Genomic DNA, 51,364 nt, shown 5'->3' with positions numbered 1-51,364 from the left:
TATTCCCGTAAACCAAATGGGGCCTAAGCATTTTGGCCTAAGAAGGCAAGCTTATTGCCTTCTAAACGTTTTTTTTTTTTTTTTTTTTAACAAAAAACAATGCATTCCCAATATTGATGCGTATACTGCTTTTTAAGTTGGAAGAATGCCATTGTGGAAGGCGATTGTGAGGTAGTGATCTATTGGATGATCACAAGAGCAGCAGGTCTATATTGTCAAAACACTACAGTAGAAAATCGAAAGCTTTGGCATCTAGATTGAACATCTCATCCAGCTGGAGTCCTAGAGCTGCCAAATGACATTGTTGATGCCCTTGCAATTTGCAAAGGAGAGGATGGAGAAATCTGTTCTTGTTTGGACTTTGGAGAGCACTGGATTTTGGTGTTGAATTATATATCATCTTCCTTTTCTCGTTCTTCTATACATGTTTATGTTCTGTAGTTCAACTCTTGTATCCACATCCACTATTGATTGGGCTATGTATTCCCGTCCTCTCATTGAAAAGAAATAAATCAAAGATTACTTGCAAACTATCTTACCCCTTTCCTAACTGTTCCGACTTGGCTCTGAATGAGTCTTGACATTTTTTAAGCCTAAAGTGACTCAATCTGTGACACCGCTAACTCAATTCTGAGTTTCAGATAAAATTTGCCAATCAAATACAAAGTAACGAGTTTTTTTTGGTATTATTCAGCCTTTTTCTTACAGAAATGATAATAGGGATTCAAAACTGCACCTCGTGACAATTCACTAATTCAGTTGGTGATTAAGAGTTGAATGTACAAGACTTTTACTCTATTAGGCAGCACCTAAGCTATCAAATTAGAAAAGTCTAGTGTCATCTAGTTGCTTTTCCAGGAATCATGTTTAGTAAAGTTCCTGTCCCGTTCCCAATCTTGAATGACTTTGCTTGACTTATTTGCTAGTTGGGCTAGGCACTGCCCATTCACCGCATTTCTAGCTATAGCAATGTCCCTGCTTATTCCATTGAAATCTTTTTTTTTTTTTTTTTATCGGTAGCTGAAAAAAAAGTAATGAAATGCCATACAAATGGTTTGTTCAGCAAAGTTACCAAATTCAAAAGAAATAATCTTTTTTACTTTTATCATTCAAGTTAATGTAGGCAGTGCATTTTACTTTGAACTATTGAATCTAATCCTAATATAGGGTTCCAACAGCTATTGCAATCGTATATTGGAAACATTTTTCCTTATGCTTTATGGCAAAATATTCTTGATCTGTTGTTACAATAGCTGTTGGGACCGGATCCAAACTTTTCATAGTTGGACTTAAATTTTCCAATTCACAACTCATGTCTCAGATTTTACCAATTTGCTTTGTTTTTTTTTGAGCAGTGAGGAATTTCTGATATTCTTTTCAATAGAAGGCTACAAGCTGCTTTGGACTTGCTAGTTACCATCCAGTATCAACATTACTTTGGACCGAATATAATAATAAAACCATACTTAATAGTGTGGTGTGTGTCCAACCATTAATTTTCATATAATTATTATTAATGTAAGAGAATTTGTAGAATATACTTGGTTAGGTTTCAAAATTACAGTGGATATTTTACGGAATTTACATTGTCTGTTCCCTTGGTACAAAAAAATTTCTGTGCCAGACCAATACCAATCTGCCACACGAGCCTGTTTTCCCATTTCAAAATTATAAGTTATTTTTTAAAATGGAACGGTAGATTGCTAGTGGTTTGATACAGAAAATTTTCTATATAAAGGAGGCAGAAAATGTGAACTCTACTTTAGGGGGGGGGGGTATGCCAAGGTTCAAACAAAAGCAGGATCATATATAATGACAAACACTCCTCAGTGAGTCAACAACATTTGTCTCAATTTCATTTTAATGTGCATTCTATGCAGGTTGTTGTAATATGGGTGACGTGGCCATGTTTTGAACTACCAGTAGACTTTTAGGCTCAGTTAGGAAGGAGTATAAATACAAATATACTGTATATATTTATATTTACTCTTTCCAAACTGAGCCTTACTAACAAGATAATCGATATTTTTAATGAATCTTAAGATGAAATATAATATCATAAAAATGCATATATACATGTATGCATACATACATATATACATAAGAGGCAATTGTTATTGTTGGGTGTGGGTCCAGCCCATATGAGGGGCCCACCCCACCTTTATTTGCTCTCAAAAGGAGCCGTATAGTGGAAGAAAATGGCTTTCACTTTTTCAGTTTTTTTGGGCATCATGTTCGTAACTAGACTTGTTCATGGGCCGGGCCGGGCCAGGCTCGGGTCGGGCTTTGACTCTTTATTAACAGAAAAATATTAGGCCCGAGGCTGAGCCCGGCCCTGATAAAAAGCCCAAGCCCAAAGCCGGACCTAATAAAAGAAATTCAAAATTTTCCTTATTCAAATGGACATTTTCTATTTTAATTTAGATGTTTTTTCCCCTATTTAAATGAACAATGGGCCTACAAGTGAATCAATAACATTCTCAAATCAAAAAAATTATTCAAATGGACATCACATAGGGTTTTTACTTAGGTTTAACTATAGGTCGAGTCGGGCTGGGCTATTTTGGCAAAGCTCGAGCCCAGCTCAAATTTTATGCGGGTTGGGCTTTTTGGCCCGAGGTTAAGCCCGCGGGCCAAAAAGCCTATTCAAGCTTGTATGGGGATCGGGTCGGGCCGGGCCGGCCCGTCGGGCCACCCGGCCCATGAACAAGTCTATTTGTAACCACCCAAACTAAGAAAAACAAGGAAAAAAAACACAGAAACGAGGGTTTTTTTGGTTCTTTGAGTTTTGTGAAGAGAAGAAAAGTTGGTTCTTATTCCATTCAAGATCAAGTTTGGAAGTGTCTTTCAAGCCCGTTCTCGATGATATTAAGTGTTGGAGTTAAGAATCTCACTCCAGTTCAGATTTGGTGATTTTTCTTTTCTCCACTTCTCAGTTCAGATTTACATCAACTTGGTGATATCTAAATCTCTGTTTGTGTTGTATCCACCTTGCATTTGGTGATGTTAATGTTGTTCTTATGAGCCAAGAATTATTTCCTTGATGTTTGTAAGCCTCTAGAGAAGACTATTGTACCCATTAATTTCTGAATTAGTAAAAGACTTTTACGGACCATAGGTCTCGTTGTTTTTTCTTCGATTTTAGGGTTTTTCACATAAAAATTATAGTGTGCTACTGTGTGGTGATTGTTATCTGTTTTTTTGTTATTTAGCTGAATTGTTTACTTATTATCATTGTTGTTGGCATATCCTTTTTCACACACAAATTTAAGGGAAAAATTCTTGCTGTACTAGAATTGTTTTTATACTCATCTCTTCTACTTTAGTGTAACTTACCCACCAGTTATATAGTTAGATGTTATTATTATGACGCTCAAAAAGGGGAGGTGCAAGATCCTTATGAATTAATAATTGGGATATACTCAGTGGTTTGTTACAATCCACACGTTGCTGTCTCCGGCCCAACACGGCCAACATGCAATGCCTTATTATACTTTTTTCCTATGATAGACGGGAAAGGAATCCAATGCTTTAGCTTTGACCCTTCCTCCCCCTTCTCTCCTAATTGTAATCCATATCAAACAAAATATCATTTTTATCTAATTAATCCACCATCGGATGAAGTTGACTCAGACCATACATTCATCCATCATGATCGGTGTAACATCATCTGTTTGGTTTCATGCCATGATGATGGGTGATGTTTCTGAATCACAACTTTAATTCTTACAAAAAACAGAAGTTATATTGAATGCATGTTTCTCTTCTCCAGATGCTTCAAGTTACAGTGTTATTTACACCCCTTATTGATATCCAGTTTGGATGGTAGATAGCCCTATAACCGGTGCAGAATGTGGATCGATCAAGTAGTTTGATTGAATAATTGAGGCCCTAACTCCTAATCAGGGGCACCCCTCTTGTCTCTTAACGAGGAAGGCACTGTTTGGTGGAAGGATCTTAATGTATTCAATTTAGGATTCAGGTGGCGGACCCTTATGCTTCTCAATTTCATTGCCTTATGGCATGGATTTTGTAGCTTATGTACCCTACACTTTTTGGGTCACTACTGCACTTATCGCAATCGGATGGTTAGGTATCAGGCTTCCGTTCTTCGTTTGGTCACATTCGTGGTATTTGTTTACCTATAAACACTATGAGGGTGTTTAGAATCATAGGCGTTTATTCAATAAACATTGCATATAGGCGCCACTTCAGTAGTTTTCTCTCATGTCCTTTTGTACATATTTAGAATAATAACAAAATGTGATTTCTGTTTCTATCCATGCTTATTATTTGGGAAAGTTGTTTTTTAAACCTTTCTCAAACAGTTAGGCATTTTTTTTACTGTTATGCTGATGTGGTGTTTAATGGTGCCTAGTGATGTCTAATTGTCATAAACGATTGCAATTATTACATTTCTAGTTTTATAAGCAAATAAAATATAAACATTGACAAAAAAATTTTGCACTTACTTTTGTTTATTTGTAGTTAAAATTTATACTCCTACCTGATGTGAAATTTGTATTTACTATTCCAGTTGCACTATTTTCTTTTTGAGTGGGCAAATGTATTACATGACTGGGGTGTGGGGTGTCCTTTCTTAAACCCTCAACCCTGGTGAAGGTGAGATTGGATCCCAAGCCTCTACTAAAACCAGGCTAGAGACCTCACCAATAAACTGGCTGGCACCCCATTTTCCTTTGCACATTCATTGGCGTGCAAAGTTTGTTTGTTTGTTTGTTATTTCCTCCCTTAAAAACTGACGCAAAATTTATACTGCTTTCCTCCTTCCAAACAAGTAACCATATATTTGTATTTATTTCGATTTTCGAAGTGGGGGCAGATTATATTACTAATTCATTCATAAGTCATAAGCAAACAAAAAAACGACGCGAAACCTGAAGCAGAAATAAACAAAATTTACACTGACCCATTTGCACCCAACCCAGTGTAAATGAAAATCAGACTGCAAAACAAACAGAGCCTTACACGCCCGGCCCATAAAGCGTGCTTGTAGGCTTGTTGCTCTCTTACTACACGTCAAAACCCCTAAAAAATGACACATATGGGGAAAGAAAGGACATAGGAAATCTTGTATTTTTATCACATTGGGCTGGTGAGGAGGTCCAGCCAACACTTTCATGTGATACCATTAAAAAGCCTTGGATACCTTGGCCATGCATACTCAATACAAATGCAACGCATATACCAACTTCACTTCTCATGACAGCATCTGCTTATCCCTATGTTCCATCTCTCAGGTTATACTTTTTTTTTAATAATTTATAATTTATAATTTATAATAATAATGGGCTGAACTGAACTGAACTGAACTTAATTAAATGGGCTTATTTCTTTGTCTTTTTACCAGATCATTTTCCCTGGACCCTGGCAGTAGCAAGCAGAGTAGCTTAGCATAGCATAGCTAGGCAGTGTAAGTAATGCAGAGAATAGAAGAACAGAACACATGAAGGGGCCATCTAAAACGAGAGATCTGTCAGGAGTAAGCTTTGGAGTGCAGAGTCGATCAGATCAGACGATTCACAACCAAACCATAACCACATCTTGAGTGTGGGTGGATAAGGAAAAGGACACACAATCGTTCAATTGACTGTCTGGCAAAGCTACCCATCAAATTAAATGGCCTTCAAGTTTGCAACTTCCCAACTGTATCCAACTCGCATGTGGGTCCCGATCCTCTGAATCAGATGGCCACCATTTTTTCAATCAGTGTGGGGCTCGCTTTTTAACTGTGCCCCAGTTCCGCGCGTACATCAAAGTCTGTATGACCGTTCTGACGAAAATATTCAAATCTCTCTCTCTCTCCCCTCTTTTTCGCTTTTTTAGATCTCTGTGGGTGTGACTGTTATTAAAATCTTACTTCTTTTTCTCCCTTCCACACTGTAAATTTCTCGATTGTACACCACCTTAAACCCCACATAACATCTATTTAAACCCCATTAAGAACCAAAAGAGGAACTCATTTCTACAATTTTTTTTTCTTTTTTTTTTTAATTTACTTTCAGGGTTCCTTCCTTTCTGCAGCTTAACAGACCTTTGGTGCTTCTCTCACAAAAATCCCCTTTAATTCTTTTCATTCTTCTCTTTCTTCTCTGCAACCGAACACTTTTTCCATCCATTATAAGAGGCATGTCAGGTTTATATAGTCACAACTTCTCACCTGCAAGAGCGGTTTCTCCGCAGATTAGGAACACCCCGGACATCGAGAGGTACTATGGAAACATGAAAGCGTTGTTTTTCTATGTTGTTGTTGATTTTTTATTTTCTTTCTTCTTGTTTTTTTTTTTTTTATTCTTTTTTCCCAAGAAATTCCTATAGTTTTGATTGATTTGGCTGTTGTTGAATTCTGGGTACCTTTTGTTTCCTTTTAGTCAGTACTTGACGGAGCTATTAGCTGAACATCAGAAGCTTGGTCCTTTCATGCAAGTCCTTCCAATATGTAGCCGACTGTTGAATCAAGGTTTGTACCTCCATTGGCTTCCTTATGAGTTCTGGATCTAGGTTTTCTGGGTTTTGATGGATTTCTTTGGTTTTGGCCTATTTTATATGATCACAAGAATGCTGTTCTTTATGCATAAGAGATGTACTAGATCAGTTTGGTAGGTTTTTATCTTCACTATCCTTTGGCTTCTTGCCTCGACCTTTTAGTCTCTGCTTTGAACAAGAATGTGTTTCTTGATGTAATCCTCCTATTAAATGCTGTTTGGGAGGTTTCTTTTGAGTTAATTGATAAAAATGGTCATTGAAACTTGAAATCGATGTTTTATTTGATATATTCTTATAGAGGAAGAGGATCACTAATAAAAGGGATAACATGAAATCATGAATTTTGTTAAGTTTATGGATACAAGTAAAGGGCATTCCAAGAGATTCCTTGTTTTGATACTTGTTTGCTTAGTATGTTAACTATATCGCTTCCACAATATTAGTTGTTGGTAGAATTAGAAACTAGAATCAAGTGAAGTCAACTCAACAGAGTCTTAATCCCAACCTTCTGGGGTTGCTACATGAATTCTACATTGCCATTGCACCTTATCAAAAGCCATGCCTATCACCAAACTTTAGTTCCTTACTCCTTAGAGCACGGTAGGGAAAATATTATGCCAGTATAAATGTTGAATAGCTTCAACAAAATGAAATGGGGCAACCTTGATTTTCAGAAGCATAAGCAACAGGAGAGGCGGAGCTATATTTGTAACAGAAAATAGAAAAATTAATTTAGGATCTGGGTGATAACTAGTCTTTGGATACGGGATAGGGATGCCCTGGGGCTCTTGAGATTAATTGGGATCCAAACAGAATTGTAATTATGCTATTCTGGCAACCCTGGAGTTTAACCATATCTTTATTTTAATTTCAGACCCTTATACTATTCACAAGTTTCGTTTTTTAGTTCTTGGTCAACTCTCTCTCTCTCTAAATTTATCAGAAGTACAAGTCAGTTCTTACTGTCATTTTACTTCATGTGTACAGAGATTTTACGGGTTTCTGGGATGGCCTCCAATCAAAGTTTTGGTGATTATGACAGACTTCAGCATGGTAGCCCCAGCCCAATGGCATCCTCAAACCTTATGTCAAGTTTTGGAGGAACAGGTTTAGGAGTATGGAATGGGCTCTCTCAGGAGGTAAGTGTTGCGTGCTCTGTTGGTAGCATCTTCATCTTGTCATTCCACAACTCTTTATGTTGCAAGTTTAATATAAAATCCTTTCTTACTGCCTTTTGTTGCATGTTTAATTGCATACATGTGACTTTTACTAACAGCTTAATAATGAGCACTTCTAGTGTTGGAATGCAACACCTTTGATGAATATGGTGGTCTATGATGTAGATGAACAATTATTCCCCTTAAGTGCACATGTGCCTTACTGTCTCATTGATTCAGAGAGTGTCCAGACTCCAGACCTAGATACTTTTACCCATTGAACAACATATAGCTTAATGTTGCAGATTTGCACTTGACTAGATACTTACACTTTTCCTGACTGTTAAGTGCTAACCTTATCCCTTAAGCAGCTTAAGTAGTAGCTGTTGTCCGCAAGGGGAAGGGGGTCCTCCATTGATGTGATACTTGATGTTTCCCATACAAAGATTCCAAGAGTTAGCCAACTAACCATTACCCGACATAGGTATCATGGATGAAGTTATTTTGCTCACAATGACTAGTTGGCGATCATGTCAAAGCAATTCTAATGATGCAGGGTCTAGAGAGTTACTAAAACCTTTTTATATCATCAGTCAGATATTATCATGCTGCTCTTTACATTTTTTCTTTGTCTCTAGTAGCAAGAAAAGAAAAATATTATCTGGACGATCCATTCAATGATTTAATTCCACTAAATTTTCACGAAAACCAGTTATTTTACTTAGTTACATATCATCATCCGTGAAATGTTCTTTGCATTGTTTGAATTTACTTTGCTGCTTTGGCCTTTGAGATTGCTCCTCGCTTCTGTTGTCATATATTGCGAACATAATTGGCCAAATAATACATTTGTATCTGCTTCAAGAAGTGCCTATTTACAGCAACCATTTTTCATATTTTTCTTAAATGTAAGTAAAAACTATAAAGTGAGATATGTCTTCTAAAAAGGGGGCTTGACTTGACAACTTCTAGTTAAATTTCTATAATCACTGCATTCCTTTTTCTGTTCTCTTTAACACTCAATGTAACCTGACATGTGGTTAATTGCTCCTTGCTTCTGTTATCATATATTGCAAACATAATTGGCCAAATAATACATTTGTAGCTGCTTCAAGAAGTGCCTATTACTGCAGTCAATTTTTCTTAAATGTAAGTATTAGCTATAAAGTAAGATGATGCATTAAAAAATGGGGACTTGACAACTTCTAGTTAAATTTCTATAATCACTGCATTTTTTCCCCGTCCCCTTTAACATTCTAAATAGCCTGACATGTGGTCCATTGTGATTGACTTATATCAAGTCTTTCATCCGATGACTAAGTTGTATCACTTTTGCCTTCAACTAACATCTATGTTGCTTGGGCCTCTTCACATATTTCCATGCTCGATTCTCATGTGACCTTGTTTTATGAACTTTATGGTCCATTTAAAATGGTAACATGTATGAAGAGGGCTTTCCGTACTTTCCAAAGGTTGTATTGAAAAATGCCTACAACCACTTCTCGGTAATTATGACAAAACTTCATCAAGTCCTAACAAAAGAGAGGATAACTGGCAAAATGAACTGAAGTTAATGTTTTAATGGATATCAACAAGGAACAAGAGTGGAATATCTTAAAATAAAATTATACATTTTCTGTTTTCACACCTCCCCAACAAGATACATGACAGTATGTTATTTCTATTGTGCAGTTTCTATCTAATTGCTTTTGTTGATTTCTAACATGTCAGAAAAAATCAAAAGAAAAGGATAGTGTATCTAGGACACATGAATTGATTTTATAAAGATTGTTTCCTCTCTCTCTCTCTCTCTCATCTGCGATGTATAAGTTCATCTTATTTTAATGCTTAAATTTAATCTGGCTTTGTTTTATTCACACCCTAATTTGATGCTGTTAAAAAACAATATTTGCAAGTTATGCTCATTTGATAGTAGTAGACTAACAGTTCATTAGTATTCTTGCTTTGAATATCTTGCACATTGCACAACAAAATATCTATATTGGTTAATTAAAATTGAAGAAACAATTTTGTAAATCTATACTTAATAAAGTACAAGCACCTTATTTCCTTTTACAAGTAATAGAAGCTTAGAATGCCAATGTTTCACATCCCGCCTATTTCCTTTCAACTTTTAGAATCTCTTCTTGGGTTGCAAGGTGCTTAGAGAAGTTTATGAGAGATTTCTTTTGGGATCCAGGAGAGGAAAAGAAGGACCATTTGATCAAGTGGGAGCAGGTTAGCAAACCTAAGGAACAAGGGGGTTTAGGAAAAGGGAACATCCTATTAAGGAACACAACTCTACTAGGTAAATGGCTTTGGAGGTTTCCCTTTGAGAGCGACAAACTATGGCAAAAAGTGATTAAGGGCATTCATGGGGTGGACGGAAATGGTTGGGATGCAAAAATCTCCCCTCGCTGTTCTTTGACTTCTCCTTGGAAAGCAATTCATGAAATCTACCCTACTTTCCTCAATTCCATCCGGTTTGATGTGGGACAAGGTAATAAAATTCTATTTTGGGAAGATCTTTGGGTAGGGGAAATCCCACTTAAAGATCAATTTCCTGATCTCTTTGCGCTATCTAACCTTAAGGGGGAAGCTATATCCATGTTGGGAGCACAATGTCCAAATGGTGTGAACTGGAACTTGGGCCTCAACAGGGGACTAAGGGAAAACGAGTCTGAGTCTTTAATCCTATTGCTGGACCTTCTAGGGCAAATCCACCCGGACCCTTCACTGGAAGATTCTAGGACGTGGGTAGGCTCTCCAGACAGTCTCTTTTCTTGTTCTTCATTCTTTAGAGTACTTACTTCCCCCAACCCCCTGGGTGTGTGAAAGAAATTTGGTGCAAGCCTATTCCCCCGAATATTCAAGCCTTCTGTTGGGAAATATTCCTTGGTAAGGTAAACATTTGTGATATGCTGCAGAGAAGAAGGCCATACGTCTGCCTTTTCTCCTCGTGTGCTCTTTGTGTAAGGAAAGTGGTGAGACCCTATCCCATTTAATGATATCCTGTTCTTTTGTGCTTCAAATTTGGGAATTCTTTTGTACTGTCTTTGGCTGTAGGTGGGTTCCCCCTCAAGATGTGGCAGAACTCTTCAACCGTGACTTATTGAGACAATGAAAGAATGGGGGGATGGTAATGTGGAAAGCAACAAAGGCAGCAATTTGTTGGGTAATATGGGAAGAGAGGAATAATAGGATTTTCTCGGAAAAAAAGCAGAACAGTAGAGGAAGTCATTGATAGCATCAAGGTGAAAGTATCTCATTGGGTAAAACCCTTGGATAGCTTTCAAGTCTTCTTAGTCACAGACATTCTAAAAACTTGGCCTGAAATAGCAGAACAGTAGAGGAAGTCATTGATAGCATCAAGGTGAAAGTATCTCATTGGGTAAAACCCTTGGATAGCTTTCAAGTCTTCTTAGTCACAGACATTCTAAAAACCTGGCCTGAAATAGCAGTCATCAAGAATAATAGATAAAGTAAGGCTGGAGCGGAAACCGCCAGAAGGCAATAAAGTGATACTAAATTTTGATGGGAGCTTCTTTGGAAATCCGGGCATTTCAGGAGTAGGAGTATTCGGAAATTCTGAAAGGAAGATATTGGGTTTGTTCTCAGGACTGGTTGGCATAGAAACTCATTGAAGGATGAACTTTTGGCATTACTACAAGGGTTAAAGTTAGCCAAACAGTTAGGATAAAGACATATTGAGGTGGAAGGGGACTCAAAAGTAGTAATTACAGTAGCCATACCCTGTGGACGTTTAAACAAGTGATTAGGGAAGTGGAAAATATTGCAAAGGAGGTTGAGGCTGAATTTAAATGGGTCTGAAGAAGTGCAAATGGGCTAGCTGATGCTTTAGCAAAACAAGGGGCATTGAGACGGCAACTATTTTGGGCTGCACTGTAATGAGAGATAGAATAAAGTGATTAAAGGGATCAACAGTCCCATCACCAAGTTGTATAAACTGTTTACAGTCTTTAATTTAATAAAATACATGTTTACTGATAAAAAAAAATTTTACATGGTAGTAGTTAAAAATGGTATTGTTGCATTTGCTGGCTGTAATAAGAGGATCCTGAAAAGTGCTATTGGATTAAGAATGGGTCTGAGCTCTGAAGCATCTCAATGTCAAAAAGAGGTTGAGGTTGAGGTTGCCTGCTTATTGCTTGATTTAGAAACTTGTCAAGGAACTCCCTTCTGGATAATAAAAATGAAACATCTCAATGTCAAAAACCAAGATACGAATGTAATCTTGATTCCTGAGTAGTGGATCTGTGTTCATCTTAGCATAGGAAAGAATGGGAAAAAAGACTCCGTACGTGATTAGATGATGAGCTACGTTTATTGAACTCAGGTAGTGGTAGAGAGGTTATGAGGATCAGGTTAGCTATTTTGGTGATTTCTTTGTACATAGGAAAGAATGGGAAAAAGACTCCGTACATGATTAGATGATGAGCTATGTTTATTGAACTCAGGTAGTGGTAGAGAGGTTATGAGGATCAGGTTAGCTATTTGATGATTTCTTTTGTACGACGTAGTAGCTTTTGCACATATATAAAGGTTTAATGGGTGCATTAATTATTAAAAGTTTATTAAAAAAATATATGAGGGTAGTCAATGTATTTAAAAGGAATCTTAATGTTCAAATATCATGACATGTTTGAATTGTCTGTTTCGCACAGAAGGCCAAAAGCGCCAAGTCCCATTGAAACTTGAAGAAGTCTTGGCAATCCAGGCCCTTCTGGGATATAGGTGGAGTATTAAGAAATGATAGGGGGGAAATTCTGGGATTGTTCTCAGGACCAATTGGGGAAGAGGATTCCACAAGAGCAGAACTGAAGGCAGGCATGTTCGGCCTACAGAAAACCGTGGAATTAGGCTCTCAAAAGCTGGTAATTAAAGGTGATTCTAAAGTAATCCTAAGCTGGCTGAGAAAAGAGGAAAAAAATCCATGGTGGTTCAGAAATGAGATAAAAAAACTTAGAAAGTTGTCAAAAGACCTACAGTTATTAATTCAGTGGGTTCCAAGGTCAGCCGGCAATCTAGTTGATCAGTTGGCAAAACAAGGGGTGAACAGAGAACAAGTATTCTGGGCACAGTTATAACTTAGAAAAGCAAAATCTTTGGGGTTTTTTTCTGTCTCCTGTTGTAAGGGGAGCCAAGGCTACTCAATGATGTAAAGACACCCTTTCTTTATCAATAAATATCTTCTTTTAATGATAAAAGAACTTGAAGAAGTCTTCCCCCCTCTAAGAAGCCATAAAAGTGCTTCCTGAGAGCAATCCCAGAACATGTTCTCACATTTCACATCTGGTTCTTTGGGTTAACAGCTATTATTGCAATCATCCTGATTCTTAAGAAAGTTGAACAATTTGAGTTAACTTGTTTGAAGCTTTGAAATATCTGATCTAGTTTCCAACCATGATTCACATCTTGGAAACATAGAAATGAAAATTTTTGCCAATGTTCTTACTGGCAAGTTTTCTAGATGTTGGGTGTACCGTGGGTCCAACTCCTCTCTTGTCTCATATTGCTCTTGTTTCAAAAAGAAAAGGAGAGGGAAACATATGTGATCTGTTGCTATTCTCTTGGAGGGTTTCTCTCAACACAAAATAGTTTTCTTAGATAATGGAGTTCACTGTCAAGGCTCATACCATAGTACGTATTTGCTATCAAGCATCTCCAAAGATTGTTTTCAAGAGGTTGTTCTTCCTTTTGAGGTGAGAAGTATTCTGTTTCTTTGGTGATTGTATTCCACCTTGTTGGTGAAAGGTTTGGGCTTTAACTAAGAGGATTTCTTTTCTTGATGCTTTGTTTCCTCTAGCTATTGCTAGAAAGGTATTTTGCATTCCTATTATCATCATTATAGTGGAGATTTTCTGGGCTAGTGCCTTGTGTTCCTTTTGGAGATCTTTTCCTCGTTAAAAACCATGATGTGCTCTTATTCTCTATTGCCTTCCATTTCTTTTACTTGAATACTGTTATTGTTGCCTTTCTATTTCCTTGTTCATGCTTAGTTTGAGGGATGATTTTTGTGTAGACGCAAAACAGAATATTCTGCGGGCAGAATACATTGTTTTTTGCGCAAAACAGAGTACATTCATAAACAACACCCAAAACAGAGTACTTGAGCATTACAGACCATTTTGTTCTTCTCCATATCAGTGTGCTTGTGTCCCAACCACCCCAACATTAGACACGCCCCAAATACTTGTGTTTGAAAGCAGTTGATGCTAATTTGCTTAAGAATTTTGAGTATAAAACACGAGTGGTCTACTGAAGTTCCTTGCAATATGGCGTGGAGTGAGGAACCCTTAACTTGGAGGTGGTGTTGCGTTGTTCATCTATTTAGTCTTACATATTCTTTAATTTTCTGTTTACCAAAGCTGCTGACTGCATTTAGTTTTTTGAAATGTCCTATGCTGACCATCCCATCATTCACCTAAAAAGCTGATCATCCATCCCATTTGAATCCAATACTTGATGGTAGAAAACAGCTTTTCATTTTAATCACTCACTGACATAATGAGATACAATTGACATGTCAGGGCAGTGGATGGGATGCGATCTTTCATCTTAGTATCTTTAGTAGTTGAATCCATTGAATAGTGCTTTGGTAATGGGGGAATCTGAGTCACTCTGTTTTGGTTCATTGAATGGCCTGCTTATTCTTTTGATTCATCACAAAGTTCTGTCTGGGGAGGGAAGATCATGTTAATCTAACTTATCCAGATTATCTTGTGTATGGCAATGGATCATGTTAAATGATTAAAAAGACATGGTTCTATAAGGTTAGATATGTAGCTGTCTATTGTTTGACCTCCAAAGTGAGGCTATGTTTATAGGATTCACACAAGGTTCAAAGTATCAATGTAAAATGCCTCGTATCGGGCGTATCACATCTTGTGGTGTTTTAATATGATAAAAGGTGTTTTTATGGGACACTTGTCTAAAGGTTACCCAAACAAAGATAAAAAAGATAGAGTTGGAGTCAAAACAAACTCTCGATACACAAAGTATTGGGAGTATCGATACTTTGAACCATGGATTCACATATGGCATAGAGATAACTGTTGATTTATATCCTATAACGGTATAACCAATGTTACATGGACTCTCCTAAATGGATGAAATGCCCATGTTTGACAAACTTGGTTTCCAACACTTCATGGATTCTTGATGGAAACTACTATGTAAAATATTTCTTTTTCTTCTAGCTTATTTGATATAAATGAACAGCTTATGTACATGATAAGTTCTATTTTTTTCCTATGAAATGTTACTTAGAAAGAAAAGACAACATAATAGACCTTTTTTTATAGGTAAATAATGTTTGAAGTAAAAAAATATGAACTATTATACTTTAGACGTTTACAGGAGTCAATGTTTTTTTGTCTTTCTGAGTAAGACTTGGACACGTCTTGTATTCTAATTTCCATGTCTGTAAATCTGTGTCCATGCAATACTGGCTACATGACATTACCGTCCTACATCTGTTACCTGTTGTTTTGAGCTGCTTGAGTGTCCCCATTTCTACTCGTTTCTGATTGTCATTTCTTCTGATGTTGTGGACTAACATTTTAAGCACCTATTATACATCTGAGTTTTAAGTGCCTTCATTTTTCATCCTTGTATTTCTACAGTTTCTTTATGGCAATTGTACTTTCTTTTATTTTCTTTTTCTTTTTGATTTTTAGTATGTTACAAGTTATATACCTACAACTTGTGGAACCAATACCGTTATTTTATTATGTGACAGAGATTTGGTGGGCCTCAAGGAATAACCATGGACTGGCAAGGAGCACCAGCAAGCCCAAGCTCATTTGTTGTCAAGAAGATTTTGCGCTTGGAGATTCCAGTAGACAGTTACCCAAATGTAAGCTTACCAATTGTGTATTCTGTCTTTAAACTTATTTGAATAAAATTGTTGCTTGTAAGTAGAAGGGTAAAAGGTATCACAACTGACTACCTATTATGCACCACTAGTTCAATTTTGTTGGGCGGCTTCTGGGGCCTAGAGGTAACTCGCTAAAACGGGTGGAAGCTTCTACAGGCTGCCGTGTGTACATTAGAGGAAAAGGTTCAATAAAAGACCCAGGCAAGGTAAGATATATTGGAAACTGGAAGCATGATTTCTAAGAGAAATATTTTTTTTGGTTTTTTTTTTCCAATTCAAATTTCCTTTGTGATTATGTACTAAATACTTTTATATGCCTTTTGTCCTCAAGGAGGAGAAGCTAAGAGGAAGACCAGGTTATGAGCACCTAAATGACCCCCTCCATATTTTGATTGAAGCTGAGTTACCTGCCAATATTGTTGATACGAGACTAAGACAAGCCCAGGAAATTATTGAGGAATTGCTTAAACCTGTGGTATTTATTCTCAGTTGATGCCATTTTCTTGGAATCCAGCTGTCAATTATGATAGTTTAGTGATATTATTCTTGTTAAAGGAAAATCTTGATGTTGAGTCTGTCTGCTGCATGTTGATACTGTGGTTTGTGGTAGAAACTGTTAAGTTCAGAGTTTCTATCAATCTTCATAAGAGCACTCAAGTGAGGACAGACAAGTTTGAGCTGCTCATGTGGCACTCTTTGTGGGTCTGTTGGACCACCATTCCATTATTTCATGTCCTCAACTTATTTAACTAAGAAAATACATGAAGACCTGTGATAGAACATGATTCTCCAATCCCCTGGCAATACATATTGTGCAAATCTAGCAAAACAATTTGATCAGTCCTTAGCAATTATCGTCATCATTATCAAAACCTTGTCCCAATTCCCAACTATATATGGGGTTGGCTTCATCTTTTCTGCCATTCCATTCTGTTCAGTCCATCCCCCACCCCCCAAAGACTCCGGATAGCCGGAATCATCAACATTTCTTAATGACCTTTGTTCTTAATTTTTCTTCATCTTCCACATGGCAGGATGAGTCACAGGATTTTTACAAGAGGCAACAGCTCAGGGAACTAGCCATGCTGAATTCTAACTTAAGAGAAGAGAGCCCTCGACCAAGTGGTAGTGTATCTCCTTTCAATTCCACTGGGATGAAGCGGGCAAAAACTGGGCGGTAGGAAATCATTATTTTGATTCTCTTGAATGGTTTCTCAGATATATAACTGATACTCGTGCCCAGATACACCTCTTTGACTTATCCCAATTCAGATAATCTTCAAAAGGATAATGAGTTCTCTGTTGGGAACTTCTCTTTTGACAACAGAGAAAAAGGGAAAAGTAAATGAAGGCCTCAAGTGCATTATCTGGATCTGACAATGTTGGCCATGCATGTTGTAAGCTTAGAACATTTATTTGATTTATTTTTTGTATCGTTAACCTTGACATATGGCATGACGTGTGTGGAAGATGTATTAGTTGTGTAATAGGCAGGCCTTGGCCGAGGGATCACTACCGGTGAGTATATTTTCGTAGCATGTTTTTTTACTCATTATCTTTCTATCAGAATAGGGAATTAGAAGAAAATAATCTGTATGAACATTTACTTGATTCTTGGAAATTGTTTCGACTTTGTATTTGGTTCATGTACATAGGATTTTGGAACGTGGTATGGAAAATATATCATGCTGTTTATGCATCAGAAAATAAATCTGATCCAAAGATTCCTGCAGAAACTGATATAGTGAGTACCAGGGCCAGAACAACACAAAAATGTTCATATGGTTGAAGTTCAACAAATTTGTTCTAGAATCTAAGCATCTAATACGTCAGTAAGTTCTCAGTTGGGTATAGAGTACCAGATGAAGTTGGGTGAAAACGTAATCACTGCTACTATCGTAGTACCCTTCTATTATTTCTAATCCGAAAAACTGGTTTGGCTTGGCTTAAGTGGGCCAACTTTAGCTTTGATGAAGCTATTGCTTTGCTGCCTTGTTAACTGTAATTGGACAGGATAGTAGGATTTCCATTTGATTTATTCCGTATGGTCCCCTATTCACTTGGGTTGTATTTGGTACCATTGCTGTTTCTCTCTTAAATTTACATAAAATTGTTATTTGAGGCTATTTATTGTTAAGTAGACATATCTTAAAAATGAGGCTGTTTCTTGCTCTAGGGGTGAAGTCTAATCATTCTAGTTAAAATAATTCTCATGTGATGTGATGATGCATGTCTCACCAATTTGTATTGATCAACCCAAAAGGTTTTTTGAGGTAGAAAAATCAATGTCACCAAACACAACCCCAGCAATGGTCTTGGCCATAGACAAAGTCCTATGCTACATTTTCTTTGTAGATTGTGAATTATGATGATGCTTGCATTGAAGCCCGAACTGAACATATGCTTTTTACTCTGTTTGAGGTGGTCTGACGGCTGACATCGAACATTCAGACCATGTCTTATAATGGTCATACATATAAACCAAGTTCCCGATTCCAAATCATACCATGGGCTGCGTTTATGTCAAAAAATGTTGAACTCGTCCAATTAGATGGAAGAATTCATTTTCCAAGACTTTTTAATCGATCTAAGATGTAAGCCGCCACAACGGAGCAATTCATTTAACAAGACTCATAGACAATTTCAGCACCTTATGGTTCATGACAGAGATAAAGGCATTACCAGAAGCAAAGGTCAGCCATGGTTGTCCACACTCCACACTAGCTATGAGTAAATCCCCAAAAGCCTCTACTCTAGATCCAGGCTGCTGTATCAAGGGCTATCACTTCTATTCTTTAGTGAAACTAGGTCGATGCATTGAGAGGGGAGCTAGGACTTGCCTTTAAGGAAACCCGCCTTATTGTCACCACCTGGCCAGTTGCCTAAGGCTGTGTTTGGTTGCAATGCAAATTTATTTGCACTGATGCAGAACCATGGTAGTGAAAATGATTTCGGTGCAAATTATAATTTGTTGTTAGGTCAAAATTTATCTTATTTTGTTTGATTGCAATACAAATGAAGTAAATAAGACCTGACTCGAAACAAAATTAAACCAGAATTTGCATTCTTTTCATTTGCACTTTCATTGTACTAATGCAAATAAAATTGCACTGCAACCAAACACAGCTCAAGTTTCAATCAACCATTTGCAAGATTTACTAAGGATAATATTCTCGATTTTTCATAAGCAATTATTTTTGTTGCTGCTTGGTTTGGCAACAAGTGTGAGGGTGATGATTTAACAAACTTTGAAGTTTGAAATGATAGTGATCTACAAATGTAATGATGGTTAGAGGCCACAAGGTGGTTCCCAGGGAAAGGTTATCCAACGCTCAAGTTAGTATCAGATGAAAGTCAGCAAGGTTGAACTGAGATAGCAAGATGAGCTATGAAGTGTAGTGCGAGTTGAGCAGTGAGAGCAAAAATGCATCAGAAAGTGTTACCCTGGATGACGAGCCCTTTTATAGGCACTCAGAGTGTCACCCTAGGGTTTATTACTCTTCTATTGGTGGGTGGCCCATTCTGTTTCTAGTTTATGGGCCACGTGTCACCTCCTTGTAGGAGTCACCAAGTGACTCTGGATCTGCTCCTCACACTGGGTGCCTCACACTGACCTCACAGGTACATCTCACCATGCATTGAGAACATCTCCCGTGAACACCAATATACAAGTATGAGAGATGTTCCCAATGCATGGTGGGATGTGCCTGTGAGATCGGTGTGAGGCATAGATCCGGTCTCCATTGTTCCGTAGTGTCTCCAACATGGGCCATGTGTCCTAAAAGGGCCAAGCCGTTGCATCAACTTGAGTCTTATGCTGCCTTTGTTGCCAGCATGCAACACATGTCACTTCCTCGATTGGAATTAGTTGAGAACTTGAGATGGCATTGACACCCCACATGTACATCTCAGCATGCATTGGGAACATTTCCTATATTAATCATGAAAGATGTTTACACAGGTGGGAGGTGTTGTGGGGCGCCAATCCGATCTCGAATTAGTTGGCCATATGTTGCGTCCTTTGTTGAAGCTGTCAATCATGCATGTACTCAACTCGCCCACGTGTCTGCATCATGACTCATCCAGGAGTCCATTTTTCATTGAAGCTCCCCCCCTACCCTCCCTTTTTTTTTTTTTTCTGGGATCCAACAAAGCAAATGGAAACTAAGCATATAAAAGAGCATACTGGGTAAAAGTAAAACATGAGCCTTGGGACTGCATTCTGTATCACCAAAAGTACCTAGAATCTAATAAAGCATAAAAGTGAAAACTAGGAAGGTTTACCAACTTATTAGTGTTCTAGTATTCATACCCTAGAAGCTCAATGTGGATGGTGCAAGTGGAGGGAATCCGGGTCCTAGTGGAGGCGACGGAGTTCTAAGGAACTCTCTGGGTACTGGGTAGCTTTTGTATTTGGGTTTCACAATTATAACAGTATCATCACCTCCCTCCAAGCTGAGCTCAAGGCTCTCCTTGATGGGCTTCAAATATGCCATTCTCAAGGTCTTACTAGCTGTCTGTGTGGGAAATCTGTTGTATTTTTAGAAGCACTAAAGCTCTTCTTGCCCATATGAATGCCCCTTGGAGAGAGAGCAACAGACGTGTCGATTTCTTAGCAAATGTAGAAATTGAGGATGAATTTGGGCTTGATTACATCTGTAAATCACTCTCCGCAAGCTCTTTGTCAGCTTCTCAGTGCAGATTTTCACAGCATTACTTACCGTCGCAATTATTGATGATGCATATCCATCCTGTATGAGTTTTGTTTTCTCTTCCTTCTTCCTTCTCTACTATCTACTATCTGGGTTGAGAAATTATTGATGATGCATCGATTCTATACTTGTATTGGGGATTGGCATATACACATGCAACTGAATTGCATTGCATTGGCATTAATGATGGACACATGCCCAGCATTAATTATATTAGGGTAAAATATAAAAACCTCACGTGTGGTTTCTGATAATCATAAAAATCTCCCAAGTTTTACTTTAACAAAAACCTTTTGAAAAACTCTACATATACCTCCCGTGCGTCAATGAACCGGACAGAAAATGACCATCCTACGTACCCTTTTAAAGCATTTTCGCATGACATGAAAACGTCATTCCCACAAATTAAAGATTGGAAGTATGTAGACCATAGGCAAAAGCACGTGCAATGGAAGATCCTCATGTTGGTAATCTGAAAAGTATGTAGGCCATTCCTGTGTGGGGGTGTCCCTCTTTCTTTCAACCTTCTTCCTTCTCTATTTTTTGAGTTTTTGAGAGAGATGTTGAGGCCAGCCTCGCCAAGCTCCAAGGCGAAGACTTTTAATACTACATGAAGATCTATTCCATAGTCCTTGGCCGGAAACAGCAAGAAATCAACTGTGGACGTCTACCTCGCTAGCCTCGGCGGTGGCATGAACATCTCCTGCATCTTCTACGATTTCCAACGACGCTGCGTCGCCCTCAAAGTCGTTGGGAAGAATGGATGCTTCGTCGAAGGCATCCTCCACCTCCCTAGTAACTCTCCCGTCAAGAAATACTACCTCCTCCTTATTGTCTACAGCATCCTTAGAGGTTCTCTGCCTGCCACATCCCTCTCCTTCAGCCTTCTCGTCTGCTACACATCTGCCCTTTGCACGGGTTGCGTTGCCTCCACCGCTGCATCACTCTTCCAAGAAGGGGTGGGGGTAGGGCATCAAGTCATTATTTGGACGATGATGAGGAAGACACCAATAACGCTATTGTTGCTAGTGCTAGCAAGAAATTACAGAGAGAACGGCCTGAGATGTTTGGATATGGTGAATCGAGAGGAAAGATAGGGTCATCTAGACAATTAGAGAAAAAGTCAGAAACCAGGTCAAGAGCTACTGTGCTTTCTGATCTTTGTGGTCCAGGAGAATGGATGCCCACGACAAAACTTCATTTTGAGCTAGTAGAGCAATATGGGAATATTTGGCATCAAAGGACTGTCCTGTCAATGAATCCAAGGGAAGACCATGGTTTGGACTGCTTACATTGTTGAGGAATATCCAAAACATTTTGTCATCAACATACGGTCCAAGGGGCATGTAACGTTTGAGTTTGTTTCCTTGGTGTCCTTGCTTTGATGAGTTAACTTGCATGGCCGAGTATTTCCAATGTGATTCTTCCTGAGGCATGGCACAGGTGACCCTGAACCCCTTTTCTCTGTTTTTTCAGTATTCTAGATGGGTTGCTTAAAGGAAAAGTCTCCTCTTCAAAAAAATAGTGTAATTAATTATGATGGGTACCAAAACCACATGTGATAAAGAGAGTAAGAAAATCATCATCCCTGTTCTCCATCTTGAGCATATTCAAGTGTTAGAAGCCGCACAACAGGGACGATGTAGGTGTCGAAGCAAGAAACAAGGGATGGCTGCATTGCAGTGATGAAGACAGAGGGCATTGGATGGGTGAACCAGATATAGACAAGAAAACCACACAGTTCATTACAAAATTGTATGCAACCCACATCTCAAATCTTGAATGGCAAGTTGTTAAAGTTCAATGGATTGACTTAGCAATCAAGGATGGAGGATTGAAAGAAGAGGAAGAAATTGACAAAGAAACAATATGAAAAAACCGAAAGGAAAAGAGGATAAAGAGGTTCCTCCTTGAATGAATGGAGTTTGGGTGAGAGATTGTGTCCTGCGTTACTCCTCTTACCGGATAAATTGAGATAAAGAAAAAAAGGGAGAAGAGGTCGACAGCGGAGAAGAAGATGATAACATCTCGACAGGGGTATTTTAGTAAAAACAGATGCAAACCATTCACAAAAGGGTAAAATAGGCATTTGAGAAATACTGATTCACTAGTTTAACATTTTCCGTTTTGGTTATTGACGGAAGGGAGGTTTTTGTCATACTCTTTAAAAATCTAAGGGAGGTTTTTGCTAAAGTAAAACAACAGGAGAGGTTTTCTTATTGTCAGAAACTTCAGGAGAGCTTTTTATATTTTACCCATTGTATTAAAAGCTGAAATTTTTACTTTTTTACCGAGTTGTTAACACGCTGGTGTTCCATACATATTGGACCCACATGACATGAGCCAACACCAGAATCCACAGGTGGATCCTCTCCTATGTGTATGGAAAAATGGCGTATTCACTCATCATAGGTTAGTTAATCCACGCAAGTATTCACAGCAGATCATCACCGAAACTTGCGTCCGTCCTTGAATTAGCGAAGATCATCACCGAAAACCACGATGAACCATAGCTCCGACTCTTAGAATTTTCGTTCTCAAATGGATCCTCGAGCTTGAGCATCCTCATGACGTGACATAAATGCCCTTTGGGCGCCATCTAATTTTCTTTACAATGCCCTTTGTGAAAATGATACAAATGACACGTTTTGAAAAGTCTTATTCATTTATCTTACAGTTTTTCTGCAAAAACCAAGCTTGAACGGTTTTTCTGCATAACTTGATGATTAAACGTGACGGAAACGAATCCTCGATTTTGAACCAGAAGGCAGCTGCAATCGGAATTAACCCGTGTAACTGATCTCTAAAACAAATACTGGAAAAGATTCCAAACAAAAGCGCAACTTTGGAAGCTCAGTCAGGGCTACATGTCTATTTTATTAGTTGTCAGAACTCGAAAACAATTAATGGATCACTTTGTATTCCCAAAATCAATACCTATCCTCTCTCTCCGCTGATCCCAGTGGATGAATATCATTCACACCGGATGTGAGGACGAAGGCTTGTGCATTCCATATTTCCACCTCTTTAACGGTAAGTGATCCAAGAACTTACAAAAAACCACCGTCATCTAGTGGTGCCTTCAAAGTTCGATCTATTTGATGCATTTCATCATCTACCTTTGCATCAATCTAGAAATATATTTTTTGGCTGATTACAATCTAGAAAATGGGCGCTAATGGAAAACCGATTGATCAGCTACGGTTGGTTTGGGAGGAAATCATCCATGAGCCAAAATTCAACATCATCCGTAGACTGTAGGGACTCTCAAAAGCCTGCTCCGGAAGCATTTGAGTGTACGTAGAATTATGTGCTCAGAAACTGGGAAGTAAATTATATAACACACTTCGCAAGTTCGCAGATTTGAACATTTGAGTGTACGTAGAATTATGTGCTCAGAAAAAAAAAAAAAGAATATAGTAGCTGGAAGGAAGTCGTTTTTGGTACGTAAAATTATTTTCATATCAGTGTTGGAGGGAGGAAGTCGTTTTTGGTTTCTCGTCTGTTTTCTGGCTAACTTGTGGAAGAGCATTTGATCATTTGGTTATCATTCATTGTTGCTCTGATTTAGTTTCAGCTTGAAGGAAGAAAACAATGAATAATGTCTTTTAAAAGGGTAATTTTGGAATTTCAGAATATTATAAATCACATGTGACATCATGTGACAGACTACTAATGGCGGATGCTAAATTGAAGTTCGGGTATGACACTACCCACCCAAGGTTCAGGATACTACACTGAACTGTTCCCTAAAAAAACAAAAGCAAAAAGCATAATCTGGTCTCTCTCACATGCACAAGCACACGTACAGGCGCTACTCTATGCATATAAAATACAGTAAAATGACACAATATCTAAGTCCTTAATCAGCTTCTCCAATTATCTTTGCGACGCCTTACTTCCCGGAGGGCTTCAATCGGTGAGAGACAACCAACTTTTTCCTGTGGGTAAGAAAGCAAATGTTCCATTAGCATCAAATTAAGTTTGCGCAAGTTGAAAGAACCCATAAGCCAGTGGCAGGAACATCCGACTGGTGAATAAATATAAGGTCTATTACTAGATGGTCGGAAGAGAAAGGAATAATGAAAAGAATTTGACCATTAAATTCACATGAGAGAGAGAGAGAGAGAGAGAGAGAGGTAGTGGTGGAGGAGGAGGTCAAGAGTAATACCTGCAGTTGTGGTAGATCAACCCGCATGAATGGATTAATCTCCAACTCATCTTCAATGGTTGAGGGAATAGTAGGGAGGTTTCCCTGTCGTTGATGCTGTGCCCATGATAATTTCTGTGTTATTCTTGCATTATCTTGTTCAATCGTTAATGCAAACTGCAGATTTTTCACTGTATACTGCAGAAATAGAAAGTGACATGTTATATGGAGAAAAGTAGAACTATTCCAACTAAGGTTTTAAAAGGCTAAAACAAAACATTAAAAAAAAAAAACAAATAATTGAAGTTTTATGTAATTGTATGAAGCTTATTTAGTATAGTGATGGTCCAACGACTGAGAGCTGTGGGTACAGATCTAGCTAGGATTATTTTTCTAAATCCTAAGTACACTAAAAGCAATACTATAATTAGATTAACTAGAAACTACTAATACTATATAGAATATTTGTTGAATTATTAAATACTCACATTCCACAGAATTTCTTATATTTTATTTTCCTTTCCTGCTACATGTTTCAGAATAATCTGTTTTGCTGAAGAGGTCATTCATCATGGCTAGAGTTTCCAGTCCCATTTCTTTCGAAGAAGGTGATGTATGATTTTTTATTTTTTATTTCTAGTCCTATCTTGTTTTTATCCCTCTTAATTTCTCTGTTGAGATCTGATTGATACATTTGGTTCATTATTTGACTTTCAATGCTTTTTTTTTTTTTGGATTATTGAACATTTTGAGAATTTTCCAAGTGTACAATGGGAGGAAGAACAGCCCAACTTAAAAGTTTTTTTGGGTTCAAAGGGGAGAGGGGAAGAAATCTTTTTTTTTTTTGAAAAAAAGGGAAGAAATCTCACCATGCAATACAAACCAGAATGAGTTATTATCAACAGGGGAGCATTTTAAATTTGAGCCCAAGGTCTAATAGAAGGTTCCTCAAGTAAGAGCTCACAAAATGCATCTCATATGCAGAGTCTCAGGAGAACCACTGGATGGTCCCAGTGCATGAGGCTCTCGCCGATGTGGGGTCTGGGGAGGGCCAGATGTATGAATCCTTACCTCTGTACATACAGAGAGGCTCTTTCCAACCATTGGGTGGTCTGTCCTAAAGAATTCCAAATGCAAAAAAGCAGCAACATAAGATGACTCTCAACCATCTGATTGAGAATCACTACCCCCCTTGAGTTTTGATTCATTCTTCCACCTGTTACTGTTCCAACTGTACCAAGTTTATGGGTGGACTAAACTATAAAACCCCCTTTCTTTTTTATTTTTTTGGGAGCCCCAATAGACTATACATTTCATTACCTAAATGCAAGTACTGAAGAATAAATAATTGAAAAATTAGAACCATGTTTACTTGATAGATCTCCAGAGGCAACAGTAGTACAACTAAGTGGTGGACCTCAATCCTTCGAGTGCCAGCCATGTGCCTACATGCTTTAATCAAGGGGGAACCCCTACATGGATGGTTCCTTTATGCTCGTATTTTTTTTTCTATTACAATAATACTTTTTGACCTCATTAATGATTAAAAAATATGATACTTTATTAAAAATAAGAAGTGGAGAACAAAAAAGTGTTTGATTTGTCAAAAATTTAAAGGATGAACCCTTGAGTAAATAGATTGTTTTTACATCACGGTCAAAGTGAACTTGAGTTGGCTTTGGCAATGATCCCAATATAGACATAATAAATTGATGATTTATACGTTTTCTAATGCTGTGCCTTCAAAAAATCGAAATAAGATTAGCTGAACGCTTTAGCTGTTCAGCAGGCTGTGGAACCAATAATAACACTCCACATCAGTCATAAAATACATGAGCCACAATCATTCAACCTCTCAGTGTGGGGCCCATGCATTTTATCAATGGTGTGGAGCACTGTCATTGGTTCCACAGCCTGCTGAACAGCTAAAGCGTTCAGCTAATCTGAATTCCAAAAGATCACCCACAACCAGATCTTTTGTATCTGGATTCTGGACCATGAATTTTCTATCTTAATGAAAGCACATGATAACTCAAGTGTTTGATAATGTCAAAGTTTTAAATGATAATCCCTGAATTAAAAAAAAAAAAATGATTTACCTCGTGGCCACAGTAAACTCGAGTTGGCTTTGGCAATGATCCCAATATCACACATAATGATTGATACATTTGCTCAGCTGTGCCTTCAAAAAATTTCCCACAACCAGCAATGAACTACAAATATAGATAAAAATCACCATAATTAAAATGGGAGTGCATGAAAATAAAAATAAAACCAGTTCTCAACCGAGAACCAGATGCTTGGAAGGTTCTTATTAACTACTGGGTTACGTTTAAAATAAAAATTCACCCAAATGGTGGCCGTCAAATGATGGTCCAAGTCCCTAGCATGTTCATCACATGTATGGCTAATACATTAAATTTCACTACAACCTAATTGTGAAAAGAAACAAAAAAGTTCTGCATTCTACTGACCAATGTATCTCCAGTAAAGACAGCTGGATCCTCTTCCTCTTTGCCCGTCAAGTAATAACTTATATGACCTTTAGTATGGCTGATGAAAGCATGCCATAAGAAATAAAAAATTCAGACCAACATTTCACAACAGAGAATCAACCTCACAAAAAAAAAAAAAAAAACAAAATGTACAAATTAGAATACATGGTGCATCCTATATTAACATGTTCTGCCTTATGGAGGTCTTTACTCAGTTCAGTAAGTTGGCTGTGGAAGGAGGTATGTGGGATGGCTTTGAGATCGCTCCAGGAGGGGAGAAGGTTCATCCTCTCCAATTCACAGATGATACTTTATGCTTTTTTGATTCCTTGGCTGAGCAGCTTGAATCTATGTTGGGCATTCTTTGCTGGTTCAAGGTTGTGACTGGGCTCAAAGTTAACCTTTGTAAGAGTGATCTTTCCTATTGGCCATATGGAGAATTTGGAGTTAGATGAGATTTTGGTCTGTCAGGTAAATCATCTCCCAGGAAATTTTTTTCCCTCTGGGGGCTAAATGCACCTCCTCTTCTGTCTGAGATCCTGTGATTGAGAGAATGGAGAAGTTGGCTTCCTGGAAGGCCAAATACCTTTCTGCAGGGGATAGAGTGACCCTTTTAAAGAGTACCCTCTCCAACCCCCCAGTCTATTTTCTCACTCTTTCCCATCCCCTCCAAGGTTTCTAAAAAGTTAGAATCCCTCCAAAGGAACTTCTTGTGGAAGGGGTGGGAAGATGAGAAGAGAATTCATTGGGATCAGGTCTGTTTGCCTGTTAAAGGTGGGCTGGGAGTGAGAAAACTAAAGATTTTTTATTCTGCCCTCTTAAGTAGGTGGATTTGGAGGTTTGGTTCTGAAAGGGATGCATGGTGGAGGTCTCTGATTGCTGCTAAATATGGTGTGGATTGGGGTAACTGGAGATCTTTGGACCCTCTTCAGATGTGGGGTTGTTCCTTGTGGAAAGGTATCATGAGAAACTTCCCCTCTTTTTCAGAAGGTTTGGAATATAAGGTGGGAGATGGAAAGAGGCTGAAACTCTGGAAGGATCCCTGTTGCTTAGACTCCCCCTTGGCTGAGGTCTTCCCTAATCTCTGTCATTGTGCTTCCTCCCCTGATGCATCAGTATTTGACTCTTTTGAGTGGGAGGAGGGGTATGCTGTTTGGTGTCCCCTCTTTAGAAGGAACCTCCATGACTGGGAGTTGGAGCAGCTGCTAGAGTTATTACAGCTATTGCAGAATCAGCATGTTTCTGTTGAGGTGGATGACGAATGGAAGTGGAAATAGAGTGGTGATGGGGTTTTCTCAGTTAAATCTATGGCAGAGAAGCTAAGTCAATGTGCTAATGTGGGTTTCCCTAGCAAGCAGATCTGGGTCTCTACCAGTCCTAAGGCAAGTTTTCTGGTTTGGGTTCTGGCTCTAGATAAATGCTTGTCTAGATCTAATCTGAGTAGGCGTGGGATTCAGACCCGACTTGAACTGTGGTATTTGTGGATTGGTTCTTGAAACTGGTGATCACCTTTGCATTCATTGCCCTCTGTCTGCTAAACTATGGGAGCATTTCATAAATCTGCAGGCATCAGCTGGGTTATGCCTCAATCTGTAAAGGAGGTGCAGTGCAGTTGGAAGCTTCCTGGTCTGAGCAAGAAAGGGAAGCTGGTCTGGAAAACAATCCCCGCAGCTGTCCTGGTCACTGTCTGGTCTGAAAGGAACAGTCATGTCTTCTGTAACAAAGCTAGAGCTCCTGAAGATCTGCTTAAGACGGCTGTCAATAGATTTGCTTCTTGGTTATCTGTAATTTCAGAATTTAAAAATCAGAATGTCTTTCAGCTCCTTGAATCCCACTCCATTTGGGCTTTGTAATGTGGTAGTTCTCCTGGTGTTTTCTCACTAGGTTGCTGTTGTATTGTAGCTTCTCTCATCAATAAAATTCTTACTTTACCTTCTCAAAAAAAAAAAAGAGATAAGTTAAAGATTTAGTTACTCCTAGTGCAACTTGGGATAGGTTAGCCTGAACTCAACCCTGGAGAAGTCATGTTGGGTTAGAGTTGGGATTAAAAAATATGAACCTAAACACCAACAATTAGAATTTTTGGTGTGAAATAAGGATGTGTTATGTGACATTCTCTTGAACAGAGAAAGGACACGATCCCTCGAGCTGTAGTGCCAGAGCACTGCTCAAAGAAGTTTGAAACCTACTCAAAAGAAGGCTTTGAAATGAGAAAGACGATAGAATATCCAATGATCTATTATCAGAAAGAAATTAAATAGATATAGGGCCATTCTTGTTCTTGGCGGTTGTAACAATAAAAAATTAATTATAATGATCATCCTTATAGAAAGATTGGCAATGATTTCCACGTTGTCACTGGAATGGATATCATCCATGGGTTGCGAACTTGGATGCTCATGAGCTGGGTCGAAAGAAGAGTGGGCTGTTGTAACAGGCCCAATAAGCCCCAAGGCTCATAACACTCCCCCATCCTTGAAAATGGCCTCGTCCTCGAGGTCCACTTGAGGAACTTGCAGATTAACACATTCCCCCTCTTCCAAGTAGCATCGAATTCTGAGATGCCCAAATATATTGTGTGGAAGAAGTTGTGAAGCCATAGCAGAGTCATTCCCATCTAGGACTTTTCCAATGGTCATCAATCTTGTCTTCACTGTAACTAATGGAGTGTGATGTTACTAGCAATCATGGAATTGTTAGCAGACCCAACCAGGCAATATGTGCAGGTAGTGTGGTATAGCATGTTGTCGTGCTTCACCTCTTAAGAGAGACGCTCCCCATCAACAGTTTCTCTACTTGCACCCCCTAATGCAAAGGCCAAAGCAACAGTGATGGAATATACCAGCAATTTGCCCACCTACAACTGTAGCTACCGTCACAACCAAACAAGGGTTGTTGGTTGACACTATTTTTAATTCATGAAGCATGGCAATTCCTGAACCAATTGAAACCCACACAAGTTCAAGAGGACAGGCAAGGATTAGCTTCCTCGGCTGACTTCCAACATCAATGAATTCTGCATCCCTATGTTGACCGCTAAGAGGAGGAATTCTTCTTATCTTGCCATCAAATCCTAATGAAATAATTTCTTCTACAACAGCACCACAACGATTGATTTGAGCATTGCTTTTCTTCACCAATATACCACTGTCTTCAATGCCCTGAATCCATCCAATTATATTACCACATTGTTGCTAGTCAAGATAACCTTTTGAATGCCTTTGAGATTAGCTGATGGCGACACACTCTTCAAGTGCCCTGTGAAAGGAATGGGGTCGTTATTTGGAACATTGATGAGTGTAAACTAATAGCTTTACCATGAGAAACAGTGGCAAAATGGTCATTCAGCCAAGGGCACCTAATCATCATATCATCTACTCCCCATGTGCCAAAACATGGCAACATTTTCTCCACCGTTCCAAGCTTACCTTGGTCATCCTCCAAATCCTTGCATACACAATTAGAACTTCTTTGCAATCAAAATTTCGATCAACAGTATTAATGCTTTCTTTGTGACCATCTTCAGAGTATAACTCTTCTGTCTTTTTCTTGGTCTTCTCATCATATATTGTAACTTTCTTATTTAAACTCACACTGATGAACTTGCTACTAGCACACATGGCAATACAACTTGACATTTTTCTTGAATGGCTGTTCAAGTCCACAATAATGCCTAAATTTTTTATATAAACATGAATTAGGGGTTTTTCCTTCCTGTCACCATAAGCGGTTGTCCTCAGATCCTTAGGAGGTCATGGAGGTCATTGATCTGATCAACAAGGACCTTAAATTCATTCTGAAGGATGTAATCATCCTATGTACCCATGTTGGCTCTTGGAATGCTGCCACCTGGTTTTATCTTCAACGAGAATCCTGACACCTCATCTGTCTGAGCTAGATAATGGGTCCCACAAAGACTCAAATTCCATGTTGTCAAGCTCCCAGCAAGCATTTCACCTAACAGCCACAAATCAACCATTGTCGACAACTGGTGGGGTAGTATTTATCAACTCCTGCACATCATATTTACCTTTGACAGCTTCTCTGGAAGCCAAACAACAGGTTTGGTTGTGGCTATCTCCAAATTTCATGGGCAGAACGTGATCTTGACAGGAACCACCTACATTGCATTTGAGCCCTAGCTTCTTGTCTCCCTTAGGATTAGAGTCTTCAACAAGAGTTTGCTCTCTTGCTGAACCTCCCATTTTTTGCAGCAGAGTGATATCAAACGGAGCCTTGACAGAGATAACTTGAGCAGCATCCTGTTGAATGGCATAGGTGTATTTTTTGCAATATCTCGTTGCCGTAAGATTGTGGATTGGAATCTCATTTGACAGAGGTTATGTATCAAGAAGAACAACATCAGCAATAGCTTCTCTGTCTTCCTGAACTTCAACCTTTACATCACTGACTGGTTTGGGTGGCTTATTGGCCAAAATGGTTACCGAAATATCAAATGATTGCTTGAATGCCCCAACTATAGAAGCCATGCATGACTAGGACCTAGCTGATGCAATGAATTTTTGTATGAAAACATAGAGGAAACAACTAAGGGTTTCCATTACCTGTAGAGCCGAGTTGCCCGAAACATTAGTGGGTCTATGGATGCAAACCAAAGCAGATGGAGAAATGGGAAGGGCTCATGGTTTGAGTTTAAGTGCTGGACTGGGGATGGGATAAATTGGTTTGGGATAACATTGGGGTTTCAGGGAGGAGAGGCAAAGAGAATACGGTTAAAGATGGGACCTGGTCTGGCATTAGGGCTTGATGGAGAGTGATATTTGAGCCCCAACTTAGGATCAGGGTTTGGTGTGCCTTGTTACAATGGCAACATTCGTAGAAGACAAGCTTGGAGACTAGGGAATGAAAAAGGTTAGTAGAGCTTCAGTGGTATGATGATTTCCTGGCATCAGAGAGGGAGGTGGGTTTCCCACCACCGGTTGTCCTTTTGTCACCTCGCTGTTGAAGCCAAACAATGGCTTGGGTTATGGTTGTCGTTACCGTTGAGTCCATCGCTAAGCTTGCTACAATGGTTGGAATGGCAATGGAAGTGACAACAAGAAAGTGTAGGATTTTGTTAGAAGGGTAAGGGTTTTTGTAGATTGATTTTGATAGTTTCCAGTTATGCCCAAAGGTGGCATGGCGTCTTATACTAAAAGCAGGGGATGGTTGGGCCCCAATGACGATGTAGGTGCCAAGACCAAAGGAGAGGGCCGGGTGGATGGGTTCCCAATGTGAGGGTAGATTGAATTGAGAGAGAGAGAGAGAGAGAAAGAGGCGAGATGAAGAGAGTTGAAGTGGTGCTTGGGTTAAGTTGACAAGGTTTATTTGAATGGGCTTCTTTTTGTCTTTAGAGACGGAGAAGGAGATTAGGGGTTGGGCTATAGTGATAGCCATAGACAGGTCCATGGAAGGATTAGGGTTGGGAATTTGATGGATCTCGACAGGGAGTACGATGGTTTTCACACCATTGTTCTGGACCGCGACCATTGTTTCACCAACACAGGTTGCTGGATTTGATACAAGGCTTGAATCCTCTGCTACCTTCAATGCTCCTTCAGGAATAGAGGTTCGTCGATTGTGTTCTTCCAACAGAAACAAGTAGTTCGCTCTAAAATTTTGTCAAGAAGGGCAAGGATTTTCCCTTGCCATTTCTCCATCCTGTTTAGGCGCTCCTCTAATCTATTCATCCTTTCCCTTGGACTGAACTACGTCTGATACCATTTGTTATGTGACTTTCTCTTGAACAGAGAAAGGACACGATCCCTCGAGCTGCAGTGCCAGAGCACTGCTCAAAGAGGGTTGAAACCTACTCAAAAGAAGGCTTCAAAATGAGGAAGACAATAGAATATCCGATGATCCATTATTAGAAAGAAATTACATAGATATAGGGCCATTCTTGTTCTTGGCGATTGTAACCATCAAAAAGTAATTATAATGATTCATCCCTATAGAAAGAAGAGCGGGTTGTTATTACGGGCCAAATAAGCCCCAAGGCTCGTAACAGGATGTTATCCTGAATCACCGTTGCTTTGTTCCCATCTATAATGTTGATGTTAAAATTAACTCTAATGAGCTAATCCTCACCTTAAGAAGAACCCAACTAGATGCCAGCTTTGGGTTGGGTTAGGGTTGAGGAATTCTAGATTGAGTTGGGTTACAGTTGACTAATTCAGGTTAACGGTTGGGTTGGGGGTCTTGACTAATTAGGTAGGCAAGGTTTTGTTTGCAAATTGGATCTTGAAAAGGCCTATGATTTAGTAAACTGGAGTTTTCTGCTAGAGGTGCTCAGAAAGTGTGGTTTTGGGGATAGATGGTGCAAGTGGATAGGTGGTTGTCTGATGTCTTGCCATTACTCAGTTTTAGTAAATGGAGTGGTAAAGGATTTTTTCCCTGCATGTAGGGGCTTGAGACAAGGTGATCCATTGTCCCCTTTCCTTTTCACATTGATTGTTGATGTTTTTAGTAGACTTTTGTCAATAGTAGACAGGGTTGATTGATAAGAGGATGGAGATTAGGAAGAAATCAAGTTTCGGTTACCCACCTTCAGTTTGTAGATGATATCATAATCTTTTGTAAGGGATGTGATTTATTGAGGGTAAGGAATCTGAGAAATCTAATAACCCTCTTTGAGAATGTCTCAAACTTGAAAATAAATCTTGAGAAGAGCTGTGTGGTGGGGCTAAATGTGGAGGGAAGGGAGTTGGAGTCTATTGTTGCCTGCTTAGAATGCCCTATTTTTGCTTGGCCCTTGACCTATCTAGGACTTCCCCTAGGTGCAAACCCATTTGGATCCTAGTGGTAGTGAAGTTTGAAAAAAAAGGCTAGTGAGGTGGAAAAAGAACTATATCTCTCTGGGGGGGTAGAATAACTTTGATTAGGGTCACACTCGCAAACTTACCATCTACTTTTTATTTGTTTTTAGGAAACCTGTTAGCAAAGCCAAGAAGATAGAAAAGTTGATGAGGGATTTTTTATGGGAACCAGGTGTAGAGAAAAATGATCATTTGATTAGATGGGAGGTGGTGAGTCGAAGCAAGGAATAAGGGGGCTTAGGGTTAGGGAACCTAATAAATAAGAATGAAGCTCTTTTAGGCAAGTGGTTATGGAGGTGACCTCTGGAAAGAGAGATTGTGGCATGAGGTGGTGGCTAGTATCCATGGTTGTTCTAAATCTGGTTGGGATGCCGGGGTATCTCAACGGGCCACGCTCACTACACCTTGTAAGGCGATTTTTGGCATCCTCCCAAAATTTCTCAAGTTCGTAAGGTATGATGTCTAAAATGGTAATTCTATGCTTTTTTGGGAAGATGTTTGGGTGGGCAACCAACCATTAAAAGACCTCTATCCCTCTTTTCTATTTCCCTCTATAAAAAGGAGACTATTTCGAGGTTTCTTTCTCCCCCCATTCTCCCATTGTCTCTTAATTGGGATTTTGGGTTCCGTCGAGGGTTGAGGGATGAGGATTCGATTTTTGCCGCTGAGCTCTTACTTTTACTTGATTATGTTTGTTTGGACCCTCCTAAATCAGATAGAAGAATTTGGTCTTTGGCCTCGAGTGGCTCCTTCTCTTGCTCTTCCTTCTTTAAGTCCCTTTGCTCTACTTCTTCCCCTTTGTTGTTCCCAATTAAAGAAGTCTGGTCAAGGCCAATTCCACCTAAAATTGCTGGTGTTTGTTGGGAAGTGAATTATTGTAAAATTAATACTGTGGACAATGTACAAAAAAAGAGATCTTATTCATGCTTGTCCCCCAATTGGTGCATTTTATGTAAAGTGTAGAATGAGGATTGTTATCACCTACTGATTTCTTGCTCTTTTACAGTAAATATTTGGAATTGGGTTTTTATGTTGTATGGGTACAGGTGGAATCTGCCCCCTGAAGTAAATATGCTTTTTGATTCGTCTTTTTTTGGTTGGCCAACAAAGAGAGGGAAAGTAATGTGGAAATGTATTAAGGCAACCCTCTTATGGACCATTTGGGAGGAAAGAAATGCCAGAATTTTCCAGGAGGAGAGAAGCATTGCTGAAATAAAGGATTGTATACTAACAAGGGCAACCCTTTGGCTAAAAACTACTGATCTCTTTGCGGATTACCCTAGTGATGACCTTCGAAGGAGTTGGGCAGCAGTGGCCTCCAAATCTTCCAAGAAAAATAGAACACAAGCAAGTTGGTTACCCCCTCCGGAAGGAGTTGTAAAGTTGAACTTTGATAGGAGCAGTCAAGGCAATCCAGGACCTTCGAGTATAGGAGGGATCTTGAGGAATAAGGATGGCAACATTCTGTCCTTATTCTCAGGTCCAGTGGATTATGGAGACTCTACAAGGGCTGAGATATTAGTTGTGGTATAAGGACTACAGATTTCCAACCAACTTGGAGTGACTAATTTGATAGTTGAAGGAGACCCTAAGTTGATAGTGGGATGGATATCGAACCCAAAAACTGTTGTTTGGGGATATAGGGACATAATCAAAAAAGTCAAATGGCTTACGGGAACCATGTTAGTTAGCTTTCAGTGGTTTAGTAGATCGGCAAATGCTTTGGCAGATTCTTTAGCTAAACAAGGGGCTTCAAGGGATTCTCTATTTTTGGCTAATTTGTAACTACAACCTGAAAAGAGTTGGGTTTGGAACCACCTTTAAGGGGAGGTAACACCTCGTGCCTCCTCTTAGGGTGCTTCATGCTTGTACTATTTCTATCTCTATTTAATAAAATACCATTCATTCATAAAAAAAAAAAAAAAAAAAAAAACGGTTGGGTTGGGTGTTCAACACCTAGAGTGGGGCTATGATTGATCTCAACCAACCTAGCATGGCCTGATATGCACCTATAGTTGCTCCTAACTTCACAAGAAATACAAGAGAAAAAGAAGCTATAAATTTTATATCATGAAAGGTGACTTCAAACTTTCAAGGTAGTACTGGGATGGCTAAGAAACAATAGCCTGGTTATGGTAGTTCACAACAATCATCGGGGAAAATTAAGAGTTACATGCAACCCGAGGAAAGGCACGACATGCGACCTTTCCTTTAAAGCTACTTACAAAATTATAAGTACAAAAGAAATTACATTGAAGCCCAAAATAAAGTATCCCAGAGAACCCCTTGTTTTGCAAGTGAATCAGCCAATGAGTTTGATGATCTGCCTACCCATTGAACTTTGATTGTCATATTCCTTGTTAACCATTTAACCTTTTTGAGAAGATCTCTAAAACCCCAAATCACAATGTCCGGATCCTTCAGCCAACCCACTATCACCTGAGAATTCCCTTCAATAATCAGATACTCTATGCCTGGCTGATTTGCAAGCTGAATTCCTTGTACAGCAACAAGTAATTCGGCCCTTAGAGAGTCTCCCACACCCACAGGACCTGAGTAGAAAGATATAATTGTTACTATCTTTGTTTTTCAGTACTCCTCCTATGCCCGAAGGTCCTAGATTTCCTCGACTACTTCCATCAAAGTTCAGCTTGATAAACTCCTCCCCTGGTGGCATCCATTCAACCCCATGTCTGTCCTTCCTGGTAGAAGTATTAGCCACTATTAACCAGCTTCTCCATAGGTCATCAAAAGAGTATTAATCAAAGATCTTTAGAGTTTTCAGCCACTGAATTGCCCTTGTCGGAATACATTCTTTAACCTCTGAGAAGCTCCTTTCTTTTTCACAAAATATTCGGGGTTCCTTTCTTCCCAAACTGTCCACAACAAAGCCGCTCTTATGCACTTCCACATAATTCTCCCTCTCTTTGTGTGCCATTCAAAAACAGATGGACTAAACAACAAGCTAGTATCAGATGGCAGGTTCCACCTACACTCAAACAACGTAAGAATCCAATTCCATAAAGTTGTAGCAAAGGAGCAAGAGATCAGTAAATGGTGACAGTCCCCATTCTGAGATTTACAAAGAACACACTAATTCGGGGATAAGCACCACTTTGGTCTTCTCTTTTGTAGGTTTTCAAAGGTGTTAATCTTACCATAATAAACTTCCCAACAAAAAACAACAATCTTGGGGGAATGGGCCTAGTCCAAAATTCTTTAACTGGGAAATTCTAAGGTGTAGAAGTGGAACAAAGGGACTTGAAGAAAGAGGAGCAAGTGAAAAAACCTTTCGGGTTAGGGGTCCAAATTCTTGTGTTAGGTTTGAGGGGATCTAAACAAATAGACTCAAGTGAAGACAATAAATCTGAAACACAAGCACTTTCATCATCACGTAACCCTCTACGGAAACCAAAATCCCAGTTTAGGGCCACAAAAGAATCTAAGTAGGAAATAAAACTGGAAACCGGCTCTTCCTTATAAAGGGAAAGAGAGTAAAGAGAGGGAAAAAGGTTTTTAAGAGGTTGGCTGCCCACCCAAATGACTTCCCAAAAAAGAACATTGTGTCCAGAATTAACATCATACCTGACCAGATTGAGAAAATGGGGTAGAATTCTGTGAATGGCTTTCCAGGGTGTTGCAAGATTCACTTGTCAAGATACCCTGACATCCCAACCATTCTGCAAACAGCCATGAATACTATCCACCACCTTGTGCCACAACCTCTCTCTCTCTCTAACGGCCATCTCCAAAGCCACTTCCCTAGTAGAGCTTCATTCTTAAGAACTAGATTTCCCAGTCCTAATCCCCCTTCTTCCTTACTCCTTCTGACTATCTCCCTCCTAATCAAATGATCCTTCTTCTCTTCCCCTAGCTCCCACAAGAAATCCCTCATCACCTTTTCTAGTTTCTTGGCTTCCCTTGAGGGTATCTTGAATACAGAAAGAAAATAAACTGGAAGACTAGCAAGTGTCGCCCTAATCAAGGTCACTCTACCCGCTATCGAAATGTAACCTTTTTCTAAGCAGCTAGCCTCTTTTCAAATTTATCCACAATTGGATACCAGAACCAACTTTCTTTTGGGTTAGCTCCTAAAGGAAGACCCAAGTAGGTTAAAGGTCAACCAGACATGGAACACTCTAGAGAACCTACTATAGCCTTTACCTTCCAATCTTCCAAATTGATTTGCTGGTTTAATAAAATTTCACTCATTTATCAAAAAGAAAAAAAACAATCATGAGGGAAAAGCTTCAATAACAAACATTATCAAGGGCTCTCATTGTGTGCATCAAGCTACCGATACAATGGAGGACACTTTGGAAAAGAAAGGGATGACTAGACAGCAACTTTTTTGGAGTGCAAGTGGGCTTCTTAATGTGAACCTACACTGTTAGAAGTTGTTTGGCTGATGCCTTATTAAGAAGTCCATTTTAGTTGCTCAACCATAGTATTGATGCCATACAAAGATAATGACTGATAGCACTAGTGGGTTACACAAGATTGTGCAGTGCATCATTCAGTTCATATTATAGAGCTAGAATCCATTCTATGTGGTATAAAACTTGATAGCAGCTGAACAGCTAATAATGTAATCAATGAAAAGAACTCCCCCATGAAAAGACTTGCTACTCGTCATAGTATTGATGTCATACAAAGACACTACTGCTATCAGTCATACAAAGTTTGAAATCAATACAAAGGCACGCATGTCTCTTCATAGTATTGATGCCATACAAAGACAATGACTGATAGCCAAAAGTCTCTTTTATGAATAAAATAGAACTTAGGAACATGGCACTGTTGGGTAAATGGCTGTGGAGGTTTCCTTTAGAGAAAGAGAAGTTATAGCATAATGTAATTGCAAGTACTCATGGCATGGCAGACAACAGATGGAACGCTGGTCTCGATCCTAAGGCAACAAAGGCTTCTCCTTTGAAAGAAATTCATAGTTTGCTACCAATTTTCCTTCCGACGGTCAGGTATGATGCATGTATGGGTAACAAAGTACGTTTCTGGGAGGATGTCTGGCTTCGGGACACTCCTCTCAAAGACAGATTTCCACCTATCTATTCTTTGTCCCTCAACAAAGAGAGAGTGAATTCTTCAGTGCTTGTTAATGAAAACTCTTGGGATCTAGGATTAAGGAGAGCGTTAAAGGAATCTGAAATGGACTTAGTAGATGATCTTATCTCCCTTCTTAATACTGCATTACTGGACCTCTCTTGTCAGGACATTAGGATCTAGTTAGAGTCCCCTTCTGGCTCCTTTACCTATGCCTCTTTCTTCTCCGCCCTCCTTCAATCCTTGCACCCAAGAGGCTCCTTTCCTACAAAGGAAGTCTGGTGTAATCCTGTACCCCAAAAAATAAGAGCCTTTTTCTAATAGGTGGTGCTCCAGAAAATTAATACTCTAGATAATTTACAAAAAAGGAGGCTGAATCACTGCTTCTCCCCTCGTGTTTGTTGCCTTTGTTTGGGAAATGGTGAGACAATAACACATCTTTTACTTTCTTGTCCCTTTGCTTCTTGTGTGTGGAGTTGGTTTTCTTCCTTATTTGGCTACAGGTGGACCCCTCTCCCGGACGTGACAAGTCTTTTCAACCCAAGTTTCTCCCTACTACCAAAGAAAAAGGGGAAGAGTGATGTGGAGGGCAACAAGAGCAGCCATTCTTTGGTCTTTAAGAGAAGAAAGGAATAACATAATATTCCAAGGGGCACAAAGATCAATAGAACAAATCATTGACTGTGTAGCCATTAAAGCCATACATTGGCTGAAAGTAAGTGACTTATTTAAAGCAGTGTTTTAAAAGGCGTAGGAAGCATATGCCTGGAGGCGCCTCTAGGCGAGGCTCTCCAAAAACACTCCAAGGCGTATGCCAAAGGCGCTGACACCTCTAAGGGTATGCCTCATGCACTTTTTTCATGAGGCATGCTAGAGGTATACGCCTCATGTGCCTCATGCACATCTTATATAAAAAGAAAAAAAAAGAAAAAAGAAAAAAAAAATGAAAGGAAAGGAAAGGAAAGGAAAGGAAGGGAAGAGAAAGTAAAAGAAAGAGAAGAAAAAAAGAGAAAAGAAAAGAAAAGGAAAGGGAAGGGAAGGGAAGAAAAGTTAAGGGGAAAGAAAGTGGTTTGCCCCCTGCCCCTTTAGCTGGGGGGGCGAAAAGACCCCATCTTTCCACTAATGTTATGCATCTTTGTTCTTCTTAATATAAAATAATTTTATTAAAAATAAAGAAAAAATGAGATCCCCCCTTCCTCCTAACCCCCCTCCTCTTAAGGAGGCTTACTCCACCTTGTGTTCGGGAGGCTTATGCCTCTTGCGTTTTGAACTACGCCTCACGCCTCTAGGTAGTGGAACGCCTCGCGTCATGCCTCTGTGTTTTAAAACATTGATTTAAAGACTTTTCAGTGGATGATATGCAAAGGGGCTGGTCAACAGTGGCAAACTCTTCATCCAAACAGCTTGTTCTTTAGCCTTCTTGGACACCTACAGCACAACAAAGGGTAAAATTAAACTTTGATGGAAGCTCCATCGTCGGGGATGGGGAGGGCAGAGTGGTGGCACTATACTCTGGTCCCATAGGAGTGGAAGACTCTTTGAGAGCTGAAATCTTGGCTCTCCTACAAGGCCTGAGGTTTGCCAAGCAATGGGGATTTCAAAACTTGGAAGTGGAAGGGGACTCTAAATTGTTAATAGGGTGGCTGCAAACAAAGAAGTTGGGTGTATGGAATTTTTGATAGCAAATAAGGGAAATAATCTGCTTGGCAAGGGAAGGTGGAGTAATATTCAAATGGGTAAGGAGATCAACCAACTATGTGGTAGAGAGCTTGGCAAAGTAGGGGACATTCAGGGAAAATTTTTTTTGGGCTGTATTGTGACTCTTGATGTTGTTTGGGGTCAACACTCTTTGTCTGAGTGGTTGACAGTGTAAGATGTTTATTTGATATCCTTAATGAAAGTTGATGTAACCGTTTCTGGCCACGTACCAATGTTTTGTGATGTAAAATTTTTTTGGCTAAGTACCTCGTTATTTGACCCGGTGGTGACATGCCTTGGTGATGAGCTACTTGGTGGCGAACTGCTTGGTGGAGAACTGTCTGGTGGCGAACTGCCTGGTGGAGAACTGCCTGGGGGCGAACTGCCTGGTGGCGAGCTCCCTAGTGGTGAGCTCCCTGGTGGCAAACTGCCTAGGGGCGAATTGCCTGGTGGAGAGCTGCCTGGTGGCGAACTGCCCGGTGGAGAGCTACCTGGTGGCGAACTGCCTAGTGGAGAGCTACCTGGTGGCGAACTCCCTACCAGGCGGCCTGTGACTTCAAGAATGGTGGAGCTCCCTGGTGCAACGCTACCTGATTGCCCTCTGCATGAGGTGGTCTTCTTTCCTTTGTAGGCAGTGGGAGCTGAGGGACCTGCGAGAACTTCATCTTTTCCTCCTCTTTGTAGGCGACGGGAGCTGAGGGACCTGCGAGAATTGAATCAGAGGACCCGGGGGTATTTTCCCGACAGGGGCTCTCCGACGCTTAAGTTAGCACTCTGATTGTAGAGAGCTTTGAAGATGATATTGGAGAAACGAGAGAGCTAGAGAGCAGGGATTACCTCCATTTTTTCCCCTCTCCCCCCCCCCCCCTTAGGGGGGTGAGGTCTTTATATACCGGAGTCCTCGCGGATTAGGTGGGTGAAAAGCCTCCAAACGGTAAGACTCGTCACATCCCGTCAGAACTGAGGTACAGTGGTGAACTCCTCGAGGTCGTTAGACTGGCGTTTGTATCAGGCGGCCAGGTCAGCGCCTGGGCCGGGTTGTCAGGGCGGTGCCTGCGTTAGTCGACGCGTCGGTGTCTGGGCCAGGTTGTCAGGTCGGCGCCTGTGTCAGTCGGCGGGTCGGTGTCTAGGCCAGGTCGTCGGGCAGGAGATCTTCCTGCGATACGTCAAACTACTCCTGTACCGAGCTACCCTACAAGTGGTGAGCTGCTTAGTGGCGAGCTACCTAGTGGCGAGCTGCCTGTAGCGAGCTGCCTATGGCAAGCTGCCTGTAGCGAGCTGCCTATGGCAAGCTGCCTGTGACGAGTTGCCTATGGCGAGCTGCTTATGGCGAGCTGCCTATGGGGAGCTGCCCGTGGCGAGCTGCCTATGGCGAGCTGCCCGTGGCAAGCTGCTTATGGCGAGTTGCCTATGGTGAGCTGCCTGTGGCAAGCTACTTATGGCGAGTTGCCTATGGCGAGCTGCCTGTGGCAAGCTGCTTATGGCGAGTTGCCTGTGGCGAGCTGTCTGTGGCGATCTGCCTATGGCGAGCTGCCTGGGGCGAGCTGTCAAGAGGCCACACTTAGTTGGCATGAGGTGCCATGTGTCACAATTCCACTAGAGGGCCAAATCTGCCCTCATCAAAAGTCACCGTTTCCAATAAAAAATAATAAAAAAATAAAATAGAACTCAAAAGAAAAAACATTGCAAATATGAGAAATGATCCAAGTCCCAACAGCTCAAGAAAGAAAGACCCAGGGCACCCACCAAAAGAAGAATCCTTATACAGAAGTTTGACCAGTCCCCTTATAGACTCTATATATTAATCAAAAATAATAAAATTGTATTCATTTTAAGTTTAATTTTTGCTAATTTAAAGTCCATTTAAAAATCATAAAAATTAATACAAATTTTGGCCACCCCCATTAGGCTGAGACTTGAATTGTAGCTAGACCGGCTAGACATAACCCAAATAATAATGTTTGAGTTGGACTTTGACTGACTTGGCTCAATTGAGAATGTCATAGGGATACTTCAATTTCTCTTAACAAAACTCATGCATTTTACAGGTCTGGACTACTAAATAAATAAATAGATATGAAGTTAAATAGAAAATCTGAAGGCACCACACCATCATCAACGCTTTCTTCATCATCATCAAAACATTCTTGTTGAACTGATACCATTTTGTCATGAATATGGTGAGAAAAAATAGAGGAGAAGACAATGAGATAGAAAAGAAGAAAAAACTTTCAGCCTACCTATGTTTCTCTAATAAGAGACTCTCTTTATATATATTAATATTACAATTATCTAGAATTACAAAAAAGACCCCCAATGAGGCTGATATTACATTAAAGTCCTTGAATGTGAAACTCGGTGTCATATTGCAATATTAGATTCTACCTCTTGTTTGGGGTTCACCTTAGGTTATTGGAAAATTTATTTGGGATTCATCTTAAGTCTCTTATACACATGCCTCACCCACTACCCATATTTGATTAAGGAGAGAAGTTGATTCTATCAGCACATTATCTTAATTTTTTTCTAATCAGAAATCCTTTCAAAATATTGCCTGAGAGCACAGCTGAAGCAGAACAAATTCAGCAGGATATAGTTATTTGGAACAAAGGATGTAAAGCATACCAAGGGGTGTGAAGCGATAATATATCAATATCCCTCCCCAGTTTCAGCTTATCACCATGTTGCAATTTATCTGTGCATCCCTTCACATTATCTACCAAACCACCATAAACTTTAATTCCAGGAACCAGCTTCTTTATCTCATTGTTGCCACCAGCATGGTCCCTATTTAAAAGATACAAGCTAACTGTAAGGAAAATGCATTTTAAATCTGAAATAAAAGTAAAAGGATGGACATCTCTAGTTTTTTAAAATCACAAAGATCATCCATGAATAACAGTATCTCAGAATTTCATTTTTGTAGAACTAACCAACACATACCCAAGCTAATGCATAACCTTGTTATGGTTTTAACAAAAATAACAGCTTTTAAGTGTTCAAAACATATCACAAAACAAAATGCTAGAGACACAAAAAACAAACCTATATCATCCACAATTATCATGAATCATACGTCTGCAGATTGTATTACTGAAAAAAAAAAAGAAAATCTAAACTCAAATTGCTAGTGAAGAAAAGACTCATTAAGAAAACAAATCAATATGTCAAACTGAAAAACTGGATTAAAAAAAAAAGGTATGCATGTCAAGGACAAGAACAATTTACTAGAAAAGTACACGTTGAGTATACATTTACTTTTGAGAATCATCATCATCATCATCTAAGCCTTGTCCCAACTCCCAACTATATGGGCCGGCTACATGAATCCTGTTTTGCCATTCTGTTCTGTTTAATGCTATATCCATTGTAAAATTATTGGCACTCAAATCGTTTCTTACTACTTCTAGCCATGTCCTTTTTGGTCTACCCCTAGCCCTTCTAGCTACTTCAACTTACAACAACTCATTCTTACGGGTGTTGTTGATGGTCTTCTATGCATGTGATCAAAACCATCTTAATCTACTTTCTCTCGTTTTATCACCTATTGGTTCCTTTGAACAACTTTATTTCTGATCCTATCTTTTCTAGTTTTTCACTCATTCATCTCAGCATACACATAAGCGTAATCACGGATTAGTTCAGTTCAGTTCCAAGGCAAAACCTGGAAGGTGGAACCTACCTTTATCAATTAAATTAAGTAATTTAATCTGTAGATTATCATAGTATATTAATATATAGTTCAAAACTTATTATTATAATTTAAATCTTGTAATATTACCTTTTACATTACTTATTATACACATTCAAACATTAAACTGAAGAAAAATTATCAAATTGCTTAAGTGACTCAATGGTCAAGTGTTTTGGGATTTTTTAACCCATGATCACCAGTCTTTGCAACCATGATTGCGTGAGTTCAAACCTTCACATCCTCAAAGTATTTTGGGATTTTTTTCAAGGCCAGTTTGGTTCCAACACTGGTTATCTGGGTCGGTTTGGATAGGGTAAACCCCTGGACCCTGAAACTGGCTTGGGTGGGGGTTGGTTCCAAGATTTGGAACTGAACCCTTAGGGTTGGCTGGTTCGAGGTCACTTCCGTTTGGTTCCTGGTAGAACCTACCCATTTGCTCACTACTCATACACATTTCTGCCACACTATATTTTGTTTTTGACTGCCCAACACTCTGCTACATACAACCGTTAATACAAGACATTTCTAATTCAGCGAGTAACCCTCTCATGTGAATATCCTTTTTCTGACAATTAATGGAAGATACACTATTACAGTTTCAAGTCGTTTCTCACTACTTTGGACCTTGTTATGTCCAGCCATTCTTTTCACTTCAATTCTTGAAGCATTCTTTCTCATGATAGCAGCAAATATTCCTTGTAAACTTAGTAAATTGGCACCCTAAACCTAGTTAATCGATGGCATCAACTGAACGAATTATGAATCTTGGTGTTTGGATTCACTAGCCAACCTACAAACTATGAATTATGAATCGAACGTCAACAAATGATTCGAAGCATCAACCACGCAGAACCCATAGACTTCAAAATCTACAGTTTCAGCAAGAATCAACATATCAGTGACCAAACCAAAACAGTAGGCTACCAGTGATGATGAGTGGTGAGAACGAGCTTGAGATCAACGCCATTCTCGGCAGCCACCCGAAGGATCTTCTCTGGCTCCACGGGATCGACAACCGCAGCTTCTTTAGATGTCTCGTCGATGATTCTGCAATACAAGAGGCGACGATAAGAAATGCATGATCGTTGTAAAACCCTGACTAGTTGGTCCAAACTGCGAAGAACTTACATGTACGAATAGTTGTCTTCAAGGCAAAGAACGGGGAGGATCTTCATGGCGAATTCTTCCTTTCTTCTTCGTTAGTTGGTAAATTAATTAGGGTCCGGTCCCTTCAGATTTTCTTGTTTCTACGATTTTCGGTTGGAGAATCTCCCAGTCTCAGGCAAGGTATTCAGCTCGTCGTCCGCCACGGACTCTAACCGTAGCCAGCCGGTGACACGTATGATGCATCGTGGCACCAAAATAAAAGCTCTAGATCTTTGGAACCAGTACAAAGTTCTACCCCAACGCGCGGTTGATGAATGTTGCTTTCTACGTTCAACAGTCTGTTTTATCCACGGGACTCTCTCTACGTGACACGTTAGTCCATATGATTCCGTCAACAGTAACAGTGCGAAAGGCATGGCTTATGGTATGGATTAACGTGTCGCGTGGAGAAAGCCCGTGGACAGCAGAGGCTGTTTGATGATGGACAGCCAAAGTTTTCCCGGGTTAAACAGCCAAACAGGGAGACGGAGAAAATCAGAGATGTGGGAGGGGAAATGCAAGGCGCAAGAGCATAGACGAAAGAGGCGAAACTCCGAGGAGCATCATCAAGAGGGGACTTGTGCTAACTGCTAACGTGAGGAGGCGTTTGAAGATAGAGAATGGGGAAGACGCCGGTAAGGATGAAAGCGGTGGTGTATGCTTTGTCGCCGTTCCAGCAGAAGGTGATGTCGGGGTTGTGGAAGGATTTGCCGAGTAAGATTCACCATAAGGTCTCTGAGAACTGGGTCAGCGCCGCTCTCCTTCTTACACCCCTCGTTGGGACATATACGTAAGCACCTCTCTCTCTCTCTCTCTCTCTCTCTCTCTCATGGAGAACCTCGAAATTTGATAACGATTCGATTTGATTGGTTATTGATTGCGTCTTTTACATGGTTTGGTAGAACCTATTGATTTTTATTTTAACTTTTATTGGTTGTTCGAACTGAGTTTTGCTTCTTTTCGTGAGTGGTAGCTGATTTGTGGATACTATCAATCTTTCGGATTGATTGATTATCTAAGTTGGCGTTTACTCGATTTGTTATGGGTTGATAGGGTTCTGTTGAATGTTTCCAATTTGATTGGTTATTTGAACCGGGTTTTTCTTGTCTTGGCATATATTGGTGGGTTCTCTCAATGTTTCAACTTGATTGATTGTTTGAGTTGTGTTTATTCTTGTAATCGATTGATGGATTCGATTTAACTTTCTAATTTGTTGATAATCTGAATCCACTTTTGCTTATTTCTGTTTATTTGTTTCTTTCGGTGTGCTAATCTAATTTGCAAGTTTCAGTGATGTAGATGGAAATCAATGCAAATCACCTCTAAAACTCAAATAATAAAACGTGGATTGCTAGCTAAATAAAAGAGCCTCAGTCTTCTTGTTTTTATTAATAACGGACGGAAAGTGTGGCTAATTGTTTTGCTGTTATTTTTTCTGATCCCTGATTCTGTGCTTGTTGAACATTTTGACTTGCTTATTAAAGCCATAGACTAGTGATGTCATGATTGCGGTTGTGGTTGTGATGAGTCTGGATCAATTATTCGGCTCCCCTCTTAGTGGAGGATCAGATATAATTACCATTTCCATAAAGATTCTCACCATTAGGAAAACATCCTTGGTTTTGGGTCCAACATTTTTATCAGTGGCTATGGAATAGATAATGAAGATAGGATGGCATGGTATATTTTCATCCTCCAAGTCAAGAACAAAAAGTTATCTACCTTGGGAACTACCTGCACCTTACAAAATCAAACTCAACTTTGATAGGTGCAGCATCAGTAACCAGTAATTCTAGTATTGGAGTGATTTTCAGAAAATGAGCAGGTGGAATCATTACCATCCATACTGGGTCAGGTAACTTGTAGTGGAAAGGGATTCAAAACTTTATAATGAGTGACTGAGAGGTGATTAAGCCATCTTCATGGTCCTTCACCCATAGCATTAGGAAAGTAAGATGTCATCCAGTTTGAACATCCCATTTAGATGGGGTCTCTAGAGTGATGATGCTCTAGGCCTCTACCAAAAGAAGGGGCCAGCAGAACTGACTTATATTGGTGGTCTGCGGTCTGCCTTGGTAAGCAGATGAAGATTCAAAATTTTGTGTTTTTCCTTTATGTACTTCTGACCTGCTAGTTGATTCCAGCTAACCAGATAAAAGGGGCAGCCCAGTGCGTGAGGGTCTTGCCACTGCCAATGCAGGGTCTGGGGAGGGACAGATGTATGCAGCCTTACCCCTGCACATACAGAGAGGCTGTTTCCAATATTTGGACCCTGGCCACCCAGGTCGCAATGGAGCAACCCAACCGTTGTGCCAAAGCCCACCTTCACTCCAGCTAACTAGCTGCTAAATATGTCATTTTTTCCTTGATTTTGATTTGCAATAAAATTTCTGAACTGTTATCATAAAATAACGAGTGAATGGGATTTGAATAGAAGTTACTACATTTTATTGGATCCTTAATAATTGCTTGTACTTATGGAAGCTTTATGCTGACTGAGAGATATGGAGTTTGTTAATATTGAATCTTTGAAATTTCATTTTATTGATTATGATTGACAGAAGTTTAGGCACCAATGGTAAAATTTCTTATACCTGTTATATGCAACTGGGTGCAGGTATGTCCAGAACTACAAGGAGAAGGAGAAATTGGAACACAGATACTGAAGCCTTGCATTGTTTCTCGTTTCTAGTTTAATGGAAGAAGTTTGGGTTCTTGGTATGCAAGTCATGGATCATGATACAATAATTGTTCGTGTTTTTCCACCTGGCCAATCTGAATTTTTGAGAGTTCCAAACAAACGATGTTTATTTCCTCTTCAAGTTCCAAACAATAGTAGTTCGTATTGATGTTTATGACATTTTGTAATATCCATCGTATTCAGCAGCAACTCCTATTTATTGGAGTAGCCAATAAGCACCTCTTTGAATGGCTGTAACTGAACAATTGCTTCGCGTGAAATAGTTGGATTGTCTTGCTTAAACCAATAAAGGTCTCCAATTAGACGGTTAGGAACTTAGGATCACATAAACTGATTGTGCAGGCCATGGTTTTTAAAACCGACCCAGAGACCGAATCGGTCAGGGGTTTGGTTACCGGATCTAATGGTCGGCCCATTCTGACAAAAAATGAAAAAATAAAAAACGGTCAAAACCGTTCAAACGGTTCAGATGGTTAATCGCCCAGGTCAACAGTTTGCTGACCAAAATCAACGGTTTTTTAAGAAAATCTAGTTTTGGGGAAAACCGATATCAGTCAGCTGACCGATTTCTGGTTTTTCCAGTCTGACCGTATCCATTGGCATGAATTAATTAATTAGTTAATTTATTTTGATAAGCCGGAGTGACAGGTAGTTTCGGGGAATTATAACCCACCCTTCCGGTGAGCTCCGATCTCCTGTCCACAACAATTCTACCCATGTCTGTCTGCCCACATGACACTGTTTCTAATATACAGTTGTAATGTCATGCGTATAGACATGGTAGGATTCTTATGAACAAGAGATCCGGAGTCCCGATCCTATTCGTTTCCATTCCAGTTGTGGGTATCTGTTGCTTCTGCGCTTGTTCTCATCCTGCACTTCGGTTACTTTGGTCAGGCCCAATAAATAACCAAATGTTGCATCCGGCATATAGGGAACATCTCTTATACATTATATTAAATTCACGGGAAATTGTCCCAATGTGACCTGGATTTCCATACTTGTACAGAACTTTTGCTTGCATGGAATCCCATTGTTTTGCTTGCACTAAAACTAATTGGATAGTTAATATTATTACTATATAGCAAAAAAATTAAATTAAATACTAAAATAAATTAATAATATTAATAATAAGAATGGCTAAATTAAAGTAATAAAAAGTTTAAGTTTAATTTAATGACCCGTATAATTTTATGGATTTGACATATAAGGGTCAATTTATGTGGACCTGTAGACTGTATGAGTGTCTTAAAAAATGGCAGTTTATAAATAGTAATAAAAATGGTAATAAAAATTATTAATGTTTATTCATATATATATTATAATTAACTTCCCCATACTTAGTATAGGGTCATTCATTAGTTTATATAAAAGAAAATGAAAGGCGAAAAGACATTTTTCTCGCAATTGGATTCTCTACAAGCAAAAACTCTACATAGTCCTCAAACATTGGAATCTAACTGTACATTGGAAACATCTCCCTGTGCACGAGAGTGGGCCTGGGCTCAATGATTGAATTGCTCCATTGTGATTTAGGATATAGGGTTCAAATCTTATAAACAACCTCTTATATGTGCAGGTATGGTTTTCAAAACAAGACCAGATCGGACAATCAAACCAGAAAAACCCGGGAAGCGATCACTTGACTGTTGATTTTGGTCAGCGAACTGCTGAACCGGGTGGCTAACCATTCGAATGGTTTTGACCGTTTCTTTTTTTTATTTTTTTATTTTTCTGCTAGAACGGACCAATCATTCATTTCAAACGATCAGACCGTTCGACTCGATAACCGGACCCCTGACCTATTCGATCACTGGGTCGGTTTTAAAAACCATGTGTGCAAGAATAAGGCTGTTTGCATCTATCCCTTCCTAGAGCCTACATTGACGAGAGCCTCGTGTTACCCTTTTATATAGAGGAAACATGCCAATATGCAGTTGGATGCTATGTAAGATTTTGTTTGTAGTAGATCCAAGGTAAGTTTTCTCATGCATGATACTGATACATAGGGAGAACACTTGAGCAACAAGATCTCTTGCACGCACTCTGAACACCGACATCAACATCCCCCCCTATAAATTTTATAAAGAAGTACGAATAAGCCCAATGCAGATTTCAGATTTCCATTGCAGAGATATAAACGAGGTTCAAAATTTCGTTTTAGCGCCTAATTGGAATTCTCTTCTCATTAATTTCGTTTTGTTAGCATACTACAAATTAGCAATAGCAAGATTCGAAGCCTAAACATTAGGCTTTAAGAATTAGAGGTTCACCACTAAGCCACACCCATTTGCTTGTTATTTGTTTATGCATTTTTATTTTTAAGTAACATTTCTCTTTTTCTTAGTGCATGCTTATCAATAAATGTTAGAATTAATTATTAAAATTTATGTATTAATAAATATTAAGATAAATTATATTGATTAATTTAAAACTAATGTATATCAATATACATTTTAGTTTTTTTTTCACGTTTTAGTTATTCCATCATTTGTCAATAGTTACTAAGTGTCTCGATATCTCAAATTTTATATAGACCATTAAATTACAGTTTTCTACTTTTAAATAACTTATTTACAATCATCTAAAACTTGTAACTATCGTTATTAATATATTTTCTAAGATTTATTTAAGCTTTTTAGCATATTTATGTGTATCTTGATTTTTCGTCCGTATCCATACATATCCAAAGTGTATCCCAATACGTCTCTCAAATTTATCTTTCCGATACACCTTACATTTATGATACTTTGAACCTTGGATATAAACATTCAAAATGTCAAAAACCCCTCACTCCACACCAATGCCCGCCTGTAAATTGACATTAATTCCGAACTGGCACCCACCCCAACTGTACTTTGGGCCTAAAAATTCTGACCCTGGGCTGAACCATCATTCTCCCTAAATTTTACATTGCACGCAGAGTATTTGCTTATAGGAGACCCGGGCTGAACTACTGGTCCACTTGATAAATGACCATCGTCATTCTCAGACGCCACCGCTGCAATCTCTCCACCGTCCATGTCAACATTTTTAGTTAAAAATTCGCCTGATAGAACTAAGAAACAATACAACAATATCTTCTTGTGTTTGTTATAACACATAAGAAAATGCCTTTCAATTAACCAATGAAGACAGGAAAGATGGTTGATCTAAACCACTTTTCTTTCAGAACCCTCTCAACTTCTTAATTTGTCCACCCCCCCTGTTTTTAGGGTTTTTCTTCCTTTCTTTTGATTGTGCCATAAAGAAGAGGGAAACGGCGCTTTAAAGAACAGACCTGACACTTAACGCTTGGATCTCTTCCAATACCCCTCTTGAACCTCTG

At 39.3% G+C, this 51,364-nt stretch overlaps 3 protein-coding genes and 1 pseudogene across 6 annotated transcripts; 3 read left to right on the top strand and 1 right to left on the bottom strand.

Annotated features, from left to right (window-relative positions):
• The first annotated feature begins 5,371 nt into the window (after positions 1-5,371).
• LOC148853223 (RNA-binding KH domain-containing protein) lies at positions 5,372-17,210 on the top strand. 3 transcript variants are annotated; one of them, XM_088944575.1, is made up of 8 exons: positions 5,372-6,230; positions 6,393-6,481; positions 7,495-7,646; positions 15,427-15,543; positions 15,654-15,770; positions 15,896-16,039; positions 16,599-16,741; positions 16,892-17,210. In XM_088944575.1, exons 1-8 carry the CDS (start codon positions 6,151-6,153, stop codon positions 16,911-16,913), a joined length of 864 nt encoding a protein of 287 aa, XP_088800701.1. In that variant the 5' UTR covers positions 5,372-6,150; the 3' UTR covers positions 16,914-17,210. The 3 variants fall into 3 exon arrangements, with proteins under 3 accessions (XP_088800701.1, XP_088800704.1, XP_088800705.1); XM_088944579.1 differs by having other exon boundaries at positions 5,899-6,230; positions 6,397-6,481; XM_088944578.1 differs by having other exon boundaries at positions 16,599-16,941.
• A 3,514-nt stretch (positions 17,211-20,724) lies between these two features.
• LOC148853222 (FHA domain-containing protein FHA2 pseudogene) lies at positions 20,725-22,564 on the top strand (annotated as a pseudogene). Its single transcript, XR_016099449.1, has 2 exons — positions 20,725-20,743; positions 20,825-22,564. The product of XR_016099449.1 is annotated as an FHA domain-containing protein FHA2 pseudogene (transcript).
• Positions 22,565-23,878: 1,314 nt separating this feature from the next.
• GLY2 (Metallo-hydrolase/oxidoreductase superfamily protein) lies at positions 23,879-45,839 on the bottom strand. The gene is made up of 7 exons (XM_088943078.1): positions 45,318-45,839; positions 45,114-45,236; positions 43,121-43,282; positions 26,901-26,979; positions 26,526-26,639; positions 24,448-24,624; positions 23,879-24,217 (listed from the first exon to the last, which is right to left on the bottom strand). The coding sequence occupies exons 1-7, from the start codon at positions 45,362-45,364 to the stop codon at positions 24,143-24,145; spliced, it is 777 nt and encodes a 258-aa protein (XP_088799204.1). The 5' UTR covers positions 45,365-45,839; the 3' UTR covers positions 23,879-24,142.
• Positions 45,840-45,854: 15 nt separating this feature from the next.
• LOC148853220 (Cytochrome b-c1 complex, subunit 8 protein) lies at positions 45,855-48,326 on the top strand. The gene is made up of 2 exons (XM_088943079.1): positions 45,855-46,125; positions 47,953-48,326. Exons 1-2 carry the CDS (start codon positions 45,956-45,958, stop codon positions 47,999-48,001), a joined length of 219 nt encoding a protein of 72 aa, XP_088799205.1. The 5' UTR covers positions 45,855-45,955; the 3' UTR covers positions 48,002-48,326.
• Positions 48,327-51,364: the final 3,038 nt, after the last annotated feature.

Source organism: Nelumbo lutea, chromosome 5 (genome assembly GCF_056320005.1).
Source record: "Nelumbo lutea isolate HS-2025 chromosome 5, American lotus-T2T, whole genome shotgun sequence".
NCBI classification, from domain to species: Eukaryota; Viridiplantae; Streptophyta; class Magnoliopsida; order Proteales; family Nelumbonaceae; genus Nelumbo; species Nelumbo lutea.
The sequence above is the reverse complement of the archived record's forward strand: the minus strand, read 5'-3'. Positions and strand labels throughout refer to the sequence as shown.

What these genes read in the sequence shown, in the direction of transcription:
- LOC148853223 (XM_088944575.1), top strand. Translation starts at nt 6,151, where the DNA reads ATGTCAGGTTTATATAGTCACAACTTCTCACCTGCAAGAGCGGTTTCT. An exon ending in GGAATGGGCTCTCTCAGGAG is followed by an intron (nt 7,647 to 15,426) that starts GTAAGTGTTGCG and finishes ATTATGTGACAG; the next exon opens with AGATTTGGTGGGCCTCAAGG. An exon ending in CAGTAGACAGTTACCCAAAT is followed by an intron (nt 15,544 to 15,653) that starts GTAAGCTTACCA and finishes ATGCACCACTAG; the next exon opens with TTCAATTTTGTTGGGCGGCT.
- GLY2 (XM_088943078.1), bottom strand. Translation starts at nt 45,364, where the DNA reads ATGAAGATCCTCCCCGTTCTTTGCCTTGAAGACAACTATTCGTACAT. An exon ending in CTCACCACTCATCATCACTG is followed by an intron (nt 43,283 to 45,113) that starts GTAGCCTACTGT and finishes TCTTTTAAATAG; the next exon opens with GGACCATGCTGGTGGCAACA. An exon ending in GAGTTTACTGTGGCCACGAG is followed by an intron (nt 24,625 to 26,525) that starts GTAAATCATTTT and finishes CTATTTCTGCAG; the next exon opens with TATACAGTGAAAAATCTGCA.
- LOC148853220 (XM_088943079.1), top strand. Translation starts at nt 45,956, where the DNA reads ATGGGGAAGACGCCGGTAAGGATGAAAGCGGTGGTGTATGCTTTGTCG. An exon ending in CCCCTCGTTGGGACATATAC is followed by an intron (nt 46,126 to 47,952) that starts GTAAGCACCTCT and finishes AACTGGGTGCAG; the next exon opens with GTATGTCCAGAACTACAAGG.